The sequence below is a fragment of the Medicago truncatula genome, chromosome 1, assembly GCF_003473485.1.
Source record: "Medicago truncatula cultivar Jemalong A17 chromosome 1, MtrunA17r5.0-ANR, whole genome shotgun sequence".
Lineage (NCBI taxonomy): Eukaryota > Viridiplantae > Streptophyta > Magnoliopsida > Fabales > Fabaceae > Medicago > Medicago truncatula.
The window spans coordinates 45,026,345-45,093,353 of record NC_053042.1 but is presented as its reverse complement, the minus strand read 5'-3'; the positions used below and the strand labels follow the sequence as shown (position 1 = coordinate 45,093,353).

At 33.2% G+C, this 67,009-nt stretch overlaps 6 protein-coding genes and 1 pseudogene across 8 annotated transcripts; 1 reads left to right on the top strand and 6 right to left on the bottom strand.

Annotated features, from left to right (window-relative positions):
• Positions 1–10,485: 10,485 nt before the first annotated feature.
• Positions 10,486–14,169, bottom strand: LOC11422943 (probable ubiquitin-conjugating enzyme E2 25; annotated as a pseudogene).
• Positions 14,170–26,651: 12,482 nt separating this feature from the next.
• LOC11408487 (putative ubiquitin-conjugating enzyme E2 38) lies at positions 26,652–30,938 on the bottom strand. The gene is made up of 6 exons (XM_024784744.2): positions 30,762–30,938; positions 29,511–29,828; positions 29,346–29,409; positions 28,685–28,824; positions 28,278–28,589; positions 26,652–27,167 (listed from the first exon to the last, which is right to left on the bottom strand). Exons 1-6 carry the CDS (start codon positions 30,834–30,836, stop codon positions 26,892–26,894), a joined length of 1,185 nt encoding a protein of 394 aa, XP_024640512.1. The 5' UTR covers positions 30,837–30,938; the 3' UTR covers positions 26,652–26,891.
• A 2,550-nt stretch (positions 30,939–33,488) lies between these two features.
• On the bottom strand, positions 33,489–35,481 carry LOC112418640 (putative ubiquitin-conjugating enzyme E2 38). The gene is made up of 6 exons (XM_039831172.1): positions 35,446–35,481; positions 34,923–35,234; positions 34,770–34,809; positions 34,248–34,387; positions 33,842–34,153; positions 33,489–33,731 (listed from the first exon to the last, which is right to left on the bottom strand). Exons 1-6 carry the CDS (start codon positions 35,479–35,481, stop codon positions 33,489–33,491), a joined length of 1,083 nt encoding a protein of 360 aa, XP_039687106.1.
• Positions 35,482–36,552: 1,071 nt separating this feature from the next.
• Positions 36,553–40,850, bottom strand: LOC11405368 (thymidylate kinase). Of its 2 annotated transcripts, XM_039829849.1 has the most exons (8): positions 40,370–40,850; positions 40,060–40,159; positions 38,977–39,336; positions 38,070–38,181; positions 37,896–37,955; positions 37,366–37,470; positions 36,961–37,106; positions 36,553–36,854 (listed from the first exon to the last, which is right to left on the bottom strand). In XM_039829849.1, exons 2-7 carry the CDS (start codon positions 40,095–40,097, stop codon positions 36,990–36,992), a joined length of 792 nt encoding a protein of 263 aa, XP_039685783.1. In that variant the 5' UTR covers positions 40,098–40,159; positions 40,370–40,850; the 3' UTR covers positions 36,553–36,854; positions 36,961–36,989. The 2 variants fall into 2 exon arrangements, with proteins under 2 accessions (XP_039685783.1, XP_024640506.2); XM_024784738.2 differs by having other exon boundaries at positions 36,553–37,106.
• A 4,428-nt stretch (positions 40,851–45,278) lies between these two features.
• On the bottom strand, positions 45,279–46,036 carry LOC11411761 (cytochrome c oxidase copper chaperone 1). The gene has a single exon (XM_003591688.4). The coding sequence runs from the start codon at positions 45,868–45,870 to the stop codon at positions 45,574–45,576; it is 297 nt and encodes a 98-aa protein (XP_003591736.2). The 5' UTR covers positions 45,871–46,036; the 3' UTR covers positions 45,279–45,573.
• A 1,668-nt stretch (positions 46,037–47,704) lies between these two features.
• LOC11409094 (uncharacterized) lies at positions 47,705–48,659 on the bottom strand. 2 transcript variants are annotated; one of them, XM_024784722.2, is made up of 2 exons: positions 48,503–48,659; positions 47,705–48,408 (listed from the first exon to the last, which is right to left on the bottom strand). In XM_024784722.2, exon 2 carries the CDS (start codon positions 48,307–48,309, stop codon positions 47,872–47,874), a length of 438 nt encoding a protein of 145 aa, XP_024640490.1. In that variant the 5' UTR covers positions 48,310–48,408; positions 48,503–48,659; the 3' UTR covers positions 47,705–47,871. The 2 variants fall into 2 exon arrangements, with proteins under 2 accessions (XP_024640490.1, XP_024640495.1); XM_024784727.2 differs by having other exon boundaries at positions 48,508–48,648.
• Positions 48,660–60,986: 12,327 nt separating this feature from the next.
• Positions 60,987–64,159, top strand: LOC25484890 (40S ribosomal protein S20-2). The gene is made up of 4 exons (XM_013613903.3): positions 60,987–61,142; positions 61,812–61,940; positions 62,045–62,158; positions 63,706–64,159. Exons 2-4 carry the CDS (start codon positions 61,826–61,828, stop codon positions 63,846–63,848), a joined length of 372 nt encoding a protein of 123 aa, XP_013469357.1. The 5' UTR covers positions 60,987–61,142; positions 61,812–61,825; the 3' UTR covers positions 63,849–64,159.
• The last annotated feature ends 2,850 nt before the right edge of the window (positions 64,160–67,009 follow it).

Below are 67,009 nucleotides of genomic sequence, written 5' to 3'. Positions count from 1 at the left end.
GTTAAAATGTGTGAGCTCTAACTACTGAACTACAAAATTTGGTTCAATCCTTCTATTTTTACTACGTATTTTAATGTTGAATGTAAATTTTATCCATTTTTTACATGACATATTTAAGCTGATGGATAATGATGAGTTATTCTAAGTTACTTTAAGCTAATTTATCAGTTATTTTAATCCAACAAAAAAATTATCAGCTATTTACGATTTTGTTTTTTTAAATAAAGCTACTTACTATTTTGTTGTTATGAATTATATAGCAATTTTTTTAAAAGAGATTTAATATTATTGCATTTTTAAGACTAAATTTAAATTTATGACATGTAGTTCAATCGGAGACATCTTATCATCTCGTACATTTTTTTTTTAGTATTTGAGGATGAAATTGATTCACCGTAATTTATTCAATGGAGGAATGAGTTACTTAATTGCTCGAATTAAGAAATTTAAGGAGGAGAGGAGCTAAAAGTCCAATGGTCGAATCCTGAAAAAAAAAAAAAAAACTAACATAATAAGAAACACATTAATATTTATCATTAAAATGAAATTCTCTATTTAACTTCTTTTTTGGTTTTATCTTTTATCAATACTACTTGAGATTTATAATTCTATGAAAGGAACCTAAAAAATGAATACATAGCATTGAGGTCTTTATGTCGATATTAGTTATTTCTTCAAAAAAAAAAAAAAACGATATTAGTTATAGTCAGTCAATGGATTATAGTCTAAGTCAATATGAAATTAGAAAAATACTTATCGACATTAATTTTCATTGAAAATAATAAAATATAAAACACTTGCCATATCACCAAGTCGGTATATGAAATGAGTAATATATTTGTTCAACTATTTTATGACAACTTTTGAACAAATATCTACATGATATTCTTATTCTCTCTCTTCTTTTTTCTCTCTCCATTGTTTTTGATCAATAAGAAGAAAAGTAAGGTTTTTTTTTTTTTTGACAAAAGAAGAAAAGTAAGGTTGTCACCAAAGTTGTCATCAATTGAATGTACAAATATCATTACTCATATAAAATACGTGAATTGTGATGAACCTAGAGCACTAGATGGATGTCTGAGGGTGTTTAAACAGGAGTACAATTTTATGGTATCAACGTTCACTTTGACGAGTTCATCTTTGCTCCATTTATGTTTGTTCAATTTACTCATTTTCAATACATAGATGTGTGACACGTGGAACAAACAAATCCAAAGACTATGATTAAAAGATTAGAAATAAGTATTGTTACCATTGGATTTATTTTTACCACATGTCACACATCTATGAAAATTGTTGATAACACATGTTGTTTGGCTGAGAAACACATGTAAAATACCAAAATACCCCTCGACAGTTAACTGCCGAGGAAAAATAAAACCAGCTGCAGTTAACTACCGAGGAAAACCTCGGCAGTTAACTGTCCAGAAAAACGAAGAAGCAAATAATTGACTCAATTTTAATGGCGAAAAGGATGTGGTATCATTTATGTGAGGACCATGAATTTTGATATTTAATGGCACTCAATTTTATTGGATACAATATTTCCATTTTTATCCTCTTATACAATGTTTCAATGACACTCTTTAACATCTCCCTAAAAAAAGGAAATATGAATTGTATCCAATAAAAAGGAGGGATTGAGATAGAGTGTTAGAATGAGTCTTGCTTACACTTCTTATAAAAGATAGGAAGAGGTGGATGTGGGGATCCATCGAAGACTTGTTAAGTGAAAGGAGAACAAGGCATAAAAATGATTGAGAGTAAAATTTTACAATTGGTTGATTATGAAATTAACTTTGATAAATTACATTGCAGCTCAAGAAAACTAGAATATTAATATAAAAATAAATATTTTATTTAGTACTATTATTCTATTAAAATTTGTAATTTGAATTAAATTATAAATTCATTATTTTTTTTTAACAAAAAAAGTTGTTATTATTTTCAATAGTTTAAGCATATTAGTCTACGTTAACTTTTTTGAATATATTTTTTAAAGAAGTCAAACTAGGTTACTGCACTGATTTTTTTTGTGTGTATTTAAATATTTTATTATAAATTAGAATTAAAAATACGATATCACATATAGTTAAATCCTCTAAAAAGTCATGTTAAATATCAAAATGAAGTTTACTTTCATTGGTCTATTAATTCATTAATATATTCAATATAAATCAGATTACATGTTTAAATATGTTTATATGAAACAACCTTTTAAATAATTATCAGACAAAAAAAAACTTTAAAATAGGTTAACATGTTATATTAGCTTTCTAAAGACCAAATTCAGGCCTAAAATATAAGTTTATGAGGATACACTATAGATCAAATATAGACCTTAATTTTTTTTTATAAGTCACTCAAGTCTTACAAAGCCTAATATAATAATCTAGTCTATTTTCAACCCTAAACGGGACCGTTGGAAAATTGAGCCATAAAAAAGATAAATAATTAGTTTCAATCTCAGTAAAACAATAACAATATATTGTAATATTTATCGTTTTAGAAAAAAATGTTTATTGATTCAATTAAAAGACACATGATGTATCCTCCAACAAAAAGAAAAAAGTGATGTAGTTTTTGTTTTTATTTTCAGAAGGATATATGTGACAAAAAAGATTCAATACGCTGTACAAAAAATATTACTTATACTCCCTCCGTCCCATATTGTATGTTGCTTTGGAAATTTTTTTTATCCCAAATTATATGTCGCTTTACAATACCAATGAAATATTAATGTTATTTTTTCTATTATATCCTTAACTATTAATTACTCCATCTTCTTTCAATTATTTCATTTATCTTTTCCATACCATTTATTAAGGATAATTTTGTAAAACAATTTATAATTTCTGTTCTCCACACAATATTAATTACATTTCTTAATACGTGTGAAATGGCCAAAACGTCGTACAATTTCGGACGGAGAGAGTATTTAGTTGAAATTTTGTCCAAAAACATTAGTTGAAAAGTTCTGTTCAATATAATGGACAGGTCGACGCATAAGATAAAGTGTTGAAAAGTTAAAACACGGTTGCGCAATTCAATTGCAATTGCAATTGGTGCTTACTGAATCATTTATTTTTAGTGGCAACCACACGGCATTGTATCCTTTTACTAACATAGCCTCATCAAAGACATTACAAAGCGAATTGCATCCTTGTATCTGAACGTAATTTACTGCATGGGGTAGAGAGAGGCGGCTACCATAGGTCAAACTGAGGGCCACCGCGCGGCTTCTGTTTTCGCCGGTAGAGATGTCACATGGATGGGGAAGGGGGAGACGGGAGGGGGGATAAAGATAGATTGGGCTCTGGCGGGTTCTTGACTTCGGAGATTATCTCTTACAAGACCGAATTAAGAAGCTCTTGTTGCCTTGGAAGAGTCATCATTTGTCTGTGCGGGGATCGTTTGATACTTTTTGAAATATGTCCTGTCTTTGCTACCGAATTATTTTCTCTCCTTCTTCAAGGTTCCCATAGATATCATATCTTCTATCGAATCTTTATTTAAATGTTTCTTTTGGGGGTGGGTGTGAGGAAATTAGGAAAATTCCATGGATTGGAGGGGATACATTTGATTGGAAAAGGAAAACGGAGGTTAGGGGGTTAGAAAAATTAGGGAATTTAATTTGGCTTTGTTAGAAAAGTGGTGTTGGAGGATGCACGTGGATAAAGATAGTTTGTGGTTTAAGGTTCTTGCATCAAGATATGGTTTGGTGGGAGAAGGGTGAGAGAGGGTGGTTGTGTAGGATCAGAGTAGTGGAATCGGTTGCAAGTTGTGAGGTCGAGGGGATGGTTTAGATGTGGGTAGGTTTGCCGTTTTCCATGCGTATTCATCTCTATCTTCTCCTAGGTCTATGCATGACATTTGACCAAACAAGTGACGTGTATATTGATTTTCACCAAGATGCTCAAAATAAGTGTTAAGTTGTGCCTTCAAATTGTCAAGAGAGTCCGTCGGCGTTATCATAACCTTAACCGTCTTTTTAAACGCGGAGTACCTAACACGCCCTTCAATTTGTGCAACCTCAGACATGTCTCACTTGAATTTTTTTTTAACAAAAGAATCATATATTAGAACAAAATTAAATGGAATGTAATAACGAATAAATCAAATGCGTAAACATTAATAAGCTATAAATAAGTATTGCATTATTTTCACCACATAAAAGTCATATTATCATATATATATATATATATATATATATATATATATATATATATATATAAATTACATAATGTTAGTTATATATTGGCCACAAAAAATTGGCGTTACAATTTAGACCCCAAAAAATACGTCGGTGTAATTTCTACAAAAAAAAAAAAAACTAACATCGACAAAAAAATCACTCATTAAAGACCAAGTGATTGGAGAAGATCAAGTGACATAGAATCTTCATCATCTTCCGCAATAACTTCAAATTGTTGCTTTGGTTTTTCGGAAGTGTCCTACAAAATAGGCGCCGCGTTGTTTGACTCCTTTTGTGGTTTGAACGGTTTGTTTCCACTTTCAATAGCCATGAGCTTTCGGAACAACTCATGTTGATCCAAATACTCATCTTCCCAAGTCACCGCATCTTCTTTCTTGTGATTGTGCCACTCCGTAGATGATGGAGGTAGTGGACAACCATTCTTCAAGGAAATAAGCACAAAATGATTTGGAATTGCCCCAAGGCACAAGATGGGAGTTTTTTGATTACCCGGCGGTGGTGGCCCTCTTAGTGGGAAAAACGATTCCGAGTTTCCAACTTCAAGATTTGTCAACACCACCACACATTTTGTAATAATTAGCAACAATGTGTCCCATGTCCGGAAAAGTCAACCACTTATCAACAAGATGTGCACAAGTTTTTGTATTTGCGGGAGGATGTAATCCGTTTAAAATGTAGTCATAACGATCCTCACCTGCAAATACTTCAACATAATCATCTCTATGATCTATCAACTCTTGAATCTTTGAACTCCACTAATGCATTTGCATATAACTGTTGAGTGGGCGATTCAACCATAGCTTTCCATGCCTTCATTATCTTCTTGACCACATCGCGATTGCTCACCTCTTTCCCATCCTTTTTAAAACCCAAAGGATATTTACAATCTAAGACACACCTTTGTTTAACATTAGCTTGCACATGAAAGTAACAATTCATTGCATAACTTTTCGGAAAAACATGTGCAACCGCTTTCATCAAAGACATATCCCTGTCGGTAACAATCACCTTAGGTATATTCATCTTTGACGAAAGAAGTTTACGCAACATTTGTAAAACCCAAACAAAATTTTCCTCTTTCTCATGTGTCATAAATCCAAACCCAACCGAATATGTCAAATCGGTTGAAGTGACCCCAACTACCTCAAACATTGGCATCCTTTACATGTTGGTTTTGTAGGTGGAGTCCATAACCAAAACCGTTGGAAAATTGTTAAACAACTTAATGGATGTTGGATGAGCCCAAAATATATCTTCAATAGTATTACTTTCAAGTTGTGTTCTTGAGTAATAAGTATAGTTGTGCTCCTCCAACTTCGAGATTAGAAATTGCAACGGCTTCTTGTCACCCCTATTTGCCTTCCATATTTGTTGACGTTCATTGTACACTTGCTTCACATTTGTCATGCAATGTGGTCTTTGGTTCTTCAAATGTATCAAAATATTTCTTGGAAGCATCTTGCTCTTGGTCAAGTCACGTACAATCTTCTTGTCGTCCTCCTTTAATCTACCGGCAAGAATGTGTCCTTCTAAAGCCGGCTCCATGGGATGGTTGTGAACTCCATTAAGAATGTTCAATCCCCATTCCTTTGTTTGCTTACTTTGATATCCACTAATCATGAATAAGCAACCACATTTTCTTGAGCCCGTTCTCGCATGCTTCGGTGTTTTTTTTCCCGGAACTTTGTGAGTTCCACTCCTTTCACACACTAGCCGGAACATTGGATTGATCAAGCTTGATCTTTGTGTGTCAATTCTAAATCCCGCCTTATTTGCTTGTCGACGCACCCACTCAAGCAATTCATCTCTATTTTTCGACTTAACGTCGTCTGAAAAAAACTTAGCCGTGTCGACCTCGTGGGGTTGAAGTGGGAGGACACCGGAGCCGCCAACATACTTTGAAGCTTCAACATGGACGGAAGCTCCATCAATGTTTGTTTTCGCTTCAACATTAGGCGGTTTGACATCTCCGGAATATTCGACAAAATTTTGTTTTGTCTCTCCCGGAACATCTTTCACATTCTCTACCATTACTATAATTAAACAACACATAAATATGAATTAACAACTAAGTAATGTATAAACATCAATGCCATAATGAATTAAAACAAAAAAAACAAAAGAAAAAACAAAAGAATTTTTTTTTTGAAAATCTGGCAGTAGCTGCCATTTTTTCGTTGTGAAATTTTTTCACCAAGAGTTCCTCGGCACCTAACTACCGAGGTTTTCCTCGGCACTAAACTACCGAAGTTTTCCTCGGCAGAACTGCCGAGGATTCTCATGACAGGGTTCTACGTAATTGACATAGATACCCATAAAACACCCAAAAAATCAATCGAATAAAATGCACAATACCTGTTTTTTTACGTCAATAGTGTGTTGATACCTCCTATGCTTGATGCTTGAATGATTTTGGATCAAAAATTGATTAAAAAAAAAGGATTTTGGGATTGAATGGAGGTGGAAATGAAGGTGATGAAGAAAATAGTGTGTAGGGGGAGCAGGTGGCTGTTTCATCGGATGAAACATTTTCCTCGGCAGTTAACTGCAGCCGGATTTCAAATTCCTCGGCAGTTAACTACCGAGGGGTGTTTGCGTAATTTACTAGTGTTTCTCAGCCAAACAACAAGTGGGAACAACAATTCTCAAAAATAAAAGACCGTCATGGTAAGGAGTCTCTTCTGCTCCAATAATCACAGCCCTCAAGAGATCCATCCTTGATTCATAGACTCTCACAAATATTGTATCTGATGAGCATTAAAAAAAGTCAAAAAAAAAAAAAGAAGATAAGATTGAGAAATATACCATAATCATGTTTCACACTATGGTAATTAAAAGTTCTTGATCCCAATTTCATAACAAATATGTGAGTGGACACTAACGAGGAAAAATTTGGAAATCTTTCAAAAAGGAAGTATTATAAAGAAAACATGCCAAAACCGTTTCGATAAGACGGGAACTAGACCTACCATGTCAATAGTAATGAACGAAGTTTGTTTAAAAAAATTAACAATGATTGGATACAACCCATATGGTGAAGTCCATAACCTCAAAAAAGTAAATTGAATACTAATCGTGATATGTGATATGACATCGAAAATATTACAAGCTATTTAGTATAAAGAATACCAAACTCACCTGGCAAATGCTTTTTCAAAATCTTCCACTCTTTCTGAATTTTTCTAGCCCAACTTGGGTTTTGCTGAGGAAATAAGTGATATGTAAATCCATATAATTAAGATCAGAACTGAAAAAAGTACGTCTGTAAGAGACATTTTTAGAAAAGAAAAAAAAAAAAACTAACCTGCTTCATGGAGGAATTATTTTTACTAAAATAATGGTCTGAAGTGTCAGTGACAATGTCAAATTACTTAAAACTTCGAAGTTTCTTCAGAGTTTCGTTTTCGGGTTCATCAGTGATTCTCAAACCCGCTGTGTCCACAGCTGCTCCATCACGTCCGGCTCTGGCAGATTTGAGAACACTGGATTCACCAAGCACGTGCTCAGGAGTGACATCTATATTATGAAAACTCTTAAACGAAGGGTTTCCTGATTCTATGCCCAGAGGATGCAATGATCCATTATGTCCATTGAAATTTGAATGTAATGAACTGCTACTGCCAGCTCCCTTTTTAGCACTTTTAAATTGCCCCATGTATGGCATCTTACCTCCTCGTGGAAGCTTCATCGCATTGTCACCAAGCACGTGCTCGAGAGTGGTGTTGGTATTATGAGAACTCTTAAACCAAGGAGTATACATTGATTATCGATCCTTTCCATTGAAATTTGAATGGAATGAACTGCTGCTGCTGCTTTTTGAACCCAAAAGAGCAGACTTCACTTTAACTTTGGAAGATTTCACTAACTGTTGAGACTTAGATGAATCTACTCCCGATGAATTACTCAAGTCACGCACAAAGCTCTGCGATGCAACTGATTTCTTCTTACTATAGGGGAAGCTTTAGAACTAGAAAACAATTTTGTTCCGGAAGATTGACCAACATTATCTTTTTTGATATGTAAACAAGAATTACCCATTTTAGATCCTTGGATTTTATAGAGTTTTTGTGCTGTAATGTACCGTTTCCAGTTTTTTTGAACTACAAAAGTAACAAACAATGATTATTTGTTGGTAAGAAAAAAGAAAAAAGATAGGCTTTTAGAAACATTTATAAAATAAAATCGAACTTATGGTTAAATGTTAGCTCCTTCTTTTCTAAAGGTACCGGTAGCTTCATAACAACAACAAAGGAACCTTAAACTAACATTCAAAACAAGAGCCTAAATAGTTTTTCTAGGTTTTTAAACGTCTGAAATATGAAAAGTCAAAATGAACTAACACATATACAAAAGAAGTATTTTAGGTATATTCATACATAAAATAACACATTAACTACAATATCAATTTTTTTTTTAATACAAGTGAAATATGCAATAGATGCTTATAAGTGATTACTCCCTCCAGAAATATGCAATATGCAATAGACAAGGTATGGTAGTTGGATCATTGATTATAGATTTTAGTGATTACTCCCTTCAGAATGATTTATAAGTAAAAATGAGTTAAATTACGTAGATTAAGAAAAATAGTTGATCATATAATATTATAGGTGTGTTATTTGAACAACCATTTATATGACAACTTACGAGACATCCATGTATATTCTTTAGTTTGATGAGATGGTAGTTGGATCATTGATTTTGGTTCAACGGTCTTCATATAATTTGGTTGACTTGTATTTACATCATTTGGAGAAAAAAAAGTAATCTTTAGTTTTTCCATAACAAGCATACATCTCTTGTTCAAATGGTTGGCATGGTGAAACTCAATTCTTGGTGGTGGCTCAAGGTGTTTAGACCCAATGACTTTATCAATTTCCATGCATGTTGGACTAACCCGTCTATTTTTTTAGGATACTCCACCTTATAATATCGTTTGTTGGGCTCTGGATCTTTTTGTTTTATTCCTTTTTGCTTCTTTGGTTGTTGTACTCTTAAACTTTGTTTGAGTTCCAGCTGACACATCTTGTTCTTTGTTAGAAACCTTCTTCTTTGTATATACGTTAATTCTTTTGGCTTCTTAAAAAAATAACTTTATTTTTCATTTAGATAAATTAAATTAAGTAATTTGCTAAAATAAAGTATAAACTTGCATGGATAAAAAATATCTTAACTTTATTTTGTTAAGATATTTTTTATTGAGAAATCATATATGTTATTTAGCTGAAGGAGGATGTTTGGGTTTGGAAGTTGGCGGAACATGGTTGCTTTAAGGTTAAGTCTTCTTACTTGTTATTGGAGGTTTTTGTTGGGGGCGAATACCAATTTGGGAGAAGTGGAGATGAGGGTTTTTGGTTCTATTTGGAAGAGTCTGACTCCATCTAAGGTGGTCGCATTTTCATGGAAAATACTATATGATCATATTTCAACAAAGAGAAACCTCTCTATCTGGAGTATTATTGACCCGAATGCTTTGACAAATTCTGTTTGGTGTGAGGGGTTGGAGGAAACATCAACTCATTTTTTTTTTTTTTTTTTTTTGCGTTGTAGGTTGGCATTCAACGTGTGGCAAAACATTTTGTGATGGATGGGAATTAACTTCATTAATCCTCAAAACCTTTTTATTCATTTTGAAGTGATGGACGGGGAAGCGAGATAGAAGAAGATAAGGAAGGATATTGGCTTATTTGGCGAGAAATGAGACAAGGTGTTTAAGAAAATTGATAAGGAGGTGGATGAGTTGGTGGAGGAAGCCAAAGTATTCTCTTGGACATGAAATTTACATAGGCTTAAAACCACTCCTTGTCTATAATATGATTTGTGCTGGACCCTGGAGATTGTATTAAGGAGGTAGTGGTTCAAAGGGGAAGTATTTTTGGTTCTATAATTACTAACGAAGATGTAAAACATAAACTAGATTTACTTGTCTTTCTTTTATAGCAAGAAAGAAAAGATGATAAAGCAAACATAACGTAGTCATAACTAACAAACTAATAAATAATTATATGCATCTAGTTTTTAACTATAATCAATGTCTAAAACAAAAACCTGCATGCAGTTGACGTTATAAACCTTTAGTATCATAGTTTCAAGATTGGGTTTTCAAAAAGAATGTTCCTTGATCACTCGTGTAGTTAAGCCAATCACTTTCGGTAGGTGGTAAACGGTACCGCAGGAGACCTGAATTTCTCGGATTTGAATCCTCTCCTTCCCTTTCCTCTATATCTCCCTTCTTACTTTTTAATTTATGAAGAGAGATAGTGAGATTATTAAGAGAGAGATAGAGAGTACAGGGAGAGATATAGAGGAAAGGGAAGAGATAAAGAGTAAGCAGGGAGATGTAGAGATAAGGAATGAGAGGATCCTTTTTGGAATTTCTCACAGTCCTTAACTCCGATTCTTTCAAACTCCTTGACCAGATTATTCACATGTCCAACTAAACCAGCCTTAAATTTATCCGAGCACTTTCCTTCACTCTCATCGACAATTCGAACCCTGCCTTTCGCCAAATAACCAACTTGAGCACCTTCCATGTATGCTTTACATGACCCCAAAATATTATATGCTCGGCTGTAGAAATGCCCCACAACAAGGTCTTCAAAATTCTGAAAACCATAAAAGACTTAAACGAGTTGCTTGAACCCCAAGAAAGGAAAATATATTTTAAATATTTCACAATGACAGTATAACCGTATAAATGAAAAAATTATAGACATCGAATCATATATCATCAAGTAGATATTTGTAAAATATAATAAAATTTATGTATAAAACTTTTTATATGTGACGTAGCAAAGCAAGCTTAGCGAATATGGATATATAAAAAATGAACCAAGAGTAAGACCAAACCTTTGGAGGCTTTCTAATCATATACATCATTGTCTTCAGCGAAAGAATGAATGTATCCTCATTATACAACATGGCTCTCTTTTCACCATCTATTAAGCGACTCATTATTTCATATCCAGGTTCATTATAGTAAGGCTTTGCGTTCAAGATTAGACCTTGTATGGAGACTAGAACCTGTAGCATTGTTGAAACACCTGGAGTCCATTTCTGATCCTTGTTGCCAAACCAGGTGTCAAGTAGACTGAGGGATACTTTCCCAGAAGCATACAAATTAGGGTTGAGCCCAAGGCCGCCAGAGTGGTAATGGACTTGCTGCCATGAAAAAAATTGACACGTTTATCAAAATTGGATTAAAAAGAGTGAACAAGAAAATATTGTCAGCTAGATAAAGTATCCTCAATTTTGTATTCTTTTTTATGTTTCTTGTTTTGTATTACTGATGGATCGAGTACCCCTTACACATCTCCCAATTTCACGTGTCAAGTATTATTTGTACTTTTCCTATTTTATCTAATATATAGGTTCCCAAAAAATATATTAGTTTGTTGTTCCAAAAAAATATGAAGTATCCTCAACCACATACTGGGGGTACATTGGGATATCCAGGGGGGAAAGTAAACATCAAAAAAGAAAAGACCGTTATGGTAAGGAGTCTCTTCTGCTCCTTACCATAACGGTCTTTTCGTAGACTCCGACAAATATTGTATCTGATGAGCAATAAATAAATAAAAATATCAAAGAAATGGCCGGCTGGTTGAGCAATATGCAGAAGCAGTTTCACACTACATAGTGTGTATAAGTTCTTAACTCCAACATCAAAACAAATATCTGGACATAATAGAACCAAAGATAATTTTGGGATCGTTCAGTAAGAATATTATAAAGAAAATAAGCCAATGTACTCCGTTGGATAAAACGTGAACTAGACCTACCATTTCAGTAGCAATGAACAGAGTTCTATTGGAAAAATTAACAATGATTGGATACAGCCTATATGGTTAAGTCCGTAAGCTTGAAAAAGCAGTTATTTAGTATGAGAGTTAACAAACGAAATTCGACGAAAACCATTACAGGTATCTTTTCAATTTGATTAATTTAAACCTTTACCAAATCACACCCATTCACCCATCAATATGTCCGGTATAGAAAATAGTTGACAGATTTCAGGATTTTATACTAACCTCCCTTTCTTCCATCGGTTCCAATGCCAACCCGTCACAGTGATACAATGTCTTTCAAGAACAACAACAACAAATGTATAAAACATATGCATGATATCAATGTGCCAAATGTAACAGTATTTTAGATTTTGATTTCAAAAACCTATATCGTGTCCTAGGGGTAAAATTAAATCCCTGGTATAGATTTCCAATAGAACCATTCAAGATAATTGAATCTTAAATCGCAAATTATGCACAAGTAAGCAATCAATGTGGTTAAATCAATCTCTCAATGCCCAGTATAAAAGTTTGATTGAAATTGGGGAAGGGAGAAGAGGACAAGTGAAGTTGGAAGATTGGATTCTTGTGGTTTTGGTGTGGATGTGAAGTGAATGGAATTTGGTAAAGGGAATCGAGTACGAAATTGCTTCCGTTTTGTGATGAATAACACTTCAAAGACGAGTTTTAGGCTATTGTTGAAATTGAAAGGAGAGAATCAAAGTTTATTAGAACATATATATGACCTATAGTTTTCCTCATTGATCCTTGTCTTGATGTTCAATTTCAACTTCTAAAAATCTGGAAAACATGTCAACTATTTTCATTTCTTGACGGGGTGGATGAATGTGATTTTGGAAAAGGTTAAAATTGATATTTTTAATTGTTGTAAGGATAGAGGTATAATAACCCATTTAGGTTGGTCCATTGATGTTGACTTGGGACCTTGAAATGTGTTCCTCAAGGTTTTAGGTTCGATTATCTTCGATGTGTTCAAAGGAAACATATCCGTAGAGAGGGAAGCTCATCCAATTCTGCCCAAAGATTTCCTGTGGATATTTTTCACTTTTCCTGAAGAAATTTCCGCAGGAACGTTTCTGTGATTCCTAAAATCCTCAGGAAACAATATTTACGAAGGTATTATATGGGAACCTAAATACTTGCAAAAGCCGTAGGAAACAAATTTCCTACAGAATTTTCACCATAATCCGCAGGAAAATCGAGAGTTTATAGTAGTGTTATAAAAATATCTTGCAACATGATTCAAGTTGGAATACCTCTCGGATTGGTTAAGAAGACAAGGTGATACACATCTCCGTTGAGTGATAATTCATTTTAACCATATAATTTTAGAGGTCTTCAACTACTTAACAATATGATATCACTAATATTAATAGTTACATTTGTAGTTATTGACGCACGAGACTTGATCGATGATTTGTCGAATATGACATCAAGTTAAAATACATTGGAGAAAAACATATTTCTGCATGATTTATGTAAACAACTATTTCAAAACATGTGGAAAAACTAAAGTATTCGTGACGATTATTATTGCATATATATAGCAAAGAGAGTTATAAAGAATGATTACGTGAACCAGTAATTTAGTTAGGTTGTTGCGTGGGGTTACATTTCTTTGCTAGCTGGGCATAAATCCTCTGTCTCCATTTTTTTACAGTCCCTTTAATATATAGTATGCAAATAAGTAATAAAACTAGAGAAGGAGTCCAGATAATCCAAAATTCGATCGAAATATAAATTAAACATGACCAAGGATTGTTTCAGACATAAATTGAACTCGAACTCTATCAAATGATTTGTCCAATTTTCTTCAAAAATAAAATGATTTGTCCAATTAAGACGCTAGAACCAAGGTATTGTTCCACGAGAGTGTCCAATTAAGATGCTAGATCCAAGGCACCTTTCACCTTTGCATTTTCTAGAAAATCGCAAGAGTACCAAGTAAATATTAGAGTTGCAGTCTAAGGATGCTAAGAAATTTGAAGACAGTTAAAGGAGAAGGTTCAAGTACCCTGATAATCTATTGTAAAGAATATAACATGAATTCACTCCATCTAGAAGATTTGAATGCATTAATTTTCTTTGATATTGCTTCATATTCATTATACTTCTGTAAGCAGTTCTTATAAACTCAATCTCCATGATGAGTCTCTTTGTCGAAAAACATTTCAAGCTTACTCAATTGATGTCTAAAACACCACAGAGAGAATACAATTTTCAAATAAACATTTTCACAGTAGGTATTCATAAACAATAAAATGATCCAACGGAAAAACAAACACAAGATGAAATTGGATCTGAAAAAAAAAACTCACAAATTTCATAGTAATTGTGAGAAGAAACATGGGTCCACAATTAAGAAACTCAAAATCTTACAATTTTTAAAATTTCAAAGTTTAAACAAAACAGGAGGAAAATCCGCAGGAAATGTAATATACAATTTTGCAGGAAATTCCGCAGCACAGTAATAATTATCTGCGTATGTTCCTACGGTATGAGGATCCGCAGGAAACTTCGGCTGGCACCTAAACATCATCAAAATCCTAAGGAATTCTTGCGGATTTATTTCTGTGGATAAATCCGCAGGAATGACGAGAGTTTCAAACAGTGTATCAATTACACGAGGAAAGGCCAGAAAAAACAGTCCACCTTCAGGCATCATGAAAGAACTTTGTATTTAACACCTTTTAGTTTTAAAACAGCCCAATTATTTTATATTTTTTTAAACCTTTTTGTTGGAACTGAATTCCTAATTTTGAATGATTGAACATGTCAGGTTAGAATGATAAGTGTATCGACACTCGATAAATTGCAGCTATAGATTTGTACTTTTACTCAATATGAGAAGCATTTGTTTATAAATGGTGACTAACTGACTATATGCAGAAAGAGACTAAACAAGGTAAAAATTAACATGTCACCCAAAAGAAAAAGAAAAAGAAAAATATTAACATCAAAATTTGGTAATTACTAACAAAGATGAAAAATAAATACTAGATTAATTTGTTTCCCTTTCTTTTAGAGCAAGAAACAAAACATGCCATATGACTTTCTCTCCTGCGTGAAAACGCTCTCTTCTCTCTCCTACGAACAACTTTTTCCAAACCGCCTTACCTTTCCCTAGTGTCTGTTTGGTTGAGAGTTTTGGAGGTGAGGGGAGGGAAGCAAATCTCTTTAAAATTTTATTGCATTGTCATAATTATCCTTAAATTAATTTCAAATCTCAATATTAACGTTGCAATAACTTTTATTATTATTAGATTATATTATCTTTGTGTAACAAAAAAAAAGATTATATTATCTTTGTAACGATCTTATTATTATTATTAGGTTATCTTATTCTTGTAGAAATTTTTATTATTATTTTGTTATATTTTTCTTCTAACAACTTTGATTATTATATATTATCTATCACTCTTATTTGTTACATCTAAAAACTACTCCTACTATTCAGAAGTCCTAGCTCAACTGGCAAAATGCCGACATTGTTAGGCCGGATGTCATGATCGGAGTTCGAACCCCGGTACCTCCACTTGTGTGTGTGAGTTTATTATGGCTTTGCCATTTCGTCTATCTAACAAAAAAAAAAAAACTACTCCTACTACTACTTTGTTGATGTCAACGGCCTTATTATTATTATTATTATTATTATTTTCTTATTTTAATTCAACTTATTATTGCTTGTTGTTCCTTTTTTTTTTCAATGTTAATTCACCGATTCATGTTTCGTTGTGCAAAATATATGAGTCAGTTTGAGATAAAGTAAGCAGCTTCGATGTGTGTTTGTCATTCGCTGGTCTCTGAAATCGTAAAATCAAGTAGTTTCTTTTATTTAATTAAGTTTAAGGGTAAAACGGTAAAATAATTTTAAAATCCCTCCCCCTCCCCTCCCCTCCCCTTACGAACCAAACACATTTTTAGTTAAAATATCCCCCCTCCCCTCCGTTAAAATCCCTCCCCTTCCCTCCCATCCCTTCTTCTCCTAATTCTCGAACCAAACAGATCCAAACTCCTCTATCACCATGTAGCCTTCAGATTCTAGGTGGTGCGACGATCGGCCTTCCATCCGCACCACCTCTGTGCCTGGTTTTTCGGCGGAAGCTCAGGCTGTTTTCTTGAATTACGCGTAATCAGTTACGGTTTGCGACCAGCAATGTGACTCTCCATAAGGTCAAGATAAAAATCGCAACATCTATCACTTTGCCTGGAAACGCTTCCATGGGTCATTGTTTATCTTCGGATTCCTGGCTTCTGGATGCTTTTGTGGTTGCTCCGCATCACCATCATTACAAAGAGATTGTTTTGGTTGTTTGGCAGCCGCCTTCGGTGCCTTGGGTGAAGGTAAATACGGATGGGTCGGTGGTGAGACAACATGTGACATGTGGTGGTATTTTTAGGGACAATAGAGGATCTTTGATGGGTTGATTTGCAGGTAATATTGGAGCCTTCTCTGTTTTTGAGGCCGAAATCTTTGGTTATGCTATGGCTATGGAGCTAGCTCTGCAGCAGGGTTGGGGAAACATTTGGGTAGAAAACGATTCTACTAGTGTTTTGTTGGCTTTTAAGAATGCCTCTCTCTGGTGTTGATCCGTTTGAGAAACAGGTGGCACAACTGCTTACCGACAGGTTTTCAGGTGATTCCTTCACATATATTCCGGGAGGGGAATAGTTGTGCGGATAGTCCAGCTAATCATCGTCACCGTATTCAAGGTGTTTGGTGGTCCACTACTCTTCCAGATTTTGCTATTTTTTAATAATATTATTTTATGGGGTCATCAGCAGAGGATGATAATCGCGTGGGGGTGCCAATCTAGTTCGGATGTTTGCTCCCCTTGATTCAGCTAAAAAAATATAGATAGGATTTTTGCAGATAAAATGTGTCTAATTATACGTAGCGGTGACGATATAACTATGTAATAATAAAAAAAGACTAAACAAAGTAGAAATTAACATGTAACCATAAAAAAAGTAAAAATTAACATCAAATATTTGGATTACTAACAAAGATGAAAAATAAATAATGTTTGCCTTTCTTCAAGAGTAAGTAACAAAAGATGATCAAGCAAACTTAATGTAATCCTAACAAAACTACTAATAATAAAATTACGTGCAACTATATATCTATATATATGGTTTTGTTTAATTCATGTAAAAAGTTAACAAAAAAAACCTGCATGCAGTTGATGTGTAACATGCTTTAGAATCGGTGTCTCAAAACTGGGTTTTCAAAAAGAATGTTCCTTCATCACCATCATGTGGTTAAGCAAATCACTTTATGCGAGTGGTACGCGGTATTGGAGGAGTAGGAGACATGAATTTTTTACAGTCCTTAACTCCAATTCTTTGAAAAAACAGCCAACTCGAACACCCTCCTCCATGTATGCTTTACATGTTCCCAGGATATCATGTGCTCTGCTGTAGAAATGCCCCACAACAAGGTCTTCAAAATTCTGAAAACCAAAAATTACCTAAATCAGTTGCTTGAGCCTCAAGAAAGAAAAAGATTATAAATACTTAGCGATGGCAGTGTAAAATATAATTACACTCATCCAATAATACAGCATAATCAAAACTATGTACAACTTTTTTACATTAAAAACTTTTTATATTTGTAAAAATACAAACCAAAGAGTAGAACCAAACCTTAGGACGACTTTTTATAATAGAAATCATTGTCCTCAATGATAGAATGAATGTATCCTCGTTATACTGTAGGGCTTTCTGTTCACCACTTCGTGAGCCACTCTTGTATTCATATCCAGGTTCATTATAGTAAGGCTTCGCGTTCAAGATTAGACCTTTTATGGAGACTAGAACCTGTAGCATTGTCGAAACACCTGGAGCCCACATCTGATTTCTGTCGCCAGACCAGGTGTTAAGTAGACTGAGGCATACTTTACCACAGCCATACAAATTAGGGTTGAGTCGAAGACCTCTAGAGTGGTAGTGGACTAGCTGCCACGAAAATAACGACCCTTTTGTTAGAATTGAATTAAAAAGAGTTAACAAGAAAACAACGTCTGTCAGATAAAGTATTCTTAACCACGTACCGGGGGTACATTGGGATAGCCAGTTGGAAAGTGTACATCAAAAAAGAAAAGACCGTCATGGTAAGGAGTCCCTTCTGCTCCAATAATCACAGCTCTCAAGAGATCCATCCTTGATTCGCAGACTCTCACAAATATTGTATTTGATGAGCATTAAAGAAAAAAGACAGAAATGGTCAGGTTAAGCAATATACCAGAAACATGTTTCACACTATGATATTTAGAAGTTCTAAGTTCTTGATTCTAATTTCAGAAGAAAAATAAATCTGGAGTGGAAACCGCAGAGGGAAAAATTGGCAATCTTTCCATGAGGTTGTATTATAAAGAAAATAAGCCAAACCCCCTTTCGAAAAGACAGGAACCGGACCAACCCTTTCAATAGCAAAAAATGGAGTTTGATAGGAAAAAATAAACAATGATTGAATACAACCCATATAGTAAAGTCCATTGGCTCGAAAAGGTAAATCGAATTCTAAATGTGATATGAGTCATATGACATTGAAGATATTACAAGCTATTTTGTGTCACGAATACTAAACTCACCCGGCAAATGCTTCTCCAGAATCCTCCACTCTTCCTGGATTTTTTTAGCACAACTCTGAAAAATATAAACTAACCTTTTCCATGAAGGAAATATTTTCAATAAAGTTATGGTCTGAAATGTCGGTGACAGTGTCAAATTGCTTAAAACTTTGAAGTTTCCTCAGAGTTTCATTTTCGGGTTCATCAGTGATTGTCAAATCTGGGAGAACCACAGCTGCTCCATTACGTCCAGGAGTGGCATCGATGTAATGAGAACTCTTGAACCACGGGCTTCCTGATTCTATTCCCGAAGGATATAATGAATCATCCTGTCCACTGAAATTTGATTGGAATTAATTGCTACTGCTAGTTCCCTTCTTATCACTTTCAAATTGCTCAAAATATGGCGACTTACCTCCATGTGGCAGCTTCATCGCATCTGGACTGTCAGCCAAACCGCAGTTTTTTGAACCGGAAAAAGCAGACTTCACTTTACTATGGAAAGATTTCATAAACTGTAGAGACTTAGATGACTCTACTCCCGATGAATTACTCAAGTCACGCCCAAAACACGGTGATGCCTGTGATATCTTCTTACTAGGGGCAGCCATAGAAGACAATTTTGTTCCAAAAGATATACCAAATAATGATGGATCAGAACCATAGCTATCAACATTGATTACATCATGTGATACTGAAGGTTGATCGTTAGAAGGCTGAATCACGCTAACTGTTCCATTTTTTACCATAACAGGCTGCTAAAAAGTAAAATCAGACGATTTATCAAAAGGATTGCGAACAAAATGATAACATTAATCTACTGCAAGATATAGCAAATAACATCTTATACAAACCACAACTTGTTGATCACAATAACCCTCACGAATGGCTTCAAGAGCCTTCCCCTTGCTACGTTTACGACTTATTTCTCCAAGTACCATTAAATCATCATCATCATTGTCACTGTTGTCAAATATGTCAATCACATCATGGACAATGGACTACAGAAGTAACAAACAATGATTATTTGTTGGTACAGAAAAATAGACTTTTAGAAACATTTATAAAATAATATGGAACTTATGGTCAAATATTAGCCCCTAGTTTCTAAAGGTATCAGTAGCTTCATAACAACAAAGCAAACCAAAACAAACCTTGATAAACCAACAGAAACTTCACTCTATTTCCTTTACTTCTCACAAACTCACCCTACAGCAAGAGCCTAATTGTTTTTCTCGGTTTTTAAAATTTTTTGTTTATTTTGTCAATATCAGAAAGGGGGAGTTTTGGCGCAACGGTAAAGTTGATTTCATATGTGACTGAAAGGTTTGTGTAAAATACAGGGTAAGGCTGTGTAGAAGAATATGCCAAAATGGTGGAACCCCTTCCTAGACTCTGTGTATGCGGGAGCTTTAGTGAACCGGACTGCCCTTTTTTTATTTTATTTATTCGGTATAAGAGAAGAATCTCAAATCCAAAACTTCACATACAGCAAAACAGAATAAATACATAAATAAAAGAAATCACTATCAAACAAACAGCAGTTTGATTCTACATTTTCCTAAGTTCAATGACTAGATACGTTTCACAATGACCTATAACAAATAGGTCCGTTAACGATGACAAATAACCAATGGCCTATCACAATAAGAAGCAATGTTATCAATGGCCGAGAGCAAAAAATCCGACATATTGTGCTGCCATCCTTCACCAAATAGGGTTGATACTACTGCAATTGCGATCGCGGCTGCATGCATCAAAAACCTAAATGTTGCAGCCACAATCACAGCCCTAGATCAATTTTTAAATTTAAACCCTAAACCATAAACAACATATCCAAAGGGTTAATACCACTTTTTATCATAAGAAAAAGTAAATAGCAAAGTCACTATTCATCAGTATATAAAAAATATAACAAAACAAGATAAAAGGAACAAAAAATTAAACAAAACAAAGATAGAAACTACATGTTTCTTGTGTCTTTTGAATCTAGGAGGATGTTTGTGAGTTGGAGGAGGAATTTCAACAACGTCAGAGTCCATCAAGCAAAAACCCTTAATCAAATGAAACCCTTTTTTGTTGTGTGCGACGAAAACCAGAGAAACAAAGGTTTTGCGCGGGGTGCTACACAGTACACAAAATCACACGTAAAGAAAGAAAGTGAGAGTTTGGGAGGGAACAGGAAACCAGGTGAGTCTACTGTCTAGTCTACTAGGCAACTAGGTCAAGCTAGCTCGGTTAGGACAGACTTTTTTATTTTTTTAACTACGCTATATATATTGATCTATTTACTCTTTTTATTACGTTAATATATATAAATTACAAACTGTAATCTTTAAGAAATTTTTTAATGACGCCAATTATATAATATTTTTTTTTAAAATAAATTTGTTTAAAGGATATATATAATTGATTGAACAAATTTGTTTAAAGGGTATAATCGAAAATAAAAAAAGAGTATTGTTATTTAAAGCAAAATATTTCATCCTGAAAGCTTCCTAAATTGTTTTCCACCGTCAGATCTTCCCTTTATATGAAGTGCATGTGTGGGAAGAAAACAAAAAGTTTAAGAGGTGATGGTCATGTTATTTTTACATGGTCGTGAATTTGTTGGATACATAGCCTTATTCATGAAAAAATCACTGTAAATATTTTTTTTGGAGGGAAATCATTGTAAAATCATGTCTTCTCGTTTTATATATATATATATATATATATATATATATATATATATATATATATATAATTAGTTTAATAGGTCAAACTAAAGTTGTTTTAGAAGTCTATTTAGTTGAAAAAGTCAAGACACAATATTACAAAAAAAATCTTTTAGGTCTACATAATCGACTTACTTAAATAAATATAAATAATATTTTTATTAATATTAATTATTATTTTAAATTTTGTATTTATATTAAATTATAAATTTATTAACCTTTTCAGCAATTAAAACTACAATTGTATTTATATTTGAATCTATTAAAAAAGATATTTAAAACTACAATTGAAAATTTATTAATCCTTTAGGTCTACATAGTCTTTTTGCATATTTAAATCTATTATTATGTTCTGGACTGGTCAAAGACCTAGGCTTAACTGCTTAGGTCCAATAACGAACCAAACTCAAATGCTGCATTTGACAATTTACTCGCAGCACACCCCTTCCTTGCGAGGGGGTGTTCGGAGCAACTGAGACATGTTCAAACGAATAGTAACGTCTCTTTCCAACGTTCCCACGAATATCTCACTGGTGGTTACACTTCTACTGATTTCGTAACCGTCGGACACACGTGTGCCTTACAACGGCTCTACATTCACCCACGTCTATAAATAGGAGGCTTTTCGCAGCCTCCGAGGTAGAATCTCTCTCACTCTCAAACCCCCATTCTGAACCTCTACTGACTTAAGCGTCGGAGTGTCTGCAGGCACACATCCCCCCATTTGGTCCAACGGTCACCGGAAGTATAAACTACCACTGTGAACCACCGCATCCAACCTAGCACCAGCAGCCACCTTCTGATCAGGTACGATCAGATTATAATTTATAAACTACAATTTGAAAAATATATTGTGTACAATCAAACTTGTTAAAATATCATGTTATATATAAAAGAGGGTTTAATCTCATTTCTCTATTAGTTTACGAGGTTATTTAAACATATATCATATTATTTATTTAAAATATGTTTATACAAAATAGACTTTTAAACAAGTTGATTAATCACATCAGACTTTTGAAATGTCTGACATATCTAAAAAATAAACCTATGACAAACTACGAGTTAAGTTTAAACCTTAAATTTTTTTATAAGTCAAACCAAGACCATTCAAACTCTAACTCGGTTCAGACTATTCCACCCTAAGTGAGTCAAACAAAGAGGCGGTATATAAGAATATTATAAAAACAAAAATTGAAGATAGATAAGCTTTGTCTTTGGTGGATATAAACAAAATTTATGAACTAATTAATACTACATTTGCCTCTAAATATTTGATTCTTTTGAGAAAATTGTTTGTCACTTTTTATAAATACCTTTGACTTTTCAACAACATTATTATTTATTTTTTTACCAACATACCGTGTTTATTTGACATCTTTTTCTACAATCAACAACAAATAGTATTATGTTGAGAAACTAAATTGATTATCTCTCTTAAAAGAAAAAATTGTAAAATATCAATTATTAACAAATTTAATATCATTTTCTTAGTTTCCGTAATTTGATCAATATGGTCTTATATTTAAGGGCAAAAGTAGTACAACGCAAATTATGAAATTACCACTACCTTTGTCCTTAAATGTAAAACCTTTGTCCCTAAATGTAAAACTCTCTTGACCAAACCACGAGAATTAAAAAAGCTAAGAGTTGTACTAAATTTGTTAGTAATTAATATTGTTTACAAATGCATCCTTCAAGAGAAAAAGAGAGTTAGTTTATATTTTCACCATGATATATTTTTTTATGAAACACCATAATATTTATTGTTGATTGCACAAATATATGTAAGAATATATGTTTCTTGGTAAAAAAAAAAGTTCAAAATTCGAAGAGTCTTATAAAAAGGATAAAGAAATTTCTCAAGACGGTTCTAGCTTTTCATAAAGTTTTCTGCAGGAGCCATAGGAAAATTGCAACACATTGTTTATAGCCAAGAGAGATATGGAATTATTGTTTGATTGAGTGTGACCCTCCATAAATCAATGAAATACTGAGAAAGTGACTCGTGTTTTACTTCGTTGCCTTTATTCTCTTTTCTTTCTTCTTTTTCTCCTCCAACGACTTCCTTCTTTTTCTTTTTCTCTTCCTTATACTCTCTCTCTTCTTTCTTTTCTTCATGTATAGAAAGATGGCTGTTTGCTTATGAAGTAAACTAAGTACCCCATGGGAAACAAGAATAGATATAAAATTGATGAGATTAAGTTTCCTCAACTAATAATCTAATGTCCTTCTTTGGTTGATTATATACTCCTACTATTTCAAGTATACTTTCGCCTATCGTCCATTATACATCTTGATATCTTGCAGGTAATGGGAGATCCATTTTATGCTGTAACTTTTCATGCATTGCTTAGTTATAGCTTATAGTTTATGTGACCCTAAACCTTGTCCAATGCCTCGCAGTTAGAATCTACAAATGTCTTTATATATCCATGTTCATTGCCAAGAAAGTCTATGTCTAGCTAGCACTCCCTAAGCCAAAAGATCAATTTTGAAGAAGACGTGCATTAAGTGTGGGAATAGAAACATCAATATAAAAAATATGACTTATATATTACCAACCCAATCAAGCATCTACATTAAAATCATAGAAATTATATCTAATCCCAACAAAAGAGAGAAAATTAGTTATACTTAGCCTTACATAACAAGAAGAAAAGAGAGTTGACCTTGAAGACGATGCTCTGATCTTCTCCGCCTTCCGCCATTTCTATATAGATCTCTCTCTCTCTAGATTTATAACTTGAGAAAATGCAAGAAGATTCCCAAAAAGTGGTGGTTTGAGCTCTATCTGCAAAGTGAAATAGATCATAGTAGCCATGATTGTAATTAAAACCTAGTTATCAAAACTTTGGTTATCTAATATTTAAAAGTAATTGGGGGGGTTTCATATGATTTCAATCATTTTTAGTAGATAATTATCATGAAATATATATTGAATATTACGTAAATTTAGAACTTATCACATGTCTGATAAAAAGGCTTTTATTACAAAATTCACTTTAACACGAGTTTTTTTTTTTATTTTTTTTTTAAAGAAATTTAGCTAAATTTTATCTTGTGTTTGACACCAAATTTTCATCTCTTATGAAATTTTCATTTCTTATGAAAATTTGGAGTAAAAGACTTCTGCTTCATTCTAAGATAGAAGATGTCTTGGGACTTGTAAAATCTCTCGATGGATATATATCTACATTCCTCTAAAGGACTTAATAGGACTCAGAAAACCAAAAAAATTGGATCAAAGGCCTTCCGTTTTACAACTTATGTTAAACTTGAAAGTTTTAACTAAATTATTAGCTAATAATTATCAGAGTGATTATCTTTTTCCAAGCGATTACACCGAGGAAGGAACATTGTCCCTCAATTGTAGGTTTCTTAACTACTCTAAGGAGCGTTAAGTATGGTGTTTTTTTGTGTTCAAGGTACTAAACTAAGAAATGCATAAATGTAAGATAACGACATAAGGATAAAGGGATAGAAATGCATAGACTAGCTTGTTTGATTGACTGTGTGCATGTCACACAAAAATTACTAGTTTAGTATTTTATAGGCAAACATAAGTCTTAATAACCAAAATGACTGTGACATACAGAAATTAGCCTTGATCGACTATTTGGTAATGTGTGAGTTCTCTCGTTGTGGGGGATACATGGTGCCCCAGGTTTAACTTGATATCTTCAGTTTCGCGGCATATTTTGTTGATATTATCCACATGTGTGCTAATTTCCTCATAACATGGCTTCATGCTTAGAGTTTTCTTCGGTTAATGGTGCTACAAATATAGAGCACGGGGAAATTGTTAGATTTTCCAACTCCACTGAGTTTTGATTAAGTTTGATATCTTCACGATCTTCATAGACCTTAGTAGACTTGAGAAAGATTCAACTAACTCGTATTCGATTGTATTTGCACTCATGAAACCTTTTATCAGCTGAAGGAAAATCGTCTCGCCGTAAATCTTTTTTTTGTTGTTGTTGATTTTAGATAACATGTAATAACTATGATATGTGAAATGATGTGACGTAAATAGTAATTATTGCGCGAGAATTGTTTCAACATTGTACCATAAACAAAAAATTAGTTGTTAGAAACCTAGTCTCAAACTTTGAATGGAGAAAACTTTTTAAGTCTCGCATATTTGAGTACTCGGACGATAATCTTGACCTCTTCAAGTGATAGCTTTGTCTGGTCATCAGATAAATCATCTTTCTAAAATCTTAATCAAATAGTGTGTTCCTCACTTTAACCATTTATCTTCTTTTCCTGAATATCCCTCATCTATAACTCAATCTTTCCTGATTTTCTTGGAATCCTCTGTCCTCCTTTATTTGGGAAATCTAACATACCAATATGGTGTGTCCTTCATCTACAAGACCAAATACCATGAGTCGAGTTGTTTCGGTTGTTCAGATAGGTACTCTTAGATATTTTCTTTTGTTTGACAATTTTGTTTCTCTAACTCTTTTCTTTTGCAGGCAATAAGCTCAATAATTCAGAGAACGAGGGAAAGAAGAAACACGAAAGACAATCTTTAACTTAAAAAAATAGGTAATAGCACAACGAAATCGACAATTGGAACCTTCTAGTTCTGAACCATCTTGGAGTTCTATTGTGAAGGTAAGTCATCTTCATGTTTAAGCCTCGAAATGTGAATTATTTTAATCCGCTAAAGAATTCTTATCTTTGCCTTTGAGGCTAAGTGTTTTATCTCCCGTTCTCTAGAAGAATTTCGCCTTTGTGCAAACACCAAGATAGTTTGATTCACCGTCTATGACCCCTCCTTTGTCGATATGTATCCTAGAAGGATAACTAGGGCGATATTTTGTTGAGGCCGATCTCCCAGTAGTAGTTTCTTCGTCACTACAATCAAATCTTGATAAAATGGAAGCGACGCTACAAGGAGACATCTCCATTTTATCAAGATTTCTGATAGGCTCCTCCATTATAAACCTTACCAACAATGAAAGGTCTTTCCCAAACTTAAGATCTTCAATCTCAATTGATGAATTCCACACTAGATCACCTTCAAAGAATCACTTAATCTTGACTCGTTTATTGGAGTATTTGACCATCTTTTATTTCGAACTCTCAATATCGAGCACTCGATATTTTTGTTAACCTTTTAGTTGGAACTGAATTCCCAATTTTATTTGATTCAACGCTTCAGGTTGGAATGATAATCATATCCACACTGAATAAATTGCAACTATTATTGATAAAATGTGTCTAAGTTTTGGAAAGGGTGATTGTATAACTCTGGAATCCAGAAAAATTAAACAAAGTGAAAAATAATATAAAATTTCAATAATTACTAACTAATTACGACGAAAAATATAAACTAGATTTGCTTACTTTCTTTTATAGCTAGAAACAAGTTACGATGATGCAAAATGTAGTCCTAATAAACTAATCAATAATTATATACAATTATGTTTAGTTTTAACTACTTAATTAATGTAAAATCAAAAACCTAGATGCAGTTGATGTACTAAGCCTTAAATAATCATCATCAGTCTCAATATTGGGTTGTAAAAAATAATGTTCCTTGTTCAAACTCGTGTAGTTAAGTGAGTCATTTCCTGGCAGTGGTGCTCCGTGGTACCGGCGGAGACGTGAATTTCTCACAGTCCTTAACTCCAATTCTTTCAAACTCTTTGACAAGATTATTCACAAGTCCAACTAAATCAGCCTTAAATTTATCTGAGCACTTTCCTTCACCCTCATCAACATCTTGAACCCCGCCCTTCGCCAAACAACCAACTTGAACACCTTCCATGTATGTTTTACACGACGCCAGAATATCATGTGCTCGGCTGTAGAAATGCCCCACAACAAGGTCTTCAAAATTCTGAAAACCAAAAATGGCTTTAATCAGTTGCTTGAACCCCAAGAAAGGAAAAAGATTTTAAATACTTCGCAATATGACTGTAAAAGAAAATACAAAAATCCAATCATATATCACCACATTGATATTGATATTGATCAGCACATTGATATTGATATTGATATTAGTGTAGGTATTTAGAAAATAAAATTATAACATAATGCTACTGCAAAATATAATCAGATGTATGGCTAAGCAGAGATCTCTTCATTGAGTTAATATCCTTCAAGATCAAACGCCAAGGTTTCACAAGTGCACTACTTTGATCCAAGACATCAAAGATCTTCATAAAGATTGGCATGTTTGCATCACTCACACCCTCGGAGAAAGAAATAGTAGTGCAGACTTTCTATCTAAGCTAGGAGCTTCTTCTAGCTCCGATATCATGGTCCATTCCTCCCCTCCTCATGGTATCTCAGAGACTCAGACCTCCTCTCTGAGGACTCTAAGGCTTTGTTTGCGAGTTTGGAGGGGAAGGGAAGGGAGGGGAGGGGTTTGAAAAAATAAAGGAAGGAGCAAGTGGAAGAAATATATGACATTGAGGGGAAGGCTTTGGGGGTTTCATTTTTCTTCATAATATAAAACCCTCCTCATTTGGGGGACTCAAAATTTGTATTGGAGGAGGGTTTTGGGGGGTTTTGGTTGGAGGGTTTACATGAATTCTTCAAATTTAATCTATGTAGTTATAATATTCTTAAAATTAAAAATATATTAATCATAAGTATTAATTTATTATTCTCTAAAAAATTACTCTTGCAAAAAACGTGAAAGATTTTACCAATTTCCCCTGTATTTCCAACCCTCCAAAGCCTTTCTTTCCCTTCCCCTCCAAACTCCCAAACAAAGCCTAAGGGAACTTGGTTCCATAGATCTTAGTTTTTCTACTTTTTTCTTGGTTGTTTTTCTTTTCCGTTAGCTATGTAACCAAAATAAATGTATGGTAATACATTTTTAAATTAAAACTTTTTATATTAGATGATAAAAAAAAAAAAAAAAACTAAGTGCTACAAGAATAACGTGGCAAAGCAAACTTAGCAGAGATATAAAAGAAATGAATCAAGAGTAGAACCAAACCTTTGGAGGCTTTCTTATCGTATACAGCATTGTCTTCAGCGATAGAATGAATGTATTCTCATTATACTGCAGGGAATTCGCTTCACCACCCGGTTTGCCCTTCGAAGGTGCCCATCCAGGTTCATTGAAGTAAGGCTTTGCATTCAAGATTAGACCTTGTATGGAGACTAGAACTTGTAGCATTGTCGAAACACCTGGAGTCCATTTCTGATTCTTGCTGCCAGACCAGGTGTTAAGTAGACTGAGGCATACTTTGCCACAGGCATACAAATTAGGGTTGAGCCGAAGACCACCAGAGTGGTAGTGGACTTGCTGCCATGAAAAAAATGGACCCGTTGTCGGAATTGAATTAAAAGGAGTGAACAAGAAAATAATGTCAGTCAGATAAAGTATCATCAACCACGTACCGGGGGTACATTGGGATATTTAGGGGGGAAGTAAACATCAAAAAAGAAAAGACCATCATGGTAAGGAGTCCCTTCTGCTCCAATAATCACAGCCCTCATGAGATCCATCCTTGATTCGAAGACTCTCACAAATATTGTATCTGATGAGCATTAAAGAAAAAAGTCAAAGATATGGTCAGGTTGATCAATATGCCAGAAACAGGTTTCACAATAACTGTTTACAAGTTCTTGTTTCCAAACGTCTGAACAAATATATGGAGTGAACACAACCTATGGCACTATTCAATAAGGATGTATTGTAAAGAAATCCAACACCCTTTCGATAAGACAGGAACTAGACCAACCATTTCAATAGCTATGAACGGGATTTGGTAGAAAAAATCAACTATGATCGGATATACGCATTAATAAAGTTCATCAGGTCCAAAAAGTATATTGAATACTAAATGTGATATTACAAGGATGTATTGTAAAGAAATCCAACACCCTTTCGATAAGACAGGAACTAGACCAACCATTTCAATAGCTATGAACGGGATTTGGTAGAAAAAATCAACTATGATCGGATATACGCATTAATAAAGTTCATCAGGTCCAAAAAGTATATTGAATACTAAATGTGATATTACAAGCTATTTAGTATCAGGAATACTAAACTCGCCTGGCAAATGCTCCTCCAACATTTTCCACTGTTCCTGGACCTTTTTAGCCCAACTCTTTGGATTCTGCTCATAAGAAGGTATTATGTAAATCCATAGTTAAGATTAGAACTGAACAAAGTATGTCTTTAAAATAATTTAAATAGATAAATAAAATAAAAACTAACCTGCTTCATGGAGGAATGATTTTTAATAAAGTAATGGTCCGAACTGTCCGCGACAGCGTCAAATTGCTTAAAGCTTCGAAGTTTCTTCAGAGTTTCATTTTCAGGTTCATCAGTGATTGTCAAACCCGGGGGAACAACAGCTGCTCTATTACGTCTAGCTCTGGCAGATTTTAAAACACTAGTTTCACCAAGCACATCCTCATGAATGGCTTCAAGTGTCTTCCCCTTTTTACGTTTACGACTTATTTCACCAATTACCATTAAATCATCATCATCATTGTCGCCGTCATCAATGTCAATCACATCATGGACAATGGACTACAAAAGTAACAAACAATGATTATTTGTTTGTAAAGAAAAAGATAAGAATTTCAGAAACAACTATAAAACAGAGATAAAATAAAATGGAACTTATAGCCCCTTATTACTAAAGGTACCAGTAGCTTCATAACAACAAGGAAACCTCCAAGTTCAATCCCCTCTACTTCGAAAACCAAAACAAACCTCCTCAAACTGTAAAAATATACTTTAATTAGGGTTAATGCTACTACAATTGTAGTCTAGTTCCTTAACCAGGGTTGATGCCACTACAATTGCGGTCTAGTTCCTCTACAGTTGCAGTTGCAGCCATGATCCTTAATTAGGGTTGATGCTAGTATGCTACCGCAATTGTGATCGCGGCTGCATACATCAAAAACCTAATGTTGCAGTAAAAATCACAGCCCTGATAAGTTTTTAAAATCATTCATATTCCCATCATACAACAGCCTAAATTTAAACCCTAAACCATAAACAACATATCGAAAAGGTTAACTGCCCGATACTTCTCCGATACGCGTATTGGGGCGTTTCGGTATTGGATACGGGTCAGGCACGATTCTTCACCATTTTTGGAGTACTGGGGCTTCACAGGCAAAACCACTATTTCATTATATAACCAAAACTAGCAATGTTGCGATCAGGACATACTATTGGTAGACCTATTCTAGTACTAACAAAGCTCACATGAAGCAACAACAAAAAACAAAGGAGCAGTAACAATATGCATCAGCAAAATTAATAACTTTAAATCAGAAACTGGAAAATCAGAGGCATACATAATGATCATGATTGAAAAGTGAAACCCATGATTAAGATTTTAATAAAAATAAAAAATTTAAATAGATTGAAGACACCCCACAAGAGAAAAGGAACAAAAAAGGTAAACAAATCAAAACCCTCGTATGAATTGGAGAATGAATAGATAGAAACCTGTTTCTTCTGCTTTTTGAGCCTAGGAGGGTGTTGGTGAATTGGTGGAGGAATTTCAACGACATCAGGGTCCATCAAGCAAAAACCTTAATCAAATCAAACCCTTTGAGGGGAAGAGTTAGTTAGTTAGTGTGAAAAGTTTGAAGGTTTTGTTCGTGGTGTAAGGCACACACCAAAAGTGACTAAAACAATAATAATATATTTTTTTTGTTTAGAAGCTAAAATGAATTATATTACCACCTCAAAAAGTCATTCCTAACAAAATAATAATAATAATAATATGATAATAAAAAAAAATCATTAGGAATTATCCTTGAGATCATTCAAGAACAAAATTCATTAGAAATAATCCATTTGTTATAAGAAGAAAAAAAAATATTTTTAGGATTCATTCGCTAAATTGAGTATTTAGATTAATATAAATTATATACATCATTTATAGAACGAATCTAAAAAGTGATAAAAATTGAAATTATTATGACACTCGTAAAAATTAGCCTGATCACTAAGGATAGTATATGAAATGAAAATAATATAGGATGAACCATATGCCACTCATTATACTATTATTGTCTTATTTGTTAGACTAACAACGTCACTGATAGGAGAGTTTATATTACTTCCATTCCATATGATATCCGTCGTGACCATACTAATTTTTATCATTGTCATTGTAATTACCATTATTATCCTAGTTACTCTATAAATGATGTATATAATCCACTTCCTCTGTGAAATTACTATACTACCCTTGAGTTAATTTTAATATTACAAAACATGCCACTGCTCTCTCTCCCGCTCTCAGTCCTCTTTTCTCCAGAACCAGAAAGAAGCACTTTTTTCTCCTTTTCTCCCTCGCAAGTTCAGTTCCACATCTCTCACTCTCACCCACCCGCAATCAGGCCGTGACCAGCGAAATCTCCGTCGTACTCAAAGCCTCCATATCCTCTATATGTATCAATCTCTGACTCTGATTTTTCATGTTTCAATTTTTCCATAACCCTAAAATATATTGAAGACTTGAAAACATTGTGGCAGCTATGTGTTCATTTCATAATTTTTAGGAATGGAAATTTTTCTTCATTTGTTCTAAATATTATGTTCTTGTAGCAAGCATGCCATCAGGATAATAATTCCTTTCGATTTCCTTTTATTTATGGAAAGTTTAGTATGTACTTTTTTTAATTATATCATAGCAGTAACGAAAAAGGATCAGGATTCCATTGATGTGTATCAAAATTGTTGATGTTGATAGATGTTTATGACAATTTTTTTAGTGTTTTATGGTTTACTGTTGTACTTATATTTGGATGTGTATGTTGCTGGTGTTTTTTTTTTCTCATTAGACATTAACAGGAGCATTATCAACTGTAGAATTGTTTCATTATGAGTCTTAACACTATTCTCACATCATTTTTCAAGAGGAAGGGAAATGATATTGAAAGAGATGAAAAAGTTATAATTTCTTCATTTGAACCTAAACAAGTTTGTAAAAATCTAAGAATTGAAGAAAATGAGTGTCATCCTTCAAAGGTTAATATAGTTAACCCGGATGACATTGAGAATTATTTAGAACGTGATCCTGGAACTATTTGATATTTAATGAATGGCCATCCCAAATTTTTTTCGCTGGCTCCGCCACTGATTCTGATCAAACATCCTTGTCCAAGGAGCCTTCTTCCAGTTGTCCATCATCCAAAGATCTCAACCATATCACAAATATTTGCCTTGTGTTATTAGAAGTTGTTTTATTTTCAAATATGAATTAGGAAAGAAAGCAAGAGAGATAATGAGAAATAAATATAAGAGATAGTAAGAAAAAGAAATCAATAAGACTTTCTTTGCGAGTTTGAAGGAGAATGAATGGAATGGTTTTGAAAAGATAAAAAAAAGAATAAGCAAGTGTAATAAGTAGAGGAAAGTGGGATGGGAGAGTTTTGAAGGGTTAATTTTTCTTCATAATGAAAGAATCTCCTCATTTGGGGAACTCAAAAATTATATTGGAGGAGGATTTTGGGGGATTTTGGAAGGTTTATGTAAATTCTTCAAATTTATTCTATATTGTTATAATATTCTTAAAATTAAAAATATAGCAATCATAATTATTAATTTTACCATTCTCTAAAAAACTTCTCCATTTTCTCTCATATTTTCCACCTCAAAGCCCTCTCTTCCCCCTCTCCTCTCCTCCTCTCCAAACTCCCAAACATAGCCTATAGCCTAAAGAGAGGTTTGGAGAATGTACTTTTGTTTATAAACAGAATGAACTTCTAATAACACAATTTAACCATCACTTTTGGTGATGCGTCTGTCAACTTTTGTTTATAAACAGAATGAACTTCTAATAACACAATTTAACCATCACTTTTGGTGATGTGTCTGTCAAGATTTAAAGAAAAGATAATAATAAATTTTTGCTGATTATTTAAAAAAAAAAAAAATTGAGAATAGGCATTCAAAATCAAAACATTAAATAATAGAGCTGGGAAAAAAATGAGTACTTAAGCCTTTCCGGCTGCTCCGCCGCTAACAAAATCCTAACAAACTATAAATAATAATATGCAACCAGTATGTACAATTATGTCAAGTTTTTAACTAAATGTTAAAAACAAAACTTGAATGCAGTATTGCAGTTGATGTAATAAGCCATTACTAATCACTTTCAAACTCAAAATTGGGTTTTGAAAAAGAAAGTTCCTTGATCAACCAATCACTTTTGGCCGGGTGTTAAGCTGTGAATTTCTCACAGTCCTTAACTCCAATTCTTTCAGACTCGGTGACAAGAATTTTCACATATTCAACTAAATCAGTCTTAAATTTAGATGAGCAGTTTCTTTTACCCTTATTAACATTTTCAACCCCGCCTTTGACAAAACAACCAACTTGAACACCTTCTGTGTATGCTTTACATGACCCTAGAATATCGTGTGCTCGGCTGTAGAAATGCCCCACAACAAGGTCTTCAAAATTCTGAAAACCAAAAATTACCTAAATCAGTTGCTTGAACCCCAAGAAAGGAAAAATCTTTTTATATTTGAAAAAATAAAAACCAATGAAATGAACCGAGAGTAGAACCAAACCTTAGGAGGACTTCTTATCATATATGTCATTGTCCTCAATGATAGAATGAATGTATCCTCGTTATACTGCAGGGCTCTCTTTTCACCATCTGGTGAGCCACTCGCTCTTTCATATTCAGGTTCATTAAAGTAAGGCTTTGCGTTCAAGATTAGACCTTGTATGGAGACTAGAACTTGTAGCATTGTTGAAACACCTGGAGTCCACATCTCATCCTCGTCGCCCTCCCAGGTGCCAAGTAGACTGAGGCAAACATAGCCACTGCTATACAAATTAGGGTTGAGTCCAAGACCTCCAGAATGGTAGTGGACTTGCTGCCACGAAAAAAAGTTATCATTTGTCGGAATTGAATTAAAAAGAGTGAACAAGAAATAATATCGGCCAAATAAAGTATTCTCAACCACATACCGGGGGTTCATTGGGATATCCAGGGGGAAAGTAAACATCAAAAAAGAAAAGACTGTCATGGTAAGGAGTCCCTTTTGCTCCAATAATCACAGCCCTCATGAGATCCATCCTTGATTCACAGACTCTCACAAATATTGTATCTGATGAGAATTAATGAAAAAAGTGAAAGAAATGGTCATGTTGAGCAATATGCCAGAAGCTGGTTTCACATTTTGGTATTTATCTTGATTCCAACTTTAGAACAAATATATGGAGTGGACACCACCAAGGAAAAATTTGGGAATATTTCAACAAGGATGTATTATAAAGAAGACAAGCCATGACCTTTTCAATAGGGCGGTAACTTGACCCACATTGTCAATAGCAATGAACAAAATTTGATAGAAAAACTTAACAATGATTGGATATACCCTATACGTTAAAGTCCATCAGCTCGAAAAAGGAAAATTGATACTAAATGTGATATGTGATATTACATGGAAAAAATTTCAAGCAATTTAGTAACAAGAATGCTAAACTCACCCGGCAAGTGCTTCTCCAAAATCTTCCACTCTTCCCGGTTTTTTTAGCCCAACTCTTTGGATTTTGCTCAGAAAATAATATGCAAATCCATATAATTAAGATTAGAGCTGAAACAATGTATGCCTTTAAAAGATTTTGTTTAGAAAAACTAACATACGCCATGGAGGAATGACTTTTAATAAAGTAATGGTCTGAAGTGTCACTGATAGTGTCAAATTGCTTAAAACTTCCAAGTTTTCTCAGAGTTTCATTTTCGGGTTCATCAGTGATTGTCAAACTTGAGGCAGCTGCTCTCTTACGTCTAGCTCTGGCAAACGTGAGAACACCAGCTTTACCAAGCACGTCCTCATGAACGGCTTCAAGTGCCTTCCCCTTGTCATGTTTATGAGCTATTTCAGCAAGTACTGCTAAATTATCATCATCATTGTCGCCGTTGTTAATGTCAATCACATCATGGACAATGGACTACAAAAGTAACAAATAATGATCATTTGTTTGTAAAGAAAAGGTAGACTTTAAGAAACATTCAAAGGAACTTCCTTAAACAATCCCTTTTATTTTTGAAAACCAAAACGGTAAACCTACACCCTGCAGTAAGATCCTAAATGGTTTTGCTAGGTTTCTAAAATAATTTATTTATGTAGTATAATAGAGAAATCTTGAATCCAAAACTTACGTATAACAAAACTATATAAAGACATAAATAAATCATTTTGGTACAACCTTTGAGAATGAGAGAGAGAAAGTTGTACGAAAGTTGTACCAAAATAGTTGTACAAATATCATTTCTCATAAAAGAAACCACTATCCAACACACATGCATATGATGAAAAACACCATATGGTATGAAGGTGTTATTTTTTTGTACATCGATATGTTGCAATCAAGGGACATAAAAACTGATCATGATTGAAAAGTGAAAACCCATAATAAGAGAAAATAAACAAAAAAGGAAACAAAACAAAACCCTCATAAATAAATTTTCAAAAAAAGAAAAAAGTTTGAAACCTTTTTCATCTTTTTTTTAAGAGGGAAATATGTTTCTTGTGCTTTTTGAATTTGTGAGAGTGTTGGTCCATGAAGCCTCAAACCCTTCTTTTGTTGCGTGGGGCGAAAAGAGAGAGAAAGGGTCGAAGAGCGAGTGACAAGAGTGAGTAACGGAATTTACGAAATAATTGATATATTTGTACACAAATTACAAAATTATTAGTATTTTTTTACTTTTTTTGTTTGCAAAAGTTATTCTAGGAATATAGTTTTTTTTTTTTTAAGATTTTTTGGGTTTGGTATAAAGTTATAAAATTAATTCGCGGCTATATATTCCAGAATAAAAAAACTTCTATTTTTTTTACAAAGATAAACTAGTACGTTTTATTCATTTAAATTAAATTGATAGAATACATAATCACAATACAAATTTTAGTCGTTAAAAACAAAAAGGATAAATTTACAAACAAACTCACAATATATGTTAATACTTTTGAAGGATTTAAAATTGATTTTCAATAGATATAATCAATTTTTAAATGTTTGAATCATTTCAGGTATAATTAATTATCTCTCTAGAATTTGCTTTAATTTGTCAAAAAAAAATAAAAATTGGAACTTACACCTTTAGTTTAGACTTGATTTTTACCCTCAATTTTTTTTTTTTTTTGTTCAAATTCACCTTTATATGAAGAGGAAACTAAATTGACCTCTCAACATTTCACTAATTAAACAACACATACACACCCGTTAGTTTTGATAAATCACTCACCTCCCCTCAAAGTCTAAATTAATGTGCACATAAACAAAATTTAATAAAACAAACAAGTGGCTCTCAAGACACATAAACAAGGGTAGCAGTTTATCGATTAATAAAAATCTTTGGACCAATTCGACTTTTTCTCGTAATATATTTTCTGTGGTAACACATACATGAAACACTCTTGAAGCAGGCCAAATGCTAGTCTTGGTAAAATTTAGGCACAATAAAACTTGGACCTCGTCCGGGTAGAGAAAGTTCTGATAATTGTTGAATCAGGAACTGTACATTCCTTTCAACTTGAGCATATTAAAAAGTCTCCAAGCCGTCTTCAAATTACTTGGCAAACAAATTTGACATTGTTATGTGGGAGTGAATGTGAACCAACCGGAATTATTCATAAATGAGGTTCGGTGTACATAATTTATATGGCATATTTGTTCATACATGTCATCTCTTTCAATAGTGCATGTCTATGTCGACCACAAGGAGGAGAGGGGCTTCCCCTGTTGGCATTGTTTGACACAAGCAAGTGCAATCTCTTGCAACTGTTTCTCCACGTCTTGTATGGGTTGGCAAGCGTCTACAATCTGCATCAAGCCAGGGGAAATAAAAAGAAAAAACAGGAAAATAAGAACCAAATGAGGTTTAGCGTAATGCAGTAAAATACTATTTTCCATTGCCAACAAGCAAGACATGTGGAGGTTTTTTTTTTCTTCCAACTGTGCCAACATTTGGAGATTATAGAAACAGAATCTATCATTTTGACACATTGGCATATATGACACAAAGTGTTAGTATCGGAACTTACAATCTAAGGAGGAAATGTCATAAAAAACAGTTCATTACCTTCCATGAGGCATCGTGAAGAACTTTGTAATGTTCTGCAACTTTCTGCTGGAATTCCAACTTTTCATATCTCTCATCACCATACCCTCCTCTTTCTGCAGCTTTCTGATATGAATGTGCAAATAATACAAATAAGAAAAACAGGGAAGCATGCATGAGCTTGACCAAACTCAAAAAATGTAGCCAATCAATAGTGAAAAAAAAAAAATCAGAAGATCAAGATGGATAAATTTTTTAAACAAAAGAGCTGAACCCTTTTATGTATTAGGACTTAAACCATCCTCAAGAAAAGTAATACATCTAACTTATGTAAATCAACTCCCCAAAAAAGGGATCAAAGAAACACCATAGGATATAAGTGTGGTCTTAAAGAATAAAAACTTTTTTCCACCATGAATAAAACTAAAGAGTAATAGGTAAGAAATATTGTTTTAAAACTGTGGTTCCAATAAATAAAGCAGCTTTGAAATAGTGTATCAACCTAACCAAACAAATCACTATATATTGGCCAAACAGCAAGTGTTGCTTACATCTGGTGATATGTCAAGGTATGCTACTAGATCTGGAGCCAGCAATCCGTTTTCTGGGGCCTGCAAAATTTAAAACTCACTGTTCACTAATGGATCGAGAACATAAGCAGTTGTACGAATTCTAAAGTGAACTAAAATAGAAGATCTCATAGGAATTCCTCGTGAATCTTTTACCTTACACCAGTCAATGTCCAGTCCCTTGGCAGAGGAGAAAGCCACCCCAGAATAAGAATAACGGTCAACAATAAGGGTTGTACCACTTTTCAATTTTGTTTCCATCAATGACCTGCATAGACAACACAACTTAATCAAAGAAATCTTGAAATTTCACTTGTCGTGAGCAAGTACCAGTAAAAATATCCAAGTGGTACATTTGCTAAGAAACATGCATGCAACATCAGCTAATAAGCACCACATTCTAGGATAAAACTAGTCAAAATATCACCAGTCATAACAGCCATATTAACTTAATAACTGGAGCAATGTCGCAAGCTCATCGAATAGTAATTCCCGAAGAGTCAGAGCCCATGTCAGCCTTACAACACTACATGTCATCAAAGCAGTGATGCAAGACAGCTTGCTTCTTCTGATTATATAAAGCATATATTCATAATGACTAATGCTTAATGGCACGACATGTGTTGTAGTAAAATACACATGACCGTGTGTTCCACCAACACACTATTTCAGTTTTTTAAATTTATTTTAATTAAAATTTGATTTAAACAAAGAGAGTGATGCCACGTACATAGTCATGCGGTTTTGTTGCTAAAATACGTCGTGCACTAGAGAATTTCTCATTCATAATATATATGAAGATATCACTTACTTGGCTGCCAAAATCATTATGTAAACGAGAGTTTTTTTTTATCAAAGAACTCAAATGCCTAAGCGGGTATAGTTTCCATTTCCTGTTTTATGTCACAATCTAGGAATACTGTATCCAATTTCTAGCTAGACAGTTCTCAATGGCCATATATAAAATTCCAAGTCATGAATCAAGAATTTTCTTTGTTCTTCCCATGCTACTTTTTACAAATAATAACATAAATGTTAGGAAACTAAAAACAAAAGCACAAACCTCTTTTCCCAACGATTAGCACTAAAAAGAAGGTGAATAGTATGATCATCCAACTGTGATGCGTTTGTAAGATAAGCAGATATCATTTGCCCAACATTCGTAGTTCTATCAGGAAATCTCCATAGTTCGGCAGAGAGCCCTTCTCCCTCCAAGTAGGACACTAGTCTGCTACACTGGGAAGATTTCCCAGAACGATCCAAACCTTCTAGCACAATAAGGGCACCTCTAGACTCCTTCTTGTTACCCTCTATGCTACAACTAAGGTTACCAGCTTCCATTCTTATCCGCCGAGGACTACACTTGGAGGACAACTTCACTTGAAAATTCAATGAGTTCGGAAAAACTAGTGCTCTGAAACTCCTGCAAAAGAAAAAACATTCCTTATAGAAGCAGAATTTAAAAAGAACACAAAAACCAAAAAACAGAAATCTTTTCCAACAGGATATCAGTACATTGATCAATCATTACTATATTGTGTCATGCATCAAGCAAAAGTAAACAAAAAAAAGGAACCAACTTCATAAACTACTTCCCTCAATCAATTGTTTGTTTGCTGAGAAATCTCAGCACAACTTAACAATGAATTTAAAACTGCAGGCTATTATAGGTCAAGTAAAATTCAAAGTTCAGACATCGTATAACCAAAATTAATAATAAAAATATTAGTTAAGAAGCAACAAACACATAATCTTTTGTTTTATTGAATGGTAACAAACAAAGACAGAATCTGAGTAATATATTATCAGGTTTCATTTACGTTATAAAACATTTTTTATTTTCATCTTCAAAATTTTGTGTTTTTCTGTTAACTTTACTTGCTCATAGAGAAATAATAGATACTTGAAGTGAACAATTTTGTGCATTTTCGGAAAAAATGAAAATGCCAAAGAGTTGTTTTCATTATTTCTAGAAACGCATCATCCCTAATAGTATTTCATCTTCTCTCCATCAAAATGATTCACTTCAAGAGTGAGAAATCTTCTTATTAGGAAGTTTAAACTAACATATTTTAGAAAATGAAAATAGAAAATGTTTAACAAATTGGATTTGAAGTTAAAAGAAGAAGAAGCAAAGGGCTCTTACAATGACTTCAAAGCTGTGATGCAAGTGCCATAGATCATATCCTAACAACACCTAAAAATACTGATAATAGATCTGGAGCCAGCAATCCGTTTTCTGGGGCCTGCAAAATTTAAAACTCACTGTTCACTAATGGTGATTAATTCACGATTTTGAATTTTATACGAGCATTCACTTTTTTCACTTCTCATGATATTAACAAAATTGTAATCTTCTTTCGTTACCCATCAAGAGGTTAAACAAAAGCACAATCAGATAGCAAAAGTCCCATACATTAATTCAGAAAATGAGGAAAAAAATGTAAAATTCGTACACAAATTTTGGTGCTAGAGAGAGAGAGAGTTAGCTCCTGTTGAGGAACGGTGAAGAGACAGGACGGCGGACGGCGGCGTACAAAGAGAGCAGGGGCGCGAGAGAGAACGAAAGAAAGTGAAAAATTTGGGAAAGTTAGTTCAATTTCTCATTTCGAGGGTTTTCTTCGAACACCGGCGCGACATATAGCGCGGTAGGGGTGGACAACGGGGTCGGATTTCGGATGAAAAATCTCATTCCGAAGCAAACCGCGGGTGACAAATTCCCACCCTTCTCCGTCTGTTTAGTCTCAACGGTTTGATCGGTTTCGGTTTTGGCGGTTTGTCGGATACGACGGCCGAGTTGAACCGGTTTAAACTCTAGTTCACAGTAAATCACCGTGAGACCCGTCACCCGTTTCAGCCTGACCCGAGTCGGTTTTCAATGGGCTGGGTCGCCCGGTTTCGGTCGGACACGAGAATGTTGTCCACCCCTAAGCGCGGGACTGAAAATTTTCGGAAAAGTTTTCTCAATTTATAAAGTTTTTTTTCTTTTTCTGATTTGATTTGAGGGGGTTTCTAACTTAAAATTCGATTAAGTTTGAGACTAACTTAAAACAACTGTTTTAAATTTGAGATGATATAGTTCATACAACGAGTTTATTATTTCATGGATTCGTGCATTCGTGCATTCAACCTGTTAATTTTTTTTTTTTTTTTTTTTTTTTATAGTTTAAGTTTTTGTGTTAAATTTTGAGTGTTTTAAGTAAATTCAAGTGTTAAAAATCTAGATAATAAAATTTAAGCTAAATGTTGAAAGTTTCATGAAAAAAAAAATGTAATTTAACTATATTTTGTTTTGAGAATTTTGAAAAGAAAAAACAATATGTCTAATGACTATTGACTCAACCCAAACCAACTCGATCATATCATCAGATCGAGTTGATTTATGTTTGAGATAAAAAGTACGAATTTTTATCTAATAAAAATCAATTAAATTTGATTTGATTAGATAAAAAAATTCCAACTTATAAACACTCATAAATTCTTGCGGTGTTATTTTTGCACTGTGTTCTTCATTACACTATTCAATTTTGATGATAAATCATTTTTTTATCTTGTAAGTTATACATTTTAGTGTGTATTTATAGTTTGAATTACCGTATGATTTCACCGTTCATGTAGTTTTAGTTTCCCTTAGGTTCTGTTTGGATAACTTAAAATTAACGGAGCAGAATGAAACGAAATTGAACGGAGCAAAGATTTTATTTCATTGTTTTGATATTTTACGACAGAATGAAACTAATTTCTCATTACATTCTTTGGAAAAATGGATGGAACAAAATAAGTTATATCTTTTTTATTTCAAATTTACCCTTTATTTAAAAAGGAATCAATATGCTGAATTCTCAACTCAATTCAATCAATATGTGGATATTTTGGCATCGTTCACGAGTAGCACCAACATATGTGATTCTTTCAAACGAGTACATTCATTCATTCACGAGTAATCATAAACAAAATCCAGTGACATGTTTTTGGGTTAGTATTAAAAGGATGCAGTAAAATTGATATGTTTTTGAAGACTATGAACCTTATTCAACCTGCTATCATGTTGGCATTTCCGTTATACGCAAAGAGAATACGTGTGTGTTTAAAATCCAGTGATCTACCGCCACCGCGCATTCAATCACTCTAACAAAGTGCAGTTTTTCGGTAAAGGTAAGTTGAAACTGTGATTCTTAACAAAACTAAAAAACCATAAAATGGATTTTGGTGTCAATTCATAGCAAGTCCCCGGCATGTGGTACAAAAATGAAAGAGAGGTAAGATGTTCTTGGAAGGGTTTTGGTACAAAGATGCAAAGGCGGAAGATTTACCAATACAATGATGAATTTTAATTGCTCCATAGTGTATTTAGTCAAACGACAATGTGTTGTTTAAAGTGATGCTTGAATACGATAGTTTAGTGTATTCTTGATATCAAGGTGAATACAACATAAACACACAAGTATCAAGGTGAATACAAGAGAAACACGCAAATCACGGTAAGCCACCGTTGTTTTGTAAAAGTCACAGAATGTAGCTTTTGCAAACTCACTACACCTCTTTGTAATCCTATCAAACCCACCGTGATACTCGAGACCAAACATGCACTCTTTGTTGAGGTGTATGTGGTGCTGTTTATACTTTGCTTAGCGGGTAATTTGGATTGGAGACTCATGGTACGGTTGTTAGGAAACATGATATCCAATGAAGGAATTAGAGAAAACTAAGATTCTTTCAATTGATGATAAAAGTGAATATTACAAATGATAAGAGATGCCTTCTAATGAGGTGGTTAGAACTATATATACTACTTTATGACTAGTGCTAACTAGTATCTAACATATATCTCTAATAACGGTATCATGTACTGTTATTGTATCAAATATTAATCACTAATTAGCGGTCAGTTACAAAAATAAGTAAGATACTAGTAGTACATAGTTTGAACATAAATATAGGACTAACAATAGTATTTATTAATCGACTAATCCCAAAATTAATAAAAGATTAGTAGCAGAAATATTCTCTGGTCTCAAATATGGATATTAGTGTTAGTATTTCAACATTTTTTTTAGTCTTGATTCTCTGGTTTCCATGGAAAAGGATCCCCAGTAATCCTGAGTTTGACCATTAGGTAAGTAAATTCTAATCAATGATCATTTTGCTAGGGTCCAAACTTCAAAGTTTATGCGCTTGTTAGTTTCATAATCAATATTACACCTTAAAAGACTTGTAAAACATTGATTAAGAACTATATTCTCTGTGATGAAAACCACTTGATCCGTGATGATCCTTGCTCCCAAGAACAATATCAAATTGACCTATGCAGATCAAGGGTGTCTGTTTCCTGGATTGCTTCATATTCATAAGTCACAACATATTCATGTAGTTTTTCATAAATTCACATCCATAGTGGGGTACAGAGCATAGCAACAAAATTATCAAGAGTCAAGTTGAGACAACTACTCAGACGGTTTTAATTTAAGGATTATACTTAATGAGCTAAGATTCTATAATCTATAAGTAAACAAAAATGTTTCATAGACACCCATTCTTTTGTACACCTGCGACATTTGGTTAATCACGTGCAAAAAAATGGTTGATTCAGTTGGATAGATGGTTAATTTAAATCACGGTGAAAATTGCAGTTAATCATATAGTTGATTTAACTTCAATTTTTAAGGTGAATTGAATGAACTTATATACTCAACTGAATTAACCACATTTATGTGGCGTGAGTGTACGAGAAAGATGTGTCCATGTAGCAGTAGTGATCAAAACGAACAGTAAAAGGCTTGTTTGTGGCATTCTTAAATCAAAATTTTAATAATTCACTGAATATAAGCTGTATATATATATATATATATCATACGAAGAACTTTAACCAAGATATAAGCCATAAATCCGCTGAAATTTTAATTTGAACTAAACAACCATTCTATAATTCCAAATGAAAGAAGAAAATCTCCATGATCATGATCCTATAACAACTCATTATAATTCAAAAGAAACTAATACATGATATGTTGGATAAATTTTATGGGAGTAGAATGCTGCAGCAAATATGAAGATGTTGCACAATTACTCCAAAAGTGTGTGGATACTAAATTTTTGTGTTCAATTTGCTCTCATTAAGCACAGTACACAATACTATATCAAACACCAGTTATTTGGAACACTCTAATGCATTTGAATATCCATGTTAGTAAACTCAGCATCCTCAATGGGAGTGGTGCAGCTGGGAGTTATATGTGTGCTATGATGGTGACGAAGAAGGGGTTGAAAATATTTTGGGGGAAGCATTAAATGGTTGCACTACAACTGATCTGTTTTTGAAGACTAAATGACAAGTTGGGATTTCTGCTATATCAAGGGTTGATGTGTTTGGCTGGTTGGCCCTCTTGTTAGGGTAGGACCAGTAACAATTGGAAAATTCAATCACAAACAAAGTATGATGTGATTATGGAAGAAAAATTGGAAATCATAAAATGGATTTTGGGGTCAGCTAATAACAAGTCGTAGGCATACAAGACAAAAGTGAATGAAAGGTAAGATTTTTGGTACAAAGAGGTTGAGGCAGTAGATTTATCAAAACCATGATGTAGGTTTTAACGGCACCTTAGTTCTAGTCAAACGACAATGGATCGTTAAGTTAGTCATGGATTAAAATGGAAGTGATTCTGATCTAAATTAGTTTTTTTAATGGTTAATGTTGGTAATTAGTTGTTAGTTACTAATTACTCCTTCATCCGGGTTTAAACCCAGGACCTCCAACTTATTTAAATCAGTTGAGCTACCCAACCCCCCATGATTTTGATCTAAATGATTTGGAAACTAGTATTCTTTAGAGACTAGAGTTCGGCCAAAGTTAAGTAAAGTCTAAACAAACATTACTTTGGTCAAAGTTTGAACTTCAAAGTTTAAGCACTTATTAGTTTCCTAACTAATACTACACCAAAAAAGACTAGTCAAACATTGACTAAGATCTATATGTTCTCTGCTCATCAAAAAAAGACCTATATTCACTGTAAACTGTAATCAACCAAACCAACTTGATCCATGATCATCCTTGCTACCAAGAACAATATCAAATTGACCTAAGCAAGCAGATCAAGGGTGCCTGTTACCTGGATTACTTCATATTCATGTAATTCATCATCATATATTCATAACAATTCACATCAATTGATGGATACGGAGCATAGCAACAAAATAATCAAGACTCAAGTTAAGACAACTACTCACGCTGTTTAATTTAAGGATCAAAGTCGATTAGCTAATATTCTATAATCTATAATTAAAGCAGCGGTGAATGACATATGATTCCATCAACCAAAACAATAGTAAAACACAGACACACGACAACTACAACTGTAATAATAATTTGAGAAAATGTCATAAATCCATTAAATCACATGTGTTGCTATGCTATGGCATGTAGACACGCCTTCCATAAGTGTTATTCAAATGTTAAATAAGTAGCTGAATACAATCAGTAGTATACTATACTACTATCATAAGAAGAATTTAAACCAAAATATAAAACCATAAATCCGCTGAAATTTTTATAATTTGAACTAAATAAGCATTCTATAATTCCAACAAAAACAAAAAAAATCATCATTATCATGATCCTATAACAATTCTTATTATTATTTCAAAGAATTACCGATTAATCTCAAACATTGAATCCTTCAGCACGAAGACAAATTCGATGAGCTTCAATCCACTTGGCACAAGCATCCTCCCCGTGTTCAACTATGCACTCATCTCGCAGCCTCTTCGTGTCAGGACAAGCGCAACAGATTTTCTTCTTCTTCGGTGCATTCGACACTTCACATGCTGTTGCTGATGTTGCAGCTGTTGCTGCCGTAGCTGGCGCTGCCGGTGTTGCTGATGCTGCTGGTGCTGTTGGTTGGTTCGAAGCAGAGGAAGAAGGAGCAGTGACACCGTTTTGCACTTGCGCGTTACCCATTGAATTGAACCTTCTAGTAAATTGAAATTGTTAAGAGAATGGGAAAATTGATTAATGGTTATTGGAACCTTTTTCTCTTTGTTTGCCCTTTGATGTGTGAGAATACGAAACGACAGGGTTTGTTGCGTTGCGTTGCGTTGCGTTGAACAAAGAAAAGGGCAAAATGAAACTTTTTGCTCTTGTTTGAACTTTGAACATGTGGGGTAACTTAGGTTTCTTACCGGATGGATAGAAAGTAGATGGATTCTTAGGTTTTTTTTAATTAGTTTTAAACACCGGACTGGTCAAAAAATATATTATAATTTAAAATAACACTTAAATTAACATCTTTTATGAGTTAAGAGTTAAATTAATAACTTGAATCATGTTTTTTTGGTTACCATACAACTTGAATCATGTGAGCAAATTGCTTTGTTACGAGGGAATGTTAAAATATAATAGACAAAAAGTTAATAAACATTAGATAATACTCCATCCATCCCTTAATATATGACACAGTTGACTCAATTACGTATTTCAATGCATAATTTTGAGCTTAAATATCTTGAATAATATGTTAGAAAAAATCATGAAAATTTGATATTTTGAAAATACTCATCGAGACGAATCTAACGATATCATATATGATATTATTTATCTATGTATATTAGTAGAAAAATATGGTCAAAGTAAGCTAGGTCAAAATTGCAAATTTTCAAATAGGTAATCTATTGCAGGACGGAGGGAGTATGTGTTATTGTCAATAGCCCCACTTATCCCTATGTTGATATTGGGTTATTATTTTAGTTATGAGATTGTATTAGGTCAGGATGCCATGATTATGTAGGAGTCGAGTAGATATATAAAGAATATGACAACGGTCCACAACCTCTCAAACACATGTCCTAAAGGATGAAGTGATTCAAGAGTTATTGGGTAACTTGCACCGAGTTCATAACCTAGCTCATAACCCCTGGACATAAGGTTTGCAAGGGATAAATGCTTGATAGGTTCACACATAGATCATTCATTTATAAAGAATCACATGTCTTGATTTCTGTATGTCCTAATGGATATAGAGATCCAATATAAATGATGATGTTATCTTAGCCTTAATATATCGGCTTTTCTCAAAGTTATTTAAATGTTGTCAGCTATCCAAGCTTATGAGGAAGCTATTTTGATGCAAATGTTAATTGAGGAACTCAAACACAGACAATAACAAATTATTGTATATTGTGATAGTTAGAGTGTCTTGCACATTGCAAGTAATCCAGCCTTCCATTCAAGGACAAGGCATGTAGGCGTTCAATATCATTTTGTTCAGAAGTAATGGATGAAGGAAATGTGGATATGCAATGCAAAAGATACACACTAATGGTAACCTAATAGATCTAACAAAACCAATCAATGGTGACAAGTTTATATATCGATTCTCGTTTGGTCTATTAGAAACATAGCAACAAGAATGGGCAAGGCAGAGATATTTTGAAAGCTCGCAAAAGTAGTTTTAAATGGAAGATTGTGAACACAAGAAAATGTGTAAATCCACTTTTGTTAAATTGTTTATCACATGTGAGTAAAACTTTTTGACAAAAGGGGTAGGTATTTGACTAAGAGTAATGATATTTGAACAACTAAATTGGATACATAGAATTCCACGAAGACTCTTCATTTTTCCTAAAAATTTTAGCAACCATAGCTCAAAGAAAACCCAAGATTTTTCCATCAAATGTAAGATTAATTTTCCCTTGCTTGTTCTAGAGTCTGAAAAATCTTGATTATTTCAAAAAAAAAACTTGTCATTTTTTATTTTATTTTGACATTGATCTTTTAAAATTGGTTTCCCCACAAGTCCTAAATAGTATGCAATCGATAAAATCTAACGATTTTTACAACTGTTACACGGTACAACAACCGTAGAGGATCCGTTTTTTATTCTTTCTACACATCACTCAAACATATTTACATTTTTTTACATTGAGTAACTTTTTTTTATGCTTTTACATTGAGTAACTAAAACTACTGATCATATTTCTCCCTCCACATAAACACAAGAAAAAACACCCAAGAAATAGCCAAAGCAAGATCTCCAACAACATGCCTAGGCCAATCACAAGCCAGTTCTTCAACCTTCGCTACAAAGTAAAATCTCCAAACTGCCATTGAAATATGAAGAAAAACACATCCTTTAGCAAAGAAACTCTGAAACTCCATATCCTTAACACATGCAACCATGAACACAAGGAACCCAATAGTGAACAACAATAATCCAGAGAAGGAATCTGATGTTTGAATCAATAACTGATCATGTGGTGTTGACCCTTGTAGCTTTATTGCTGTCTTTGTTCCATGTCCTAAGACATGTACCTCTTCAGAGTAAAAAACCATCAATGATCCACATGTTAAAGCTATTGTTGAATGAAGAACACATATTAGGAAAAAACAAGATGAACCCATTTTTCCAAAACCACTTTGAAGTCTTAAAGTTTCCTACTTTCAACTCAATTATGCTTCTTCCTCATAACACTTTGAACTAGAAATACTTGTGAAAGAAGTCTGAAAAGGAGATGAATCAGAAGAGGATTAAAAATTGTGATTGAATTTCGATAATTATTATTACTATTAAATGTGTTATTATTTGTTTCCATACCTTACCATCCAAATTCCAACCTCCATACTTTTGTGGTTGCTAATGCTACCTTTCTTGTTGAACTAAGCAATTGAAATTATGGTGGGTCATGGAAATGGACCTACATAAGATAATTAAGAACATTATGTCATTATATTTTGTCTTTTGAACCACGTAGGGTCTTAATTTGTAGCCACTACTCTTATCTTAAACTTGGTTTTTCAACAATGATGTCGGTATCTGATGGTAGTTAGAACCGGATTCCATGCAATCACTGACGGTAACTATTCATGCAGTTAGATGATATGTGACCGTCCAATTTCAATCAAATAGTCCATATCTCAAGCTTGATAATTTTAGTTTTAAAATTAAGGGTTAAATATGTTTTTGGTCCCTATAAATATGTCAACTTTTCTTTTTAGTCCCTCTAAAATTTTCCTTCAACTTTTAGTCCCTATAAAGTTTTCAATCTTCATTTTTGGTCCCTCTTTTAAAGTAAACTCATATTTAGAATTCATATTTTTTAATAAAATTTTCCAGAAAAATTCAAAATATTATAAGAATCACTCCAAAAGAAAATTTGAATTTTTTAACAATACATGAATTTAATATGAATTTTTATATTTTTTACGGTTAAAAATTCATATTTAATTTGTGTTTTGTTAAAAAAATCTAATTTTTTTTAGGAATTATTTTTAGAATATTTTACACATTTCTGCACAATTTCATTAAAAAATACAAAAATTAAATTAAAAATAGGGACCAAAAGTAGTGATTGAAAATTTTATAGGGACTAAAAGTTGAAGGAAAATTTTAGAGGGACTAAAACGAAAAGTTGACATATTTATAGGGACCAAAAACATATTTAACCCTAAAATTAATAATCAAAATTAGCTTATTTTTTGGACCGTTTGATATCGATTAGACGGTGATCACGGATCTCCTAACTATAAGAATGTATTATGTCGGTGACTAAAAGGAATCAGGTTGGTAGTTTGGTGTTTATTTTCATGTTCCGGATAAGTATAGCAAATCTTGATTTTTTTGACAAATCACACTCTCCTTGAGACACAAATATGAAATATCTATTTTAATTATTAGGTGATAATGACCACTCTTATTTGTTTAAGTGTATCATTCTTATTGGTTCAATAACCCCTTTTGCTATCTCATTAGAAAAAGATGAATGATATTTTGACATCTAATTTCAAACAGTTTTGGATGACAACTTTTTTCCTCCATTCTTATTGGACAATAACAATAGAGAGAGAGAGAGAAAGAAAGAGAGAGAATAAAAGTACAATGTGAGTATGAGAGAGAGAGAATTGTCACCAAAATTGTTAAAAATGGTTGTCAAAATATCATTCCTCTTAGAAAAATGAAAATAATTGTTTAACGCGGTGAGTAGATTCACACAATTTAATTATAAGAACTTTGGTTTCGAATATATATATTCGTGTTTGATGGTTAAGATAAAGAGACATGATATAATATATTAATCATATTCTGTTTAATTTCATGTTTGATTATATGATAAAATAAATCATTTTTATATCATATCCTGATTTGTCTTTTGTAATTTTTATTTAAAAGGTAGTAAATTCAATTCTTAAAAATATGAGTTTAGTTTATTAATTTTATGACAAATTGGTTTGTTAATTGTTCCTTATGCTTAATGTTTTATTTTGGATTGTGGGTAAAGTACCCATTGTACCTTTTTTTTCCACTTTTTATATAAAATAGAATACTTTTGTCATTAGAAAAAAGTTGTTAACTGTTGATGTAATGTAACTTCTATAGTTTGGCAGTAAATTTAGGTTTATTTTTTGTTTTAAGTATTGTTAATTTTATTTATTACAAAGAGAGCTAGCCTAATCCATAAAGCACTGTTAATTTAAATCAATAATAACAACATTATTATTACTAAACTAAACTTTAAGAATTTAAGTCATAAAGATATGGATATTCTTGGTCACGGGTCAACTCAATTGATTCAATCCAAAATGTTTGATAAAAAAAAAAAATTGTAGTTTCGATCAAATTCAAACCAACTTTTTTTTTTAAGAAAGTTCAACTCAGTTTCATTCATGATAATATTAACAATACAATCAAGTGTATTCTCAAAAACTTGGGAACTAGCAAATAAACGTGACGTACTATCAAGAGAGTGAGCTACACTATTAGCTTGTCGCCTTACATTATTAACTTCATAATTTTTATAACTCTGTGATGAGATCTTGCATTGATATCAAGTGTATTGTCAGAGGCATTGTTCACAGGTATTCTAACACACCCTCCACCACAGCTGCAAGATCCATCTCAATGCAAACTTATTCAATTCCCATGCTGTGAGGCCAAATCCATATGATTCTCTAAGAGCAAAAGCTTCTGCTTCATTCGCATCAGGTGAGCCACACCACCATGCAATATAAGCTTGAACAAAAGCTCCACCATCAACTCTAATACATGAATGTGAACCAAAGCTTCTGCTTCATTGCTCAGGTGAATATGAACTCAACCTGATCTAACCTAAATAGGGAAGTTCGATTGAGTTGAATAATTGATTTGACCAAATCTAACTCAACTCGACCTCATGTGCACGTTACTAGCCTATCTAAGATCTGTTAGGCCACCCGCTATCGAGTCACTTAAATCATGCTCTCGATATTCAATCTTATGCGTGAGGAGGTGTGTTAAGAGTCCAACATTGGATTACATATGACCTGAAAATGTGTTCATTAGTGGGAGACACCAATAACCTTACAAGCAGTTTTGGAGGGTTGAGTTAGCCCAACCCAAGGACTGCAGGGCTTAGAATGTTTGTAGCATGCTTTTGTATGAATATTACTATATCTGAATGCACATCAAAGGTTTATGATCTATCTAATAAAGAATTTGTTATCAATTAAAAACCCTCCAATCTATCTAATGGGAATGTTACTATGAAAGAAATCTTGATAAATTATTATGCAAAAGGCCTTGATGTGAATTATTACTTGCTTTCTTTAAAGTTGTAAAACAAATATAAGGTATTTGACAAATGCTACATGAAATACATTGCACTACTTTTTTCTGAAACATCCAAACCTAACTCATTTTATTATTCAACAATGAGTAAATGCAAGGAGGAACGTAATCATAAATTTGGCGACTAGCATAAGAAATGGCCGCTCTAGCTAGTAGCTAGAGTATGAACTACCATATTCGCTTGGCTCCGAATAAACTTAAATACACCAAATGATGTTAACAAACTCATTGAACTCCGATACAACGCCAGCCCTAGTGTGAACATCATTGATAAGAACTTGCGAATCACTTAGGAACGTCTCACTTGACAGTCCCATCTCCTGCACCTAATTTATGGCAGTAAACAAAGCAATTGCTTCTCCTCCATACACCTCCAATTCAGACCATGACCAGTCTGTAAGGGATCTGACAAATTTGCCTTCCCTTCCACGGATGCAACAGCCAAATCATGTCGACTCCTGCCCACGAAAAAACTGGCACGGACACTGCATTGAAACTGTCAGTGTTGAGCAACCTGTCCGGTGCTACTTCTGCTGCTTCTAACTATGTCATTTCGAGCCAAATTTCGGACCTCCTTCCATTCAGCTTGCAGAAAAAAAAACAATTCAGAATCTGACTTGCATTTAATATTTTCTGGCTCCAAATCCATTCATTTCTATTTTGCCAAATTCCCCATATCATCATCAACACTCTACTAACAATTGCTTCTGATTCATGCGGATAGACATCCACGAGAGTTGTTCCCACCATATGAAACCGAGACATTTGCTGTTGAAGGGATGAAATCAAACCTGCAGTAGTCCAACAATCAACAGCGGTTTGACTTTCAAACAAAATATGCCCCTCGGATTCAACAGAAAATGCGCAAAGCTCGCAGTTTATCGGACAGGAAAATACATTGCAATATTGAAGAGCATCTTATTGCATTATTACAACAATATATCTCGGTGAACTTCATATCCTTTTCAGATTATTTTGAGCTGGTTGAAGGCTTGAAGTTCTATATTTTATTAGTTCGAAAAATCTTATAGATCGGTTCCTTATCATTTAGAACCACAAAAAGACATTTAGTGTACACTTTACTGAGATTTGAAACATATGATTATCTCACCTACTAAACTTGAAACAAGGCAACTGGCTCCAAATACCCTATCAGTCTAGGACTCATCTATGCAGGGCTTTAATGATATCAAACAAAGGTTTGAATCCGAATTGTGCTTAATCTAATAAATTTTTAAATAGCTTTTAAAATTATATTAGATTTGCAAGCAGAACTAACAATAACAAATTATCGAACTTCTGCAAGGTAAACTCACATCTGAAATAGACCAAGCCAAATCCAATATCACTGGAATGACCAAAGAATTTTTGCAGTGGTAATTTCATAATTTGAAAAGAAATGAAGGGCTGACTTTTGTCATGTGACATAATGTGTCATATGCGTTAAATACCGACCACTTGGACTGAATTTACCAGCCCGAATTAGGCCTTTGTGAGCTTTAATATCTTGTCCAGTGTATAGCTAAACTCAAGCCACGTCTTTTTATTCTACCTTTAAGTTCTTCCAACATGACTTCTCCTTCAGAAGCTACATTCCATCCATAGAAAACCAACTTCTCAGATACTTTATCAGAAGAAGAAATGTTCCATAACATTTGAGACTAGGTATCAACCAACTAAATCATGCTAGCTTACATTATCCTAAAATGGATGTCCTTTGAAAACATGTAGGTCCATCCACTTCCAAATTCAGACTTTGGCTTCTTCAACTATTTTTTTTTCCTGCAAATTGCATCTAGTTTTAAGACAACTAAATTGTCCATATTACCGAGATAAAATCTGTCAACTTTCATACTTTTTGTTTTGCAGCAAGGCAGTTCCAAATACTGATTAGAAAGAATGAATAGTGTGTTATGCTTTAATTACGCAAAACTTATGAGAAATCTAACTGATAAGAAACCATAATATCAATTGCTTCCTTCACAATTGCGGGACATTTTAATTTCCTCAATTATTAATTCAGTTCACAAGGCAATGCAGTATAATAATTTCCTCAATTAAACAATTAATACATTAATTGTCAGTAATTAATACGGCATAAATTCTCAGCAACTGAACATGTCCTATCAAAAAGGGACTATAGCTAAAATTAATATGTATAATAAATAAGTTCAAAATAATTTCAAATCTTCTCTTCTTTTCCAATTAAGTCTTGTTGTTTGAATTGAAGCCATGCATGTCTAATAGATTCAACTGCAAGCAAACATTTTCAAAGTCTTCTCCTAAGTTTTTAAAGTCATCTAGTTTTGAGCTATATTTTTTTCATGCTTTCCCATTAGCTAACAACATCTTATACATAGCGTCAAAAAATAATCTTATACCAATCAGACTCATATTTGAATTAGATCTTCTTCTTTGAGCAAAACAAAACTCATGACCATTCTTACTACACAAATATCATTTCTTTTGCTTCTACTTTTATATGTAACCACATTTCACAAAATCACTTGCAGCAATCACACTGTGGTTAGATGCAATGAGAAAGATCGAGAGACATTGTTAACCTTCAAACAGGACATCAATGATAGTATTGGTGGGATATCAACGTGGTCAACCGAAAAAGATTGTTGTGCATGGGAAGGAGTCTACTGTGATAGTATCGCCAACAATGTAACAAAACTTGATATGCAGTTCAAACAATTGGAAGGTGAGATGAATCTTTGTATTCTAGAACTTGAGTTTTTGAGTTACTTGGATTTGAGCTACAATGATTTTGACGTTATAAGAGTTCCAGTCACTCAACACAACATCACACATTCATCTAAACTTGTCTACCTTGACTTATCCCCCCTCATTTTTGATAAAACTCTTCACATGGATAATCTTCATTGGCTTTCTTCACTTTCATCCTTAAATATCTCATCCTTATTGGGATTGATCTTCGTAAGGAAACCAACTGGCTTCAAGCAGTAAGTACCATTCCTTCACTATTAGAATTACAACTGAGTTACTGTAAACTAAACAACTTCATGATCAACCCATCTATTGAGTATTTCAATTTGTCTTCACTTGTAACTCTTTATCTTTCTGGAAACAACTTCACCTCTAATTTACCAAATGGGTTTTTTAATCTCACCAAAGATATCACCTCTCTTGACCTTGCGCAAAATAATATATATGGTGAGATACCTTCTAGCTTGCTAAACCTTCAAAATTTGAGACATCTTGATCTCTCTGAAAAACAACTACAAGGATCAGTTTCACATGGAATAGGTCAACTAGCAAACACCTTGATCTTTCCATCAACATGTTAAGTGGTTTGATTCCTGTAACTCTAGGAAACCTCTCATCCTTACATTCCTTATCTATTGGCTCTAATAATTTCTCTGGTGAAATTTCAAATTTAACTTTTTTCCAAACTCTCTAGTTTAGATGAACTATACTTGAGTAATTCAAATATTGTATTCCGATTTGTTTTGGATTGGGTTCCTCCTTTTCGACTCCATGCCCTTTCATTGGCCAATACAAATCAAGGCCCAAACTTTCCAGCCTGGATATATACAAAAAGTCACTTCAAGATCTCTATTTATCCAGCTCTGGAATTTCATTGGTAGATAGAAATAAGTTCTCAAGCCTTATAGAAAGCGTATCCGATGAACTTAATTTGTCAAACTATTCGATTGCTGAAGACATATGTAACCTAACACTAAATTGTTTCTTTCTAAGGTTGGATCACAATAATTTCAAGGGATGACTCCCAAACATATCATCAATGGCCTTAATAGTTGATTTGTCTTACAACTCATTCTCAGGATCAATTCCACATAGTTGGAAGAACTTGTTAGAATTAACTTACATTATCTTGTGGAGTAATAAGCTGTCTGGTGAAGTTCTAGGACACCTCTCTGATTGGAAACAATTGCAATTCATGAATTTGGGAGAAAATGAGTTTTCTGGAACCATACCAATCAACATGCCACAATATTTAGAAGTGGTCATATTAAGAGCTAACCAATTCGAAGGGACTATTCCACCACAATTATTCAATCTCTCTTATTTGTTTCACTTGGACCTTGCACATAACAAACTCTCAGGATCTATGCCAAACTGCATCTACAATTTGAGTCAAATGGTTACTTTATATGTGGATGCATTGCCTTCTGATACGACGATTGAGTTGTTTCAAAAAGGTCAAGATTATATGTATGAAGTGCAACCAGATAGGCGAACAATTGACCTTTCAGTCAATAGCTTGTCTGGAAAAGTTTCAATGGAATTATTTCATCTTGTTCAAGTTCAAACATTAAATTTATCTCACAATCATTTTACTGGAACAATACCAAAGACGATTGGAGGCATGAAAAATATGGAGTCTCTCGATCTCTCTAATAATAAGTTTTGTGGTGAAATTCCTTAGAGCATGTCTCACTTAAACTTTTTGGGTTATTTGAACTTATCATGCAACAATTTTAACGGAACTATACCAATGGGGACTCAACTTCAAAGTTTTAATGCATCGAGCTATATTGCCAATCCAGAATTATGCAGAACTCCTCTTAAAAGCTGTACCACAAAAGAAGAAAATCCTAAAACTGCAAAGCCATATACAGAGAATGAAGATGATGACTCTGCAAAAGAGTCATTGTATCTTGGCATGGGGGTTGGATTCACAGTTGGTTTCTGGGGGATTTTCGGTTCTTTGTTTCTCATTACAAAATGGATGCATGCATACTATCGGTTTATTGATAGAGTGGGTGACAAGCTCTATGTTACTTCGATTGTAAAGTTAAACAACTTTGACAAATTATGGAGTGGGTGACCTACTATAAAAGTTAAACCAGAATCTAAATGAGTTGCGTTGTTTTGAGATCAAATGTGTTAGTTAACTTACATGGTGCGTGAAATACTCTTAAGTTCAATACTATTATGTGCTTCATCGAAAATCGAGATAAATTCATGTATATTTTATATTATTTATTCTGAATTCTATTTACTTTGTGAAAATATTTCTTTTTAATTTATTATTTGTAATAATTCTATATCCTGAGTCATGACAGATTATCATGTTCTCAAAATGACTCAGCCCAACCATGTGTAAATTCAAGCATAACTTTCAGCAGCATCAATTTGATTTGAGATAAGATAAGTTTGTGTAAAACTAAGCTAAGCTCTCTTTGTCTATACATTTGTGTGCATTTGAATAATGCTCATTTAATTTGCATAATGCTGATACAGTTTTAGGGATATGAAACCAGCAGCACACCAGGAACTCTTGATAAATTATTATGCAAAAGGCCTTGATGGAAATAATTACTTGCTTCCTTTAAAGTTGAAAAACAAATATAAGGTATTTGACAAATGATATATGAAATACATTGGACTATTTTTTTTCTTCTGAAACATCCCAACTTAACTCATTTCATTATTCAACGAGTAAATACAAGGAGCAGCATAATCATAAACTTGGCGACTAGCATCATAAATGGCCGCTCTAGCTAGAGTATGAGCTACCATATCCGCTTGCCTCAGAATTAACTTAACCTCAAAAGTTGCAATTTGAGACTAAAATACACCTAATGCTGTAAACAATCACATTAAACTCCGATGCACCTCCAGGTCTGGCGTGAACAGCATTGATAACTTGCGAATCACTTAGGAACATCACACTTGACAGTCCCATCTCATGCACCAAATTCATGGCAGTCAACAAAGCGATTTCTTCTCCTCCATGCACATCCAATTCAGACCATGACCAACCTGTAAGAGATCTAACAAATTCACCTTCCCTTCCACGGATGCAACAAACAAATCCTGTTCGCTCCTGCCCATGAAAAAAACTGGCACCGACACTGCATTGGAACTGTCAGTGTTGAGCAACCTGTCCGCTGCTACTTCTGAGACTTTTAACTATGTCATTTCGAGCCAAGTTTCAAACCTCCTTCCATTCAGCTTGCAGCAAAAATACTAAATTCAGAATCTGACATGCATTTGATTTTTTTTTTTTTCGTGCTTCAAATCCACTCATTTCTGTTTTTCAAAAATCCCTATATCACCATCAGCACTCTACTAACAATTGCTTCTGATTCGTGAGCACAGACATCCAGGAGAACTGCTCCCACCGTATGAAACCGAGATATTCGCGGTTGAAGGGTTGAAATCAAACCTGCACCAATCCAACAATCAACACTGGTTTGACTTTCAAACAAAATACGCCCCTCCGATTCAACAGAAAATGGTCAAAGCTCACAGTTTATCGGATAGGAAAATACATTGCAATATTGAAAAGCATCTTATTCTATTATTACAACAATCTCGCGAACTTCATATCTTTCCTGATTTTTACAAAGCGCTTCCACCAGTTTTTCTTATTCGTTTCACCCTTATCGAAATCCTGAAATTCTTCTTGTGCCTCATTTCCTTTCCGTCCGTGTTCTTGAGCTGTAAAAGTAAGCTCATTCATTTTTTGTTGAAAACTTGCTTCCATTTCATCCCCACGACGCCCTTTAAGTTCTTCCAACTTCTCAGATACTTTATCAGAAGAAGAAATGTTCCATAACATTTGAGACAAGGTATCAACCAATTAAATCATGCTAGCTTACATTATCCTAAAATTGATGTCCTTTGAAAATAAGTAGGTCCTTCCACTTCCAAATTCTAACTTAGGCTTCTTCAACTAAATATTTTTTTCCTGCAAATTGCATCTAGTTTCAAGACAACTAAATGTCCATATTGCTGAAAACTATAAATTTTGTCAACCTTCCTACCTTTTGTTTTGCAGCAAGGCAGTCCCAAATACTGATAAGAAAGAATGAATCGTGTGATATGCATTTATTACGCAAAACATATGAGAAATCTAACTGACATTCAAAAACAGATTAGTAGTATCCTCCTGTTCCAACTTACACATTGTGAAGACTCCTAAAACAAGTTCATTTCTAGCTTCCACTTTTCTTAAATAGTCTCTCAGCCATTTTCTCACCGATTACTGATTACTACAGTAGCAAGAGAGAAGAGCTTATGTGTTTACCTCGCGAAGCAAAGATAATTTACATTTATATTTTTAGATCAAGCATTTTTAGTTCAAACAAATAGAAAAAAGGCAGAAGTTTTCAAGTTTTTTTACACATGATACATTTTTAGTGTGGGATTATTGAAATATTACATCTATACTTTTAGTTCAAACCAATTTCAATATAATTAGTGTCTTTGTTACCAATAAATATATTTAGTTTGGTTTAAATCATTTCCAACCAAGTCTAATATCTGAAAAAAGTATTGTAGCAATAATTTAAATCAATCATTAAAAAGATTCATAAATGAAAATAAACAAGCGGAATTGGGGGAAATTGAAAGAACAGACGAGGTCGAACAAGTATCAATTTACAAAGGAAATCAGACCAATTGATATATTTGTAGAACAAGAAAACCAACAATATAATCAATATAGTATTCATGATTTCTTACCTGATAAGCTAAAAATTTATGGAAAAAACAAAAAGAATTTGGCGATGCTAAGTACTTAGCTGAATGAGGATTGAGGAGTATCATATGCTTTTTTTTAGGAGTATCATATGCTCAAAATACAAAATCCATGTATGTCTATTCCTGCATTGGTACCAACGGAAATTTTAGCTCAAATTGGTTCTTCTCTTATGGTAAATCTCTAGCAATCATTTCATTTCATGTAGAAGTTTCTTTCCTATAGCATTCTCAAATAGAGCGTGAATAAATGTTTGATAAAATATAGCATTAGGAATGCAGCCATTGTCTTTTAATTTTTTATAGCGATTTCATCAAACAAGCCCTCTAAACAAAGACCGTTGATCATAATATTATATGTTCAGACTATTAATTACATTGAATCCTTTAATCAAAAGATCCTGAGAAATTTGATGTCCATTCTTAAGTCTTCCTTATTTGCATAGTCCATGAATTAATATAGTTGAATGTCTTGGTCTTTAAATTTCTTGACCAGTGCACCTTGTCAACATGATGGTTTTTACATAAAGCATGTAATAAGGAATTGCAACTGATTATATCGGTAGGTTAACTTCCATAATGCATCTCATTAAGTAGCTTCCAAGCATGAGATATTATGAGGAATGTTATTTGATCTAGTGGTGTTCAAATCCAAATCGATCCCAAATAAAACCGTAAACCGATCTAAAAAAAAACAAAAAATTGCAAAAAACCGAATATATTTGGATGTGATTGGATGTTGTTTTGTAAAAACCGCTAAGATCGGATCGGATTTCGGATCACTTTTCCAAAACTGAACCAAACCGAACCGCAAAAATAAATATTAAAACTTATTTATTCTTTTATTAGTATTATATATTGCATTATTATGTTGATTGTTAAATTTTAATCTTATATATTGTACCAATATAATCTTTATTATTACTACTTCATGTTTTAAAAGTAAGCGATGATTTTCATACTATAATTTTAATTTTGTAAGATATTTTGTGTCAAACCTATTATTTTACCATGTTTGTGTAATATTGATATTAACAAAAAAAATTATATTCTTCAAAAAAGAGTAAATAAAAAAAAAAATCATTTTGGATATCCAAAAACCGATCCAAATTAAATCGCATATATTTGGATCAGATCAGTTCGGATTTTGTTAGAATACTCATCCAAACCGAACCGAACCGCATGTGATTTTTATTTTGGATCGGTTGACATTTTACCTCAAAATCGATCCAAACTGCACCGCGAACACCCCTAATTTGAACAACCATCTTATAGGACAACTTGTGGGACAACCAAAAAATACAAAGAAATGTATGTCTTGGCACATAAATCAAAACAATAGAGAGAAAAAATGAGAAAATAATGTGAGTATGAGAGATAAAATTGTCATAAAATGGTTATTCAAATATCATTTCTCGCAAAAACCATCAATAAAAGAGTTGTAAGTTACTCATGGTTTTTTTTTTTACCGGTTTCTCTTGGATTATGAATCTTAAGATTATCCTCTTAGATTAAAAGAATCTTATGATCGTAATTTTACTATTTTTAGTTAGTATAACTATTTTTTTAGGAAAAAGTTAGTATAAGTTTTTTTTTAAAGGGAGTTAAGGTCGTTTGTTTGGATTTTTTTGAGAAAAAAATCTTTTTTAACTATTTTTTTTAATAGTTTTTGTTCCATTTAAAAAATAATCATATTTAACTTTAAAATGAAGTGCTATTCATTTCAATACTTATTTTTTAAAAACAAAGAACTCAAGTATAACTGTGTAACTTTGTCAAAAAAAAAAAAAAGTATAACTGTGTAAGAGCTTCAAAACTTTAAAAATTATTTTTATGACAAATGAAAATTAACTTTAAATTTTTTCAAAAATCTCTAAATATTTTTTAAATCTCTAAAAAATTAAATCTCTAAATTTTTTAGTAGTGTAGTAATTCAGAGATTGAGGTTCAATTTTTATCAAAAGTGGTATTATTTACTTGTCGCGCACCCGCTCCTCTTTGATTATTACTGAACGCGCACCCCCTTTTCTGTTTACACAATAAAAAACAATTTTACTCTTGGCATTGTTCAGTTCAGAAAAATCGAAGAAACCCTAGCAGCTTACAGCGTCGTTAATACCGCCGTCAATTTCCACCACGGAAGAAAAATCACACTGTAATCTTCACTTTTTTCTTCTTCTTACTTTCTGTATTTGTATATTCATAGCATTGGATTAACAATTTGTGTTATAGTAAGATGAAAAATGAAAATTACCCTTTTGTTTTCAATTGTGTTACACGTTTTTGTTTGATGCTTTTTGCTGGATTAGTGTGTTTTAACACTACTTCAACTTGAATTGAAATAAAAAAATCAATTTTTTATTGTTTGCGTTGGTTTCATATTTCAATTCATTTGCACCATGTGGTTTCACATGAATTTTCAATACTCATTTATAGTTTTAGGGCCTGTTTAGATTGGCTTATTTTTTTAGCTTTTGTAAAACAGCTTATGTAAATACATTAGTTTGTCAAGGTAGTTTATGAAAAACAGCAGTTTTGAGCTTATGCAAATAAGTTTTTATGTATTATTCATAAGCTTGTCAATGTAGTTTATGAAAAAACAGCTTATGAAGATACAATTTTTGTTAGTGAGAGCTTGTGAATTAACATAAAGGCTTATTTATTTGCATAAGCTATTTTACATAAGCTCAAAAATAAGCCAATCCAAATGGGCCCTTATTTTGGGATTCCATTCAAAAGTTGTATGTTATGTTACTGGCATGTTACATCATGGTTTATAACTTTGATAAAACTTAAACCTTTTTTTTTTTTATAATTTTTTCAGTTGTACTCTGAAAAATGGCGACTTATGCTGCTATAAAGCCAACAAAGGTAGGTTTGGAGGAGTCTCAGGAGCAGATCCACAAGATTAGGATCACTCTCTCCTCTAAGCACGTCCAAAATCTCGAGAAGGGTGGGTATTTTATATCATTTGCTCTGTTAAAGGTCATATATTTATGGTTGTTGCTATCACTAAATATGCTTATTTTTGGATTTTTATTGCTTTTTTGTTGTTAGTTTGTGCTGACTTGGTTCGTGGTGCTAAGGACAAGCATCTTAGGGTCAAGGGACCTGTCAGGATGCCTACTAAGGTTCTTCACATTACTACTAGGAAGACCCCTTGTGGTGAAGGTATTACATTTATTTATTTTTGCTCTAATTAAATTTTGTTTTTATTGTGTGGTTAGCTTGTTCCTTTTGTGTTCTGCTTCATTTTACGTTCACGTTGCAATTACTTTCCATGCTGTATGCACTTTTCTGATTTTAATTGTATTTTTCCGCTTGTCCATCAGTCCTACTCTATTGCATGTTATGTAGAGGTTAAATGGTTTCAGAAAATTCATGGTGATTTAATGAAAGTAGTGATAGGAGCGAATTCGTGATAATGTAATGAAAGTAGTAATAGGCAAAAAAATGATAATTATCCTAGTGAGCTATTGAAAGAGTTTACTTGGAGTTTATTTGGATTAATGATTTATAGGGTTACACTTAATTATACACATAATTTATGATATATTGACAGGCTGTTGGCGGTTATAATTGAGTGTGTAATAATAATCATATAGTTAAGTTGCATATCCAAATGCTCCAAGAGATGATTTTTGCCTATATAAAGTTAGCTGCAATGGTGGATTATGTGAATTTTCTCAAAAATGGCAAAAAGGCTGGTCCTGTCTAGTTGTATTTTTCAGTGATCCTAGACTTCTCTTTCTTTTTTGTGTTTTGCAAGTCTATCATTATTTTGCTCTTCTATCTCTTCAATTTTAGTGGAAAGGTGTTCCATATTGTGCCGTGCTCTATATTATGGATACCAATTATCATGAAACTTTTACTAGCATTAGTGTGAGGATGGGTCTTTTCAGTTTTCAAACTGTTTGTAGATAACTAATAGGGCCTGTTTGGATAAATAACTTATTTGCAGCTTATAGCACAAGCGCTTATCCTGATAATCGCTTATGTATAAGTTTACATAAACTATTTTTATAGTAAATGATAACATAAAAGTTAAACTGTTTTTGTATATACTATCAACTGTTTTCATAAACTATCTTGGAGAACTTATGAAAATAAGCTGAAAAAAGCTTATTAAAATGTCATAAGCTATTTATAAAAGTTCTCCCAAACAGTATCACAACTTATGCCAGTAGACAAGCTCAAATACGCCAATCCAGATTCCAAACAGGCCCATAGTCTAAAAAATTTATCTCATTTTTTTTTAATGGTATTTGCTATTTGGCACTTGAATCTGAGTGTTCCTCAGCAAATTGTTTGTGCTATAAAGTGACTGTTTTATGAATCTAGTATGGGTTGGAAATTGGAATTCATTCATGCTCTGTGTAGTTATTTATCTCATGGCTATTCTCTTCTTTGCGTGTGGTTTGAATGTGCTATATATTTCCTTTTCTTATCATGGAAGTGATTTTATGTGTGGTGTGAGAATTCACATGGTCCAAAATATAATTCATAATCTTGAAAAATATAGTTTTCTGATCTTGTTCCAAGTCAAGGAAATATAATTTCCCATGCCACCTGAATTGTATGCTGCTAATGTTTCTTATAAAACAGCAATATGTGTTAGTGAGCCTTCTGACTTGATTTTTGAACTATTGTGTTCAATGTGTGGCTTTCTAAATGAACATTATGAACTGCTCGTGTTTATGAGCTTCCTATTGTTTCAGGTACCAACACTTGGGATAGATTTGAACTCCGTGTGCACAAGAGGGTCATTGACCTTTACAGTTCCCCAGACGTTGTTAAGCAGATTACCTCTATCACCATCGAACCTGGTGTCGAGGTTGAGGTGACCATTGCAGACGCTTGATCTTGATCAGAGTTTTAACTTGTTATGTTTTCTAGTTCCTATTTCCTATATTTTTGTAGTTTCGGTTTTGGGACAAAGCTGGCTTGTTTTCGTTAGTTTTACAGTGGTGGACATTGATGAATAGCTGAAGAAATGTTATGCTCAATATGCTTTAGATTTCTATCAAATTAAATTACTATCTCTTGATAAAACTGTCAACCATAGCATTATGTATTGCATTATATGTAAATCCTTTTGGATAGCAGAAGATATTGTGAAAGATGGATACTTGAAGAACAGTCCATAATAATTGTGGTTTTTATGTTTCAAAATGAAATCTCTCATTTTCATATTCCTTTGATTTTACATAGGAATACAAACATGACCCAAAGAAGTCAAAGGTTTGACCAAGAACACCGAACTATTAAAGGGTCTAATCTATGTTATTATATATTCATAAAATTAAGGGTTAAATATGTTTTTGGTCCCTATAAATATACCAACTTTTCGTTTTAGTCCCTCAAAAATTTTCCTTCAACTTTTAGTCCTCCAAAAATTTTCCATCTTCACTTTTGGTCTCTCTTTTAAAGTAAACTCATATATAGAATGCACATTTTTGAATAAAAGTTTGCAGAAAAATTCATAATATTATAAGAATCTCTCCTAAAAAAATTTAGAATTTTTTAACAAAATATGAATTTAATATGAATTTTTATATTTTTGATGGTTAAAAATTCATATTAAATTTATGTTTTGTTAAAAAATTCTAATTTTTTTTGGGAAATACTTTTACAATATTCTACACATTTCTGCAAAATTTTATTAAAAAATACTAAAATTAATTTAAAAATAGGGACTAAAAGTAGTGATTGAAAATTTTATAGGGACTAAAAGTTGAAGGAAAATTTTAGAGGGACTAAAACGAAAAGTTGGTATATTTATAGGGACTAGAAACATATTTAACCCTAAAATTAATCATAAACATTAATTTATCATTCTTTAAAAAAATGTGAAATTTTTTTTCATTTTCGCTTATATTTTTCACCCTCCAAAACTCTCCTTTCCAAACTTCCAAACAAAAGCTTTAAGTATTAGCATTGGACTATAGAATACCAAATATATTATAACCACTAGCTTTACCTTTGAAAAGTTGAAGTTGTATGTATGAGATTAAACGGTGGACCAAAAAAATAGTCTAATGAATGAGACATAACAAAAAACATTGATGATCTTACCAACACGAGAAATAGAAGCAAGTGCATTGATTTGCAGATGTTTTTTATGAAAACAATTGTATACGCATAAGCATTAAATGATAAGTCTCTAGCTCTAGCGACCAAAGCGCCAGCTATGATAATCCCAATACTATTAAATCCCTTAATCCGCGGTGGTGAGGAAGGGGGCGGTTATGTTAAGGAGGGGGAGTATAGTCGGTTTGGTGGAAGAATTTTAACATGATCCGTGACGTGTTGGGTATGGGGAAATGGTTGTTGATGGGGAGATATGTGGGTGATGGATCCTCTTCGTTGTTCTGAAGTGATCCTTAGATGAATCGAGAGTCGTTAAACATTAGGTTCAGAAGGTTGTATAAGTTATCTGAAAATAAATTGGTGACAGTTAGGGAGATGAAAACTGTAGGTGGGGCAGAAGTTGCAGAGGCGTGGAATTGAAAAAGGAGGTTATTGGCTTCGGAAGAGGATTAGGTGAGGGAGTGTGGTGAGCTGTTAAATTTTATTGTTTTGCAGGATGTTGTGGCAAATAGATGAGTTTGGTAGTTAAATTCATCAATAGGCTATTCTGTAAGCAGTGCTCATCAGTTTTTGGCTATGACAACTCATGATATTGTGACATTCCAGTTGACAATTCCTACACACTATGGATCAAAACAATTCCTCTTAAGGTTAATCTTTTAGTTTGGAGGCTATTCCTAAATCGTATTCCTACCAAAGATAATTTGTTCAGAAGGGGTGTGGTCCATAATAACGATCAACATTGTTTGGGAGGTTGCGGCATGCATGAAGACGTTGATCACTTAATGGTCAAATGTGAATTTTTTGGCAGAATTTGGTACTTGATTAAGCTAGAGCAAATGAGTTGGAGGTCATGGGGCTAGTTCAAACCCAAATGATGAAGTAAATATTAATAATAAACAAACTAGTAATATCTATCATTCAAAAATAAAATAAAATGATAAATAGACAAGTGATAACTAAATATTCCTCAAAAGGAGACTTGTACAAAGAGAATTCAATTCACACAGCTAACAAGTAAGGTAAATAACATATATTTATGGAAAAATTTACAAAACAAAAAGCGAAAATAACAATATTCAAATATTTGGCTATCAAAACTAACATTTGAGTGAAGTAAAATGGCTGAAACGTTGATTGTATGACAAAAACTATTTGCATTGATCTTCAAACGGTAACACAGTATAACACAATGATTTAATGCATGTAGCACAATGACTTGATGCGATTTTTAGATTTATTGAATGCTTGTCTCTCAATTTTGTCATATGATAAAAACTAATTATATTGATCTTCAAATGGTAACACCATAACTTGATGCCATTTTCCTTAAAAAAAAAAAAAAAAACTTGATGCCATTTGTAGATTTGTCTCCCAATTTTACCATCACCAACACCAAATACAAATTGTAGATCAATTATAGCTCACATTGTCGAGTGTCTACCATATTTTATTTTATGGACGCTTATTCAAAACCAAATGATTTATGTTGTTCGGCGTTTTCTATTATCCCAAATGATGCCAATTGCATTTGTGATACTATAGACAATTTGTCAACAGATTATGGAGCGTCACTCAGCTTTGTGTGTTAGTAAGTAATTAATTTCATATATATTACGTAACATTTATGATTCATTTTTATATAGAATACTCGAGGTTTGAGAATTTGGTTGGATATGAATTCATACAAACAACACAAACAACAACAAAAAATTGTGTTTCATTCTTATTCCTCCGCAATTATATTTAAATTTGTTCAATCATCATTAAACTTTTAAATTTTTTAAATCTTTTTTTGTAGGAATGTTTAAGACCTTATTATATGACCTTTCATAAAAAAAAAAGTATTTTTTTAACATAAAATAATTAAATATAAATATTTTAACTTTTAAAAGTATAAGATAAAAGTAATGAAATCTGTGAACTCATTTT

What these genes read in the sequence shown, in the direction of transcription:
- LOC11408487 (XM_024784744.2), bottom strand. Translation starts at nt 30,836, where the DNA reads ATGGACCCTGATGTCGTTGAAATTCCTCCACCAATTCACCAACACCCT. An exon ending in GTTGGAGGAGCATTTGCCAG is followed by an intron (nt 28,825 to 29,345) that starts GCGAGTTTAGTA and finishes AATGCTCATCAG; the next exon opens with ATACAATATTTGTGAGAGTC. An exon ending in AATATCCCAATGTACCCCCG is followed by an intron (nt 28,590 to 28,684) that starts GTACGTGGTTGA and finishes TTTTCATGGCAG; the next exon opens with CAAGTCCACTACCACTCTGG.
- LOC112418640 (XM_039831172.1), bottom strand. Translation starts at nt 35,481, where the DNA reads ATGATTTATTTATGTCTTTATATAGTTTTGTTATAC. An exon ending in GATATCCCAATGAACCCCCG is followed by an intron (nt 34,154 to 34,247) that starts GTATGTGGTTGA and finishes TTTTCGTGGCAG; the next exon opens with CAAGTCCACTACCATTCTGG. An exon ending in TGATAAGAAGTCCTCCTAAG is followed by an intron (nt 33,732 to 33,841) that starts GTTTGGTTCTAC and finishes TTTGGTTTTCAG; the next exon opens with AATTTTGAAGACCTTGTTGT.
- LOC11405368 (XM_024784738.2), bottom strand. Translation starts at nt 40,097, where the DNA reads ATGATCTATGGCACTTGCATCACAGCTTTGAAGTCATT. An exon ending in ATCACAGCTTTGAAGTCATT is followed by an intron (nt 39,337 to 40,059) that starts GTAAGAGCCCTT and finishes TTTCTTTTGCAG; the next exon opens with GAGTTTCAGAGCACTAGTTT. An exon ending in ACCTTGACATATCACCAGAT is followed by an intron (nt 37,471 to 37,895) that starts GTAAGCAACACT and finishes CATTCATATCAG; the next exon opens with AAAGCTGCAGAAAGAGGAGG.
- LOC11411761 (XM_003591688.4), bottom strand. Translation starts at nt 45,870, where the DNA reads ATGGGTAACGCGCAAGTGCAAAACGGTGTCACTGCTCCTTCTTCCTCT.
- LOC11409094 (XM_024784722.2), bottom strand. Translation starts at nt 48,309, where the DNA reads ATGGGTTCATCTTGTTTTTTCCTAATATGTGTTCTTCATTCAACAATA.
- LOC25484890 (XM_013613903.3), top strand. Translation starts at nt 61,826, where the DNA reads ATGGCGACTTATGCTGCTATAAAGCCAACAAAGGTAGGTTTGGAGGAG. An exon ending in CGTCCAAAATCTCGAGAAGG is followed by an intron (nt 61,941 to 62,044) that starts GTGGGTATTTTA and finishes TTTTGTTGTTAG; the next exon opens with TTTGTGCTGACTTGGTTCGT. An exon ending in GAAGACCCCTTGTGGTGAAG is followed by an intron (nt 62,159 to 63,705) that starts GTATTACATTTA and finishes CTATTGTTTCAG; the next exon opens with GTACCAACACTTGGGATAGA.